Raw genomic sequence first — 72,089 nt, forward strand, 5'->3', positions numbered from 1 at the left:
CTCTTTCAGAGCCCCCCACGGAATGCATTTACTCTCACCCTTTTCCTTGATTCTAGCCATGATCCACTGCTCACTCATCCCTGTAATGGTCATCAGCTTCTTACCAAAGGCTGGGTTACAAGCAACTCGAGAATAAATCCTATCACACTGAAATCTAGGACACCGAAGTAAGGCAGTGTACTCCTCCACAGTAGGCACTAAATCCACCTCCCCAAAGGTAAAACAATTGTATGGAGGGTTCCAAAACGGAGCGAGAGCTCGAAACAAGTGCTCATCAATCTGAATATCAAGTAAGTGAGGTAAATCTCCGTAATTACCGTAGAATGACTGTTTAGTCTTATTGCCCCACTAATCCCGAATCTCCTTAAGCTCCTACAGATTATTCTGTGTGACACTGATGCGAGTGTAGTCTGACAGCTCCGGCATATACCCCATAGCTATACTATCTCCCTTTTCTAGTTGAGTTTGCTCAGACCATCTATGGACGTTGGCGTTGCCCTCCACTCTATCAAAAAGTCCGTTCTCCATAATAAAACTTCCTAACTTAGAAACTGATTGTGAATCGATACCTTTTAAATGCAAAATGACATGCACAAAACAAAACAAAAGAAATAGTTAGTATCACATGATATCAATAAATCTCTGATATTTTATAAGGGTAATATCTAAAGTTCAACTCTAACTAAGTTGGGCTCTTACGGTTTTTCGATATGAGGTTGGTTCTAAAGTTTGAGGTACCTGAACCAGCAGATTCCTCGATTCTCACCCATTATAGGGTCATTTGAAATGAGTTCAGTTCAGGGGAATACATTTCCCTATGGCTACACGGAGATGAAAACCTTACGAAACCATAGGTACGGATGTATCCCGAAAGTGATCCACTATCTTGCACGGAGGTGAAAACCTCACGAAGGCGTAGTTTCTCACTCCCACTTAAGGGTGTGACCACAGCGGTCATGCAAATGCAATGCGTATCAGAATATAGCAACACATGCAATAATACAAACACATGTAATGCAAAGAGGATTACATTTTAAAATTTTTAATTTCCGACATTAAGACAAGAGATAATCAATTACACGGCTTGACTCTCTTATTAGTCCCCAGTGGAGTCGCCAAGCTATCGAGACCATTTCTAAATCGAGTTTTGGAAAATGGGAATCGACTTTAAGAGAAACGAAAACGGGAGTCGCCACCAATCTTTTTAGGTGCGATTGGATCACGTTTAAAACATTTTGTTTTAAGATCATTAGTTTTGGTCTACGGAAGAACGAGTTCGGGAGTCGGTTATGTACGAGGAAGGATTAGCACCCTCGTAACGCCCAAAAATTGGTACCTAATTAATTATCAAATGTCTTTAAGGTTGGAAATTTAAAAAATTTTAGATGCAATCCTCTTTTAAAATGTTTTGATTTTGAAAATTGGGGTTCACTTGTATCAAAATATTGACACTAAATTAACCTTTTTGGAAATCCCTATCTCGAAACGACAAAACACCACATCCAGTAAGTTAGGACACAACGCTTTGAAATTCCAAGACAGTTGCTTGTATTTTGAAAATCTTAAAAAACTTAGAAGGGTACTTGACTATTCGGACTCAACGAGAAAAAATTGCAACCCAATAAGTTAGGGCACTACTCTTCTCGAAGCTTCCAAACACCAAGCATTGCCTTTCTATTTTTGAAAACTTTAAAGTCTTGTTTTTAAAACCGATGCATGAAGGAGCATATTAACATAACATACGAGATAACATGTTATAATAATAGGTAGGTAAAAGCATAACAACATAAATATCATACACTAACCAACATATATAAGAAATAAAACATGACAATTTTTTTTAAATAAGAAAAATATATATAAAATGCAATACATATTTAAGAAGAAAAGATAAAAATCCCTTAAAAAATAATTCAACATATATTTAATCATATAAATGATGCATGATATACAATTTGACACATATATATAAAACAAATATGATAATAAAAAATATAGCAACACATATATTAATCAAACAACATTTAATAATATTACGAGACTAACATCTAAATGATATAAAATATAATGATGTATAAAAGATTTAATTCGTATTAAAATATAAAATAAAGTGAGCAATTATTATAAAATATACCTAAAATAAAAAATTGTTTAAAATAAGTTATGTATAATAATATAATATGAATAAAAATAAGGAAATATAATATAAAATAATAAATATTTTGCATATGAAAATATGGTAAAATAATTATTATTTTATATTTAACATAAAAAAACAAATTAAATATATCTGTATAAAATATATAATAAAAATATATAAGTAAGATAAATATTATAAAAAATATTAAATAATATGATATAGTATGTAATAGCAATACATAAATAATTGTAATGAAATATAATATGGTGCATGTATAATAATAATAACAATGTAACAAAAATATGATTAAACAATTAATAAAATAATAAATATACAACATATATTGAAATTTATGAATATATATATTTACAAATAATATAAATAAAATAATAAATTACTAAATATAATTAGTATTTATAAACATATATACATATAAGGTATCTTAAATAAATTAAATTAAAGATATATAAGGATGAAAATTAAAATTAATTAGAAAATTTAGGGTTAATTCGCAAAACAATAAAAATTTTGGGCCTGATTGAAATGCGCCTTAAAATAGAGGGACTCATTGGGCTTTTTTCCCTAATCCCAAAATGACACCGTTTCCCCTAATGCGGTTGTAAATCACTGGGAGGGCCAAATTGAAACAGAATTAAAACATTAAAGCTAAATTAAAAAATATAAAATGAAATTAAAAATATAAAAATTGCGAGAGTACCAATTGGGCAATTAACTCATTTCATGAAAACACGCGGATCCTCCCCGGGTAATCGGGTCAGCACGCGGATCCTCTGCCTAATGCGGTGCCGTTTCGTAGCTTATTGTTTAAACAGAAACGATGTCGTTTTTGCTGGATTATATAAGCTAAAACTTAAGCCTAGCAATCAGTTTAGAAGAAAAAAAAATCTAAAATCCTCTGAATGAGGAGACAGGGGGGGGTTCTCTGGCCTTGGCCTCAGGCCTCCGACCACTGGACCACAAGTGCTCACGCGCTGCCGTACGCGGTGGTCTGAAGGTTTAAAACCTTCGTCCTTCCACAGGTAACCTCTTTCCTTTTAAATGTTACCTTTTAAAAAAAATGATTCATATATTCGTAAAAGAGAAAAAGAGATAAGTATGAAAAATAATCACCTTCTGAAATATTATTGCAAAAGTTTGATGTACAATGCTTTTTGTGATGTGTTTCTCTCTATGTCTGTGTACCTCCTTTTACAGATTTGAGAAAAGGCTTTATAGCCTTGATTTACTGCCTATTTTGGAAAGAAATTGAAAAATTTCTTTCCAAACTCTGTTCTAATCTATTTACTGCAATGTTGCTTTGATTTCTTTCCTTTTCTTGCAGATGTTTGCGAGAAATCTGGCGGTGACGAAGGCTTGACGATGGTCTACCGGAGGCGTTGATCACGGCGTGACTCAGGGCCTGGAATCGTGGCCTTGATGGGAGCACGATCGGTGGCTGTTGAGACGGCGAGGCACTAATGGGGCATTGGAAACCTGAGATAGAGCATTGATGGCCGTCCCGATTCGGGGAACTGGACAGACGCTCCCCAAAGCTTCCAGAAGACATTGCGGCGCCAGGAGGGAAAGGCAGAAACCCTAGGGTTTCTTGCCTTGGTGTAATGATTTGGGCCAGTTGGGCCACTTTAGTCTTGGGTCTGTTTGGGTATTTGGGCTTGGGTGTAACCGGGTTTTAGATGGTTTACAAGTTAATGGGTTAGTTTAGTTGTGCTTTAGGTATTTGATTGTAAATGGGCTGCTAGGTGTAACGGGTCTGTTGGGCGGCCTAAGGGAGATGAGAATGGGAGCTTTGAATAATTTTAGGCTAAATGAGTCTATTGGGCTGGTTATTTATGGACTTTTAAATGGACATTAAATAAATAAATATTTATTTAATTCTTTTATTTCGTTTTCAGCCCGGTCAAATTTGGGCTACTACAGACACAAGTACTAAATGACCATAAGGAGGCAATTGGTTGGACCATTGTTGACTTAAAAGGAAAATATGAAGCCAAACCGAGAGACGCAAAGGTGATTGAAACCAAATATGATGGATATTGTAAAAAATGAGATAATTAAGTTGCTGGATGTTGACGTGATTTACTCCATTTTTTACAGCAATTGGGTAAGTCTGGTGCAAGTCGTGCCCAAGAAAACGGGTGTGACAGTAAAGAAAACTGGTGAGGGCAATCTAGTACTCACTCAAGTGCAAAATGGGTGGCGTGTCTGCATTGATTACAGGAAGTTAAATTCTTATACTAGAAAAGACCATTTCCCTCTTCCTTTTATATGCTTGAACGTTTAGTTAGAAAAACTCATTGTTGCTGTCTTGATGGATATTCAGGTTTTTTCCAAATCTCAGTCGCACCGGAAGACCAAGAAAAGACCACTTTCACATGCCCATTCAACACATTTGCGTATAGGAGGATGCCATTCAGACTTTGTAACGTACTGTTCACCTTCCAAAGATGCATGGTGAGTATAGTTTCTGAATATGTAGGAAAAATTATTGAAGTTTTTATGGATAATTTTACTGTGCATGGGGACTCTTTTGATGAATGCCTTAAAAACCTCACGAAAATTTTAAATAGATGCATAGAATTTAATCTTGTCTTGAATTACGAGAAATGTCATTTTATGGTAGACAAAGATTTAATTCTAGGTCATAGTTTCATCTAAAAGGGATTGAGGTCGATAAGGCCAAAACTGATATTATAAATTCTTTGCCATATCCCTCAGCTGTAAGGGAAATTTGTTCTTTCCTTGGCCATGTAGGATTTTACAGGCGCTTTATAAAGAACTTCTCAAAAGTAGTTGAACCACTAATTATTGCAAAAAGATAAGAAATTTGAGTTCAACCCAAAACGCCAAAAGGCTTTTGACACATTAAAATAGAAGTTGGTCTCTGGTTGTATAGTGCAAGTGCTAAATTAGAATTATTCCTTCGAAATCATATACGATGCAAGTGACCGAAGTGTGGGGGCCATATTAGGGAAAAAGACAGATAGGGAGCCCCACGTTATTTGTTATGCCTCAAAAACCTTAGATGTTGCACAAAGCAATTACACAACCATAGAAAAAGAACTTTTAACTATTGTATTTGCTTTGGATAAATTTCGGTTGTATCTATTGGGGTCTAAAGTGGTTATTTTTCTGACCATGCAACCTTTAAGTATTTGGTAGCAAAGAGGGAAGTGAAAACAAGGCACATTAAGTGGATTTTACTGCTCCAAAAGTTCAACATTGAGATTCGAGATAAGAATGGATGTGAAAACACTACTATAAATGATGAGTTTCTTGATGAGGGCCTCTTTTTGGCCTAAGAGTATTTCCCATGGTATACAAATATGGTAAACTTCCTTGCTACAGGTTTATTGCCCACTAGGTTATCTCGTCCCATGAGGGACAAACTTAAAAGAGAAGGTCGATATTATATTTGGGACAACCCATACTTGTGGAACCATTGCTTTGATCAGGTGATACGAATATGTGTTCCAGAAATCGAGGTAGCCTCTATACTTACTTTTTGTCATACTCATGCTAGTGGAGGTCACTTTGGCCCTAAATAGATTGCTTATAAGGTATTGAAGTGTAGGCCATATTGACCCACAATTTTCTGAGATGCATATGATTTTTATAAATCTTGCTATAGATGCCAACATATAAGCAACATAACTAGGTGAAATCAAATTCCCCTATCCCTAACTCATGTATACGAGATTTTTTATGTATGAGGCATCAATTTCTTGAGTTTGTTTATTTCTTCATTCTGAAATGTGTATATACTTCTGGCAGTAGACTATGTTTCTAAGTGGATAGAAGTAAAGCCTACTAAAATGATAATGCTAAAACTATCGTGGAGTTTCTAATATGATCTATTTTTCCAGGTTCGGTACACCTCGAGCCTTGATCAGCGATCGTGGAACCTATTTTTGCAATAAAATGATGGAGGCACTCTTGAAAAAATACAGAGTTCACCACCCTGTAGCTACGACCTATCACCCCAAAACGAATGACCAAGTGAAGGTCTCGAACTGAGAAATCAAGACCATTTTGGAGAAAATGTTTCAGCCTAACCGAAAGAATTAGAGTCTTCGATTAAATGACGCACTTTGGGCCTATCGGCGGTTATATAAGGGACCAATTGGTATGTCCACATACCGGCTTATTTTTGGCAAGGCTTGCCACCTTTTGGTAGAATTGGAACATAAGGCTTATTGGGTGTTACAAGAATGCAATATGGAATTGGAACCTGTGGAAAGAGCAAAGAAATTAGACATCCAATACTTGGAGGAAATTCGTAATGATGCCTATGAGAATGCTCGTATCTATACAGATAAAACAAAATTGTTTCATAATAAGAAAATTTCCCAGAAGCATTTTTCAATAGGACAAAAAGTGTTACTTTATAACTCTATGTTAAAATTGTTTCCCGATAAGCTTCGACCTAGATGGTTAGGACCCTTTATTGTAACTAAATTATTCACCCATGGCGCAGTTGAAATAGAAAGTAAAGAATCAAGAAAATGGTTCATAGTCAATGGTTAAAGGTTGAAGCCATTTTATGAGAATTTCCAAGCCCATACGATCGAAAAAATTCAACTGGAATAGCCCCAATACTAGTTTGGGTCGTCGAGCTAACGACGTTAAACAAACGCTTGTTGGGAGACAACCTAATTTTTTTCTTGCATGTTTATAAATTGTATTCTCTCTTATTATATCCAGGAGAATCGAGGAAATGACAAATTAAATTTGGAAATGGGTGGCAAAAACAATAATGAAAACAACATGGGGAGTGTTCTAAACCCTTTCGTTTTCATCATATTTGTTAATATTATTTTCCACATTGAGGGCAATGTGTTTTAAGTAGGGGGAAGATATTCCTCATTATTTCTGTTGTTTTATCTGTCGTTTTTACTATTGTATTTACTGTTGCTGCTGACTTATGCTTATTTTTGGCCACATTTATTTTTTTTAGTATATCCTACTCGTTTTCATGCCCAAAATTTTGACTAGGAATTACCCACTGTTTGACCTGCGAGCATGATTCTTGTCTTCTAAGTTATGATTTTGCTATGTTGATTTCATTTCCACTGCTTTATTTCTATTAGGCTAAAATAATTATGATTAATGAATTTCACCCTATCTTGCTTATAGTAAAGTCGATTAAGTTTAAATGTAAAGAGGACATTTAATACAGATGTATGCTAAATCTATTTTCATGACTGTTAGGTAGTTGCCAAAACTTATTTTTGTTTGTTTGTTTTTCCTAGTCCTCCAAAATTATAATTCTATTTCATTAAACTTTAAAAAAATCTGAAGATTCTGTGGTTATGAGCACAGCTTAAAACGTGACTGATTGAGTAACCGGGGTAGGCTACTTAGGTTGTCATCCTACTTCGTGTAAAAAGGTTGTGTGACATGTTAGGTAAATCTTCGCTAACTAGAATTATGGATAAAAATAAAAACTAAATTAGGAGTGTGTTAGGCTAAGTAACTGGGGTGGGGTGCTTGGGTTGTCATTCCACTTAGTGTCAAAAGGGCCAATACATTTGTAAGCATAAAAAAAAAAACTGACAAAATAAAGCGAAGGAAAAAAAAGGAAGAGAATTAAATTTGGGGACTAAGGGTGAAAAAAATAGGTATCTTATTAAGTTTAGTAAATTACCTAACTTTCATGAAATAATCTAAGTCTATTTAATTTTTGTATGTTTAAGTTGGAGTACTTTCAATTTTACTTAAAGCAAGGTAAAGGTTTTCTTTATTTCCATATGCATTATGCCTAATTTTTATAAAACTTTGGGGTGATACTTCTTTCCATGGAAAAATCTAAATTACATAGTGGGATAGGAACCATACTTAAGGGCAAGAATGGGCTAAGTAGGGGGCAGTATGATAATACTCTAAAATGACATACTTTTATGATTTAAGTACATATATATTTTGAGTATGATCCTACTAATTTGGGATGTTTATGCCTTTTTTTTATCTTGTAAGGACTAAATTGAAGGAAAAAGGAAATTTGGGGGCAAAAAATGTGAATTTAAAGACAAAATGGGTCGGCATGCGAAATAGGGAAGATGTGGTGCCAAAAATACAAAGTGTGGAAGTCTTGGGGCAAAATTTCAAAGAAGAGATTTATGAACATAAAAATTTGTTTAAATTTGAATTTTTTTTTTTTTAAATTTAAGATTATTGTTAGGATTATTATGATATTCACTACAGGAAAACAGACTTTTAGCGGCGTTTTTTTACCTTTAGTGGCGTTTTTAAACGCCGCTAATACTTTTAGCAACGCTTTCCCAAGCGCCGTAAAAAACGTCGCTATATGCAACGCCGCAAAAATTAGTGACGTTTTTTTTGAAAAAAAGGCCGCTAAAGACCATGAACTTTAGCGGCGCTTTTTTCGCAAATGCTGCTAAAGACCAGGACTTTTAGTGGCGCTTTTAAAAAACACCGCTAAAAACCATGACCTTTAGTGGCGCTTTTTTCGTAAACGCCGCTAAAGACCATGACCTTTAGCGACGCTTTTTTCAAAAACGCCGCTAAAGATCATAACCTTTAGCAGCGCTTTTTTCACAGATGCCGCTAAAAATAATGATCTTAAAAAAATTATTTTATTTTAATTAAATAATATTTATTTCTATGTTAAATATTATATTATGTTTAATTTTCCAAATTTGAACTTTAAACTATATACTTTTAAGGATAAATAAAAAATATTAATTAAATTAAATTTTCCATTAAAATTTAAACTTCAAAACTAAATATAAAAATTAATGAATTTAAATTTAATACATAAACATTGATTCAATATGTAATTTAATACATAAAAAAACATACACACATACAAACACACAAAGTATTAGAATTCCTAAAACATAATTCATCCTGGTGAGAAAATAATGCCAAAATGTTGAACTCCATATTCCAGTTGACTCCATATTCCCCCACATGTACCTACAAGGGAGAAATTCCATTAAACGAAAAAAAGTAATGATCATCAGTCATCAACAGCTAAAATGTTGAACTACCAACATTAAGAAAGGCGTCATTTAACTAAAACCTTATTATGCAAAATGCTTTTGAGTACAAACTGGTTTGGAGCATTATTTTAGACATCTCCCAGAGTTCCATTTGTTTTATATTAGCAAGTAGATATAGTACACAACTTATCCTATTCCATTGCAAACAACTATTATTACAAAAAGTCCAGCGCAAAGAAATATATTCTACCTGATAGTCTAGATTCAATGTAGAAGCAAGTCTAGCAAATCCTAACAGTAGTAGCGGAGTTGCAGATTTAAAGGCTGCCTTCCACCAACTCCTTAGGAAGCATTTTGAAAAGTTAGTGGAACATAGATCTGAAACAATATACATCTATATACTGCATACCAAATTTAGATATGCTGCATGCACAAAAGAAAATTGTGATGCCAAAATTATAACGTATGCTCAGAAGAGAAAGAATTTACAATGGTAAGCAATATACATGACAAATTAACACCAACATCTGGAAAATATAACGACTCACATTGATGATTTGATGTTTCGTGCTTGCCGTGAAGTAACTGCATTCATTAGCACAAAGGAGCCAACTCCAAGGTCCATCTAAAAAAATTATGCAAGGTTCAAAAACATTAATATGATAAAATATTTTGGATTGATATTTTCCAGGATAAAAACATAAAAGTTTACTGAAAATACAAACAAATTCAATAAGTTTTAAGATATTGGTAGGACAAGTTTAGAAGTTTTCAAAGTGAATGAATGTAGACATCCACTTCTCATACATAATAATCTTTCTGAAAGGATGTAAAGACCCCTTATGAGAACAACAATAACAAAAATATTATGTACGAGGGTATAGGATTAAATGTTAACATGGGTCCAGACATGGCAAAAATTCCACAGCCTTGCTCGGAGTTGGCTGGACCACTCGACTGTGGTCATTGTGGTTTTTGAAGATTCTTGCATTTTAAGGCAAGCAAGATTTGCCAAATAATAAAGGAGAAAAAGACTTTCCATGGCACTTTGTGAACATGATGCCAGGCTTTTGGAGCTAAGTTCCACGCCATCCATTCCTTAAAATTGAGATGATTGGATGGAGTGGTTAAGTTCGTCGGCCAAGCTGTTGACCACCACTGCTGCGAGCAATCCTTTAATACATGAGCAAATACTCCTGCTGTTCACAAAAATGGACAAGTATGTAAATTTATACATAATACAGGACAGATAGCAAAATTTTACCAATAAGATTTATAGTAATATATAATACTATAATGTAAGCATTAAAAAAAATAAAATGACTATACATAAAAATTTAATGAATGAAAAATACATAAATTACTAAATATTAGGTTAAATATAAAATAGCATTTTTAAAAAATAAAATGAAATAGACTTAAGATGAGTTTAGACAAAATTTTAAGTGCATATTTCAAATCAAGCTGAATTTGAACAAATATAAAATCTATTAACAACATGCTTAATTCTAAGTTGAATCTCGCCAATAACACCTGTAATCGTGAGCTATGCTTGTTACTGTCGGCTCTAGTAACTCACAAATCTGTACTTTTCTAATCATGTTTGGTTCCACTTCATAATGTCTACTGCATACAAAGAATTTTGTAATTAAAATGTGACAGGTTTTGCTAAGTGCTGAAGCTAGAAATGTTAAATTCCCAACAACCAAGATACACAAGTAAGTGACAAAGTATATCAATAAATTCCCACTACATGTAAGGCAAAGAGTGTGGGTAGAACAATGAAGACATAATCCAAAGCTACATGTAAGTTAAATCAGAAAATGAAGTGAATGATTAAGTTAGAGAATGGAGAGATGTGTCCAATCAGTTTTAGTGATTTTATTATTAGGCATTTTGTTTCCACTTATGTAAATTACATAAATACATAACTTCCCTCTAAAACTCGAAAGACAAAGCAACAGTTATGAAGTGCACACAAAAAGCAATGGTTAAAGGTTGCAATCAACCTTTCTCTTTTAACTAATGCTATGTTATACAGACTACTAGTATTATATTGTTCTTAATATTTCACCCAAAAAATAGTTTTATTAAATAAAAAAGATTGCACCGCCATGAATGTCTGGAAATGGAATCTTAAAGCTAAGGTTGTTCAGTTAAAGTTTTGTCAGAAAAGCCAAATTATGCAGTTATATTGTGTCTCCACTTGCAAACATATCGTGTCTCCAAGCAGTTATATCTACGTAATAGTATCCCCTCATTCAAATAAAATTAATGTTAGAATCAGATATACATACCCCCATTATTTTCCTGTTGGACTTCTTCTCGAACACCTATAAAGCAGCAGCCTCATAATCTTCAGCCAATTTTTATCAAAAACTGAATTAAATAAACATGAAGTTAAAATAGTAGCGCAAAACTTGTTTAGATACCTTCTTGAACCGATCCATGGTGCCAGACATTATGCCCCTTGTAGCATCCATGCCATTGCCCTGATTTACAACAAAATCAGTTAAATAACAAGAAAACCAGGATTTTTCATGAAAGTTGGAAGTTTTGGGTTTAACAGCTGCAATTACACACCATCCGGTCAAGCATACGATTATGACTCTCCACTTCATCATGTATATCACCTGTTAACTACAAACAATTTAGGCATATCAATTGTTGGCCAAATTAGTACAAACCAAATAAACTCTACATGCGTCACAACTCCCACCGGCTTCCTAGAACTAAAATCAGGCCAACACAGATGCAATAAACAATTTACATATGGATGCTTTTTGTTTAGGCAATTAGTATTCTGCTAAGCAAAGACTTAAAGAAATAGAAACTAACGCAAAAGCTATAATATTTAACAGAAGGAAACAAACAATCCAAAAATAAAGAACAACGTATACTAGACGATAAACAAACAAAAATGAAGAGCAAGACCGACATCTGTAGATTTGAAAGACGGAATGAAACAGTGATTTCTAAAGCTGCAAACCAAAAACCCTAAGAAAAACCCACTGATATACAAGTAAAAAAGCATGGATCTGAAACTAAAAAAGAGATTGATACCTGAAATGAGTCTCCGTTAAAGCAGCGAATTTCAAAAATCACAAAAACCAGAAACACCAGAGAAAACTTAGGGTTTCCCTCTCACGAAAACTCTCTTCCTTCTATAGCGTGTGTTTTTTTGGCCGGTGGATAACCAAAGCTACAAAAGAATGACAGGAAAACAATGAGTCTTCACCGTGTCTGCTGATTCCTTTGGGGGAAATTTAGGGATTAGGAGAAATTAGAGAATTAGAAAATTGTTTTACGTTGGGGGTGAATGGCTAAGTAAACAATTATGTTTTTTTTGCGGCGTTTTTTTTTAAACGCCACTAAACCCCTAAATCTTCAATTAAAATGACGTTAAATTATTTTATTTTTTTGTGGCGTTTTTTCGAAAAACGCCACTAACCTGTTAAATCTCTAATTAAAGTTTACTTAATACATCATATTTACAAATACTTAACGTAAATTAAATTTTTTAATTTTTTTATAAATATATACATTTTATTTTCTTTTGATATTTATTAATTTTTTAAATATAAACAAGTTAAATATTTTTAATTATTATTATTTTTCTATTAGTCATTGAATTATATGTAAGTTGTGGATTTAGTCATTTTACTTTAATTTTGTTTTTTTTAGTCATTGTAATTTTGAAATTTTGAAATTGTAGTATTATCTCTTAAATAATTTAAACTATAATCATAAGTTTAATATATTCAAATTAATATTATCTCTTTTACAATTATATAAGAAATTGTTTAATATATAAATTAAAAAAATACTAATTAATCTAAACCGTAAACCTCTTAACCCCTATCCCATAAACATAAACACTAACCCTTGAACCTTTAACCCAAACCCTTACACCTTAAACTCCAACCCTAACCCCTAAACCCATAATTCATCATAAACCTTCAAATACTAGTTAACTCCTAAACCTTAAACCCTAAACTATATATCTTAAACCATAGTTAACTCATAAACCTTAAACCCTAAATCATATATCTTAAACCCTAAACTTTAAACTATAATGATAATTAATTCGATATTTTAAATTCAAAATTAATTCGATATTTTAAATTCAATACTATCTCTTTTATGATTATATAAGAAAATATTTAATATATTGTATAACCATAAATTTTAATAATGATTGTTTTAGGGGTTATAGATTAGTGTTTACGATTTTTTTAAGGTTTAGGAGTTATATGACTTTTAGTGGCGTTTTGTCGAAAGCGCCGCTAATGCTCTGGTTTTTAGCGGCGTTTTTCCAAAAGCGCCGCTAATGCTCTGGTTTTTAGCGGCGTTTTTCCAAAAGCGCCACTAATGCTCTGGTTTTTAGCGGCGTTTTGCCAAAAGCGCCGCTATAAAATGCCGCTATTGCTCTGTGTTTTTCAATTTTTGCGACTTTTTTGATAAAACGCCGCTAAAAACGCTGCTAAAACCCTATTTTCCTGTAGTGATTGTTTAGATTTAATTTTAATTATATCTCTTAAACATTATCATTTAAAGTTTAAATAGAAACCAACTAGGGTTTTTCATGTACAATAAATAAGGGATATAGTGACATGAATTGAGACTTCCATTTTTTTTTGTAAAAAACTCCTCCCCGATAGCAGAAATTCCCTAAGTCTCTTAGCCTTTTGTTTCTTTTCCTTTTTAATAAATTCTATTTCATTAAACTTATACTTTTATTCCCAAAAAGCATGAGTAACTAAACTCGTCTAGCCAAAGGTTATCAAGATTCCTTAAAAAGTGTTCATGAGGCTTAGAACCTGCACTTAACCTTTTTCAACAAGTATACATCATTTCTCCGCATTACGAGACTAAAGCTTCTGTCCATATCCTTCCAAAAGTAATCTTTTCATCTTGTGCAAAAACGTCCGCTTTGTATGTTTCACAGTCAGTTCGCTAACTTACTATGTCAGAGGTTGCCGAGGTGAAAAGACGAAATGATGTGACATTTTCCATTGAGAAATGATGATCTAGTGTAAGACAGTCCCACAGGAGCGACGATTGGCTAGTGTAACATCTTGAATTAGGGCCTAGTCAGAATAGTGGTTTCAGGACCATAAATTCGATGTTAAAATAATTATTTTATGATCATTATGAGGTCTAGGATATGAAAATAAGTATATGTTAAAGTTTCATGAGGAAATTCTATGTGTAAGGTGTCCAATTGGAAATTAAGGACCAAATTGAATAAATTATAAAACTTGGATGCTGGAAGCAATTTGTATGAAATTGCTTTGGAATATTAATTAGAGGTCCTTAAAGAGTAATTTTCCCAATTTCTAAGTTTTGGACAAAAATGGGCATGCATGGAAAATTTGGAAAGGTTAGTAAGGAAGGGCATTTTGGTCATTTGGTTAATTAATGAAATAGAAAGGGAAAATCAAGCAAAAATTCACTCATTTTCTTCTCCATGCTGCCGAATTTGAAGGAGTCCCCATAGCTAGGGTTTTCCAACATTTCAAGCTCAATGGTAAGTGTTCCCTAGCCTCGTTTTTAATGTTCTTCGTATTTTTGAAACCCTCGTAACATGCTCTATCCATTTCTACCCATATTTTAAGCTAGGGATCATTTTAGAAATTTGAACCATGCATGAGATGGTTGTTGTTTGATGATTTATGGAGGGCTATGAAAGTTAGATGTTAGATAAACATCTTTTGCTAGGTGTTTTTTCATGAAAACACCAAAAAGGACCTAAATGAAAAAGGTATAAAATATGGGGTAGAAATGTGAGATAGAGAAAAATGTGGGCTAGTATGAGCTTATAATACATTCGGTTAGGCTTGGGTAGCCAAGGAATTACATGTATTTCATTATACGAGACTTAGGACTAAATTGTAAATATTGTGAATGGTTAGGGGCAAAATGGTCATTTTGCCCAGGGGTGAGTTTTAAGCCTAAAATGAATAAGTGATGTATCAATAATCTAATTTTATTGATATAGACCCCGAGAAAATAATTTCAGAGGTCGACCATGGAAAATGAAAGGTTTTGGAATAACCGAAATACGAAACCGAAGCCATTACCAAGTAAGTTCATATAACTTGAAGTAAACTCTTAATATACTTAAACATTCGTGTTCTTGAATGTATTAAAATTTAGATTTTCATTGCATGATAATTGATGAATGTGCTTGTGTAAAGGAAAAATGATAAATGTGCCGGTCGAAATAGAAAAGAAAGTCCGATGGATAAATTATGGCTTACATGACATGAAATCCTGCATGTGTTGCAGAAAAAGATTTAACCTGGACGGGTAATTAAACGATCTCAAAATAGAAAGAATCTAGCCCAGACGGGTGTTTTCTTGAGTGATTGAGCCTCCCGAAGAATATGGGTACACTAAAGATTTAGCCCGGACGGATAATCCGATTGAGGACTGAATTCAGCCTGGACTGGCAAATCAGATCCGAGCTTATGAGAGCAATTGTTATAGAAAGGGATTTAGCCTGGACTGGTAATGCCGACATTGCTCTATGAGTTAATACTACTGGGGATTTAGGCTGGACTGGTAATCTCATCGTAAGATATAAGGTTTACTGGAATGCGTACTAGAGATGATCGCTTGTATAACTTGACGGTAATTGGGCTATCCATCGAGATTTCTAAGAAATTCAACGAAATTATCAGGAGAAATAGAAATAGAAATATTGAATTGATGAGCTCATCTAAGACAAATGACATGATGTACTGTTATGAGACTAACTTGATGATTGAGTGTATGTGATAGGGAAACTATTTCATGCTTGCTGGAATTAATGCCTAATATGGTTGTATGCTAATTAACTGGTAATCTTGCTTTCCAGTTATCCGGACTTACTAAGCATATAAATGCTTACCCCCTTCTCTTTTCCCTGCCTTACAGATTTCGTGGACTCGTGAAGATTGGAAGACGGTTGGAGAATCAACACACTATCGACTTGTCCTGCTTTGGTATATAGATACTTCCATTTTGTTTAATGGCATGTATATGATTTTTTTGGTTATTTTGTTTTATGTTTCATTTGGCTAGCCAATGTAATGACCTAAATGGTATACTTATTCTTTTGTATATGGCCATGAGATATAGCTCATATTGATGTAGTTAGTAAACCTACCAATGATGCATGTCTTTGTTTAAATGTTTCATGAGATATGATGATGAGCTTTATCATGACTGGATGATTGAAATGGAACTTAATAATTTGAGAGTGGACATAGCATATAAAGGTATATGGCTATAATATGGCCTAAGTGTAAAAAGTAAAATGAGCTATGCTAATCCCTAATACGAAAAGGATAATTTAGCATGTACTAAACCAATGAGATGAGGTTAACATGCAATGAGTCATGTCAAGGTTGTTTAAGAGTATAATTAGGCCATGTTAAATACCATTGAAGTCTCTAAGTGTGTATGGATGATAGAGGGTGACAAAAGGCTTGAAAAATAGCCTTAAAAATGTCCACACCGGTAGACATACGAGCATGTGTCTAGGTCGTGTGTGACACACAGTTAGCCCCATAGGCGTGTTGCCTGGCCGTGTGTCCCCTGCACTTAAAATTTGAATTCAATTTGGATGGTAGTAAACACACGGGTAGAGACACGGCCGTGTGTCTCAACCGTGTGGAGGACACGGCTTAGCACACGGGCGTGTGCCTTGGCCGTGTGCCTCAAAATGAATGATGACATTATAAATAGAATGTCTGGGTTTTGGACACGGACGATGACACGGGCATGTCTAGGCTATGTGAGGGACACGGGCCAGGAGCACGGGAGTGTGCTTGGCCGTGTGAAAACCCTTGTAGGTTCGAATTGAAAAAGAAATCGAAATAATTCAACACGGATGAGGGATAAGGGCATGTCCCTAAGCACACGGGCGTGTGCTTTACCTCCACACGGGCATGTGAGGCATAACCCTAGTAATTTTTCTAAAATTTTCTATAATTCCCAATTTAGTCCCAGATCGCTTTTAATGTATGTTTTGGACCTCGTAGGTCCATAATCGGGACACTATGGTGTTATCTAGTCAGTTTTAAATTAGAATGAAATTTTATAACCTGTATTTTCCGAAAGTGTCCAAGTATATGTTTGGTAACTCCTTATACTTTATTCCGGTCCCGGGTACGGGTAAGAGGTGTTACATTTAGTGGCATTAGAGCTACAGTTTAGTCGATTCTCGGACTAACGTAGCACGTATTGAGTATAGCTATACATTCCATTATACAAGTTATGATAGTGTAACATCTCCTAACCAATTTTAATTGTATTTGAATATAGTAAATGTCTTTCAATCAAGCCCAAGATGAGTCCGAGCGAGCCGAGAGCCATGCTCTAGCTTCCGTACAATGAGCTGTTTCTAGTAGTAGTAGAAGGCCTATGTTTGAAGGCCGAGAAGAGGCAAGGGCTGCCTCTTTCGAGATGATGGATGAACGATTTGGGGATTATTTGAGAAACCGCCCCAATATATCACAACCTTCTCCGCCCCTTGCTCAGCCTGAGGGAGAAGTGCCACACGGTATGGCACCCGCGAGAATTGGTAAAGCCCCAGTGGACAAACTTAAAAAATATGGGGCTGAAGATTTTAGTGCTAAGGTTGAGGATGATGCTAAATGAGCTGAGTTCTGGCTCAAGAATACTGTGCGAGTTTTGGATGAATTGTCATGTACACCCAAGGAATGCTTGAAGTGTGTTGTATCTCTTTTGAAAGAGACAATATATCATTGGTGGAAAATGGTATCCTCAATGGTACCGAGGGAAGACATTACATGGGAGTTCTTCCAAGTTGAGTTTAAAAAGAAATACATCAGTCTAAGATTTTTAGACTCGAAGCGAAAGGAGTTCCTAGAACTCAAACAAGGAAATAAGACTGTGTCAGAGTATGAAAGGGAATTCGTGAGGTTAAGTTAGTACGCCACGGAGTGGGTCCAATCAAAGACAGAAATCTATAAATGCTTCGAGGAAGGCTTCAATGAGGAAATTAAATTGCTGATCGGAATCCTTGAGATACGAGAATTTGTCGCATTAGCTGACAGGGCCAAGAAGGCTAAAAAGCTAAATAATGAAAGAAAGTAAGCTAAGAGAGAAGCTCGAGTTTCGAGTAAGAGGTTGAGCGGCAGAGTACACTCCTTCCCCAAAAATAAATCGAGAAGTCATCAAGAACATTCCACTTCAACAGCAGGATATTAGGGTAGAGCAAGAAGCTCCAAGCGACATAACCCGAAGTCTTCTTCCCCTATGATAACTAGTGTGGGAAGCGTAGATGATCAAAAGCCGAAGTGTAAAAGCTGTAACAAATTTCACTTCGGAGAGTGCCGAAGGAAGAGTGGTGCATGTTTTAGATGTGGGTCTCTTAACCATTTTCTAAGAGACTTCCCGGAGCGAGCTAATAAATAGATTGAATTAGCTTCACAGCCGAATGCTCCTATTTCTCGAGGCAGACCTCCGAGACATCCCGAAAGTGCAAGTGGCAGTTGAGCTATTGCCAAGGATGCTACTGCAAAATCAGAGGCTCGGGCCCCGGTAAGAACTTATGCAATACGCGCTCGAGGGGAATGAAACCTAAGATGGATCCTGTTATTATTATCTGAATTGTATGATAAATATTTGACTTGTTCTTAATTATGTGTTCTTAATTCTTGCTTTAATATTTCAGGATATTGATTCGAGTTAATGCTCGTATTAAGAGAAGGAATAGACCCCGTTTAAGAGTAAATTTGTCATAATTAAGCAGAGTTATTGCATGCCTAGAGATAGAGTGATAAGATTTTGCCGGATTAGGGCAAAACCTAATAAGGGGATCCATAGATCGAGTTAATGCAACACTAGGGCGTTAATTAGAAAGAGATTTCAATTAATCAATCTAGGGTTAGACGTTATTAGTCTTGAGAGAGATAATAATATAACTTAGGGATTTCTACAGATTAAGTCAAATGAATAAATCGTCTGATTCAGAGTCAAATAACAAGTGAAGTCTAGGTAGATTTTTCCTTAGGTATTGTCTTAATCAATCGAATTTTCCCAAAAGCTTTTCCCCAATTTCTCTCTGTGCACTCTTAGTTTAGTTAGTTTAGATAACCAAATCCCTTAATTTTTAGGCTAGATAATAAAAAGAAGGTAATTACTAGTACTCTTGGTTCCTTTGGGTTCGACAATCTAGTCTTGCTAAAGTTATACTACTGATAAACTGTAATTTATACATATTTTTACCTCATGTTTAATGCATTTTATGGTTGATTTCTCATTAGAATTGGTGAATTTGATGCTCCTAATGCTTAGGAGAGCATAAGAGAGCGAAAGGAACGAGAAACGGGAAAAAATAGAGAAAATGGACCAAAGTACAAAATCAACAAGGCCTGGACCTCCTCACAAGGGCAGACCACACGGCCGAAGCAATTTGGCAAGCTCGAGCATGGCCTGAAGTAATCTAACACGGGCGTGTGCCAGGGCATGTCCCTGTCGAGCCCAAGTTAAGTCCAATTCAGAAAATGACACTTTTGAGGGCTTCTAGGCATTCCAAAGCCTATAAATACACCTTAGAGGAAGAGGAAAAAGAGTACGGAGAAGGGGGGTAAGGAATTACCCCAAGGAAGCCGATTGATCCATCTTAGAAGCAGGATTCATCATCAAGACTGAAGATCTCTCCTTAATTTCCCTTAGGAGTTTTGGGTTTTCTTTATATTTTGTATTCTTTATTCTTCGGAGATGTTTTCTTATTTAGTTATGAACTAAATCCCCCAAATACCTAAGGGGAATGAAACCTAAGACGAATCTTGTTATTATTTTCTGAATCGTATGACAAATATTTAACTTATTCTGAATTATGTGTTCTTAATTCTTGTTTTGATATCCCAGGATACTGATTCAAGACATGCTCTTATTAAGAGGAGGAATAGACCCTGTCTAAGAGTACTTCTGTCATAATTAAGTGGAGTTAATTGCGCGCCTAGAAATAGGGTGACAGGATTTTGCCGGATTAGGGTGAAACCTAATAAGGGGATCCATAGACCGAGTTAATGCAACCCTAGAATGTTAATTAGAGAAAAGTCTTGGTTATTCAATCTAGGGATTAGACGTTATTAGTCTTGAATAAGGATAATAACATAACTTAGGGATCTCTACGGAACAAGTTGAATGAATAAATCGTCCGATTCGGAGCCAGAATATCAAGTAAAGTCTAGGTGGATTTTTCCATAGGTATTGTCTCAAGTCAATCGATTTTCCCAAAAGCAATTCCCTAATTCTTTTTCTCTGTGCGTTTTTAGTTTAGATAATTAGTTAATTAAAACAAATAAAACCCCTTTTATTCTTAGGCTAGATAATAAAAAGACAGTCATTATTAGTACTTTTAGTTCCTTTGGGTTTGACAATCCAGTCTGGCTAAAACTATACTACTGTTCGATAGGTACACTTGCCTACATCGCGATAATAGTTAGTTCAAGAATGAGTAATTATAAATATTGAAAACCTATCATGAAACCTCACAATCAAGTTTTTGGCGCCGTTGCCGGGAACTAAAATATTAGGAACACTCAATTTTTATTACTTTAGCCATTTATTTTTTTTTGCAATTTAATTATTACTAATTAATTTAGTTTTTCTTTCTCTTAGCAGGTTTTCCTAGTTTATGACTAGAAGAAACCCATCAGGACCATTACTTTTTGACGAAGAAATTGATCGCATAGTTCGTAGAAACCAAAGAGAAATAAGGCGAAGCTTGAGATACACGGAGGACGAACAAGAAGACGATACTCAACCTCCAACCGAAGAGATAGCTGAAAACCAAGGCAATCAGCTACCTCCTGCAATTACAGCTAATCAAAATCCTGCTCCACGCACTATGTATGACTATGCTAAACCTTCTTTAACAGGAACTTAATCTAGTATAGTTAGACCTGCTATTGTTGCAAATAATTTCTAACTGAAACCTAACACAATTCAGATGATACAACAGTTTGTTCAATTTGATGGTTTGCAGGATAAGGATCCCAACACTCAATTGGCGGATTTTCTGGAGTTTTGCGACACTTTCAAAATTAATGGCATTTTTGATGATGTCATTCACCTTCAGTTGTTCCCTTTCTCACTGAGAAACAAAGCTAAACAGTGGTTGAAATCGTTACCACGAGGGTCCATCACTACTTGGGAACAAATGACCGAAAAATTTCTACTAAAATATTTTTCGCCGGCTAAAACGGCTAAGTTACATAATGATATTTCTTCTTTTGTGTAGATGGACTTAGAAACACTTTACGATGCATGGGAGAGATACAAGGATCTATTGCGAAGGTGCCCTCACCATGGGTTACCTCTATGGCTGCAAGTTCAAATGTTTTACAATGGTGTGAATCCCTCAACAAGACAGATGATTGACGCAGCTGCTGGAGGAACCATCAACAACAAAACACCTGAAGAGGCTTATGAATTCATTGAAGAAATGTCACAGAATAATTATCAGTGGCAAGTCATGAGGACTAAGCCAACAAAAATAGCCGGCGTTTATAACGCCGACTCAGTTACTATGCTGTCAAATCAGGTAGAACTTCTTAATAAAAAGATTGATGGTTTACTTGTTTCTACGCAGGTACATCCAATAATGAGGTGTGACTCAAGTGGAGGAGGTGTGCATACAAAATATCAATCCTTCAATCCTACAACCGAAGAGGAACAAGTCAACTATATGGGTAACAATAACTTTAGATCTCAAAATAACCCATACAATAATACTTATAATGCAGGTTGGAGGAACCACCCAAATTTCTCCTGGGGTGGTCAAGGGAATCAAAAGCCACAAAATTCTCAAGGTTTTCAGCAACCACCCTATCAACAAGCGAAGAAACTAAACCTTGAAGAGATGCTCTCTAAATTCATCTCAGTATCAGAAACCCATTTCCAAAATACCGAGACAGTACATAAGAACCAACAAGCATCGATCCAAGGGCTTGAAACTCAGATGGACCAACTATCCAAACTAATCTCCGAACGACCACAAGGTAGCTTACCAAGTAATACCGAACCTAACCCAAGAGAACACCTTAACGCAACTTGTACTCAAGATAAGGAAGGATTTATTGCACCTGAGCTAGAATTGATGCAAGAAACTGTGGTGAGCAAAGGTAAAAGTGAAGTAAGTCATAACAAAACGGTGAATGAAGAATATAAACCTCATGTCCCATATCCTAACGCGAAAAGGAAAGACAGCTCAGACGAACAATTCAGTAAATTCCTTAAACTGTTGAAAAAATTACATATTAACTTACCGTTTATTGAAGCTCTGTCGCAGATGCCGAATGCAATGAAATTTTTAAAAGAGCTTTTAGTAAATAAGCGGAAGTTGGACGAAGCGTCGCATGTGGAGCTAAACCCAGTCTTCTCAGCTATTCTACAGAATAAGCTACCCCACAAATTGAAAGATCCAGGGAGTTTTACAATCCCTTGCTTAATCGATAGTTTAGATATAAGTCATGCATTAGCTAATTTAGGGGCTAGTATTAACCTCATACCTTACAAAATGTTTAAGCAACTAGGTCTTGGGAAACCTAAACAAACTAGGATGAGCATTCAATTGGCGGATAAAACTATAAGATTTCCTAGGGGTATTATTGAAGATGTACTAGTGAAAGTAGATAAGTTCATATTTCCCGTTGATTTCATTGTTCTAGACATAGAGGAGGATAATAACACCCCTTTGATTTTAGGGAGGCCCTTTTTAGCAACTGCTAAAACAGTTATTGATGTTGGCACAGGTGAGCTTACACTTCATGTGGGAGACGAAATGATCACCCTTCAAGGTCGTACTTCTGGCATCACATCAAATAGTGAAGGTAATGGTCCGCACCAGTCTACTAAAACTGACAATATGACACAACCTACTTTGCAGAAATTGAATTTCAAAAGAAGTTCATGAGCCATGTTCCAGCAATGATAGAGGACACACTCATGAAGAATGAAGGCTACAGATGGAGGAGCTAGACGAATGGCGAGCACATAAATCGACAACACACGATAAACTGAAACTATGCCAAAACGAGCCCGATACCTCTCAAAATCAACTTAAGGTTGGTGATAAAGTCTTACTAGATGTCGCAGATCCCCACATTGTCACTACCACACCGAATAGGAAATCCCTCTTACGGTACTCAGTATTTTTCCATTTGGTATGGTAGAGGTGAGTCATCCTAGGTTCGGCGTTTTAAAGGTAAACAACACCCGTTTAAAACCTTATTTTAATGAGACTGATAGCAGGAATGAGGAGTATAAACTCCTCGAACCACCATGACCATACAATGGAGAGGTAAGTCGAGCTTAGACTATAAATAAGTGCTTCTCGGGAGGCAACCCGAGCACTAACATTCTTAATTTCTTTAGATTTTGGTATTTAACTCCTGACATACTAATAGAGATCTTGAATACAGGTGTTCCCATAGAGACACGGCCAAGCACACGGGCGTGCTTAAGGCTGTATGAAAATAGGGCAAAAGATTTCCCCAACACGGGCTATGATAAAACGCCACGGCCATGTGACATGGCCGTGGTTGAGCCTGCCAAAACAACCCAGGCGTGCGACACGCCCGTGTCTAACATTCGTGGTCGAACCTATTAAATTAACACGGGCGTGGAGCTTGAACACACAGGAATGGGAGAAGCAAAAGAAGCTAGACATGACCGTTAAACACGGCCGTGTGAACCCACACGCCTGAGGAACACGGGCTTGTACTAAATGTCAGACACGCCCAAATTTGAAATTTGCGAATCACAAGGGCTGAAATTGGGGAACACTAGCGTGTGCCATGGCCGTGTGCCCCAAAATCTATAAATACACTGCACTATTCACTTTCTTCCCCATTCAAAAACCCTAACCCTAGCCGCTGCAACTCCACACGGCCCCTGCCACGCCTGTGCGCCGCCTTCAACTTCATTTTTGAAGCCCAAACTCTCTCCCTTAGCATTTGTTTACTCTCTTCACTTCTATTCTACTGATTAATAATGCTTATTATTACAATAATTTCCATTTTCGTTGAACTATCTTCCATTTTTTTTCATTACTTTATCATTTAGTTTGCGCTTTTAGTTAGTTATTATATTGCATGTTAAATAAGGTGATTAGGAAACTTCATACCCATGGTTTTACCATGCTCATTCTCATGATATTCCCATGACCAATATCTCTCATGTAATTTGCATTGTTCAATTATGTCTTATCCATTTCATGTTGCTATGAAAGCTTCATTCTTTTACACATGTCATTACTACATACAATGACAAAGTCACGAAATTATTATATTAGTTATGTTTGGTTGTGGCTAAAAGTCTGTTTTTTTTAATTGGAAATTGTATTCCTTTTACTTCGACCACTCATCAAAATGACTTGATGATTCTAATCGCAGGTACCATGTCATCATCAAGAGGAAAGAAAACTGCCATACCTGTTTTGAATAAGAGGAAGGGAGCGTCCTCTTCCGCGGGCCCAACTGCGAAAATCTGTTACCCTTTCCTACAGTTTCCCCGAGGGCCCCAGGAAGAACTGTTCCAAATACTTCGGGCCCGACCCTTAATTGCGAGCCGCTGCATCGACTGGGCTGCCGTAGAACAAGTCCAGATGGCTGACGTGATTCGGGCTCTCCTAACCAACGACCCTTAGGAGCTGTTCTTCGGGATTATCGAGCCGACATACCTCGAGCTCACGATGGAACTATGTTCAACGTTCCATCTCCAGACCGTAATAACTAGGTATGATGATCCCAGCACGGTCCAGTTTTGCCTAGGCAGATTAGTCCGCCAGCTAAGTGTTTGAGAGTTTGGTGCTGCTCTAGGGCTATATACGGAGGAGTTTCGAGAGGAGAATGAACTACATGCTTTCAGTCACCTTGCACGGCCTCGTACAATCCTAGCCGCTCTAAGGCATCAGTTCTCCCACCATCCCCGAGGTACTTACAGGCTATTTTAGCTCACAAGATTACACGGAGGCGAGAGAGAACTGACGTTGTCAACACCCACGACGTCTACTTCCTATGGTGAATGTCGCAAGGGCACGTCATCGACCTTGCCTATTTCATCACCCTTGTGATTCAGCACCAGACAGAGCGGCATCGGAAGGGGGTCATCTCCATTGGCCCCTATGTGACTAGGCTGGTATGACACTTCGAGCTCCTCAATACCGCGACCCAAGAATCATCCCTTACCCTTATCGGCCAGATGTCTCCACAAGGCAACTCGAGCATGCTTAGCGTGAGGATGATCGAGAGGCACAGAGGAACCTCCCTTCCCCAGTATCGTTTCACCCAATCTACCGAGGAGGAGGCCTACGAGGACATTCCTGATGATGTCCCCCCACAGCACGAGGACCCACTGACTTAGCCACCACCACCCTCTCGTCCAATTCATGTGGCGGCTTCATATGCTGACATCTCTGAGCGCCTCACCCGATTCGAGCATCAGTGTTTTCAATGATTTGCCAACATTGATGCTAGCCTACAGCTGATTTGTTAGCACGTCCACATCTCATCGCTAGTCCCACCTCGTGAACCATTCAGCGATGAGGATGTTTAGAAATATTTATTTATTATTTTATTTTTTTAATTTTTATTGAAACTACTCTTTATTTTCATTAGATTTTAGAAATTTTATTTTTAATTATCAATTTTTGTTTTTCTTTTTGAGTAATTATTTTTCCTAATATCCCCTAAAAAGTTCCTAATTTTATCATAGTTTGTAACGCCCTAATTTTCGGGAATTCTGTGAATGTTGGCAAAATTTCATGCTTTGATTTTGTCATTTGTGAGTGAAATTATGAAATAGGACCTATGTGAAAATGTTTGAAAATGCTATAGGCTAATTTGTAGTGGCCAAACAAATAGTAGTACAAAATAGGAGGATTTGCATGTCAAACCTCCCATTTTACAAGAAGTGGCCGGCCATCATGTTGTTGAAGACAATATGTGCACTTGGTATCCATAATTTATGGTACAAATTGATAAAAAAATTGATAATGGGTTAGGTAAATGTTCCATGATGGGCATGATAAGCATTATGGGCATTTTTTTTATTGACATTATGGCATAGGTATGGCACAAATAATATAGGTGTCATAAAATGTTGGGTAATAAAATAACAAAAGGATGAAAAGAAAAAAGTTTTGTCCATCTTTGTTCATCATAGCTGAAAGTTAGAGAAGAGAAAGGAGAGGAGAAAGCTCTTGAGTATTCGGTCACTAGGAGGAGGAAAATTGAAGGTAAGTTCTTGGTACCTTGCTTCTATTTTGAGGTTCATGAGTTCTTCTTGATTCTACCTTAACTCTTGAAACATATTTTGGTTTTTAGTTGTGTTGTGAGCATTTAGTCATGAATTAAAATGAAGGAAATGGTTGTTGTTTCATGTTCTTTTGATGAAAAATGGAAGATAGGTGAAGTTGAGCCAAACAAATGAGCATGCATGTGCCTTAAATGCTAAAGGGAAAAATCGGCTAACATGTTGTGCTTTAAAATGATGAAATGGAGATTATGATTAAGTAAAATCATAGATATGTGATGATTGATTGGTGATATACATGTTTAAATAACATGCATGCAAGGTATGTGTGAAAGAGTGATTTGGTAATAAATCTGCTTGGGACACCAGCAGTAATGTGACTTTGGAAAATCACCAAAAATTGTGGGAGATGAATTAGAAGCTGAATAAATTATATAATTAAATCTTATTGAGTCTAGTTTCAAATGAAATAAAAAAAAACATATTTTGAATTCTGTAGAATGAGAAATTTGATTCGTAATGAAAAGTGGTCAGATTAGTCAAACAGTGAAACATGGGAAACTTTGAGAAAAATATGGTATTGATTGACTAAACCAAAAATTCTGAAAATTTTATGGATATAAGATATATGAGTCTATTTTCAGGGAAAATTAACGGCACTTGATTTGGAGTTTCGTAGCTCCAGTTATAGATGATTTAGTGACTGTTGCTCAGGAAGACAGCTTGAAGTGAAATTATGATTATGTGGTAAACACTGACAAAAATTTGTTAATGAGTTGCTTATTGATTTCTTATAAGCTTACTCTGATCTGTAGGTGTGGTTGGCCGAATATTGTAAGGGGTTAATACGTTGTTCGTATTTGAATAGTTAGATTAACGTGTTAGTAATCCAATTGTAGGCGGTTCGTGTGTGGATCTCGTCAGCATATTGTCGCAAATAGGTGTGTAACTAACACCCTCTTATAGACTAGATCGGCACAAGCCAAAAAGTCGAAATGCCGAAAAACTGGTATTTTGAGATCTTGCGAGTATGTGAATGCTCATGAGATTAATAGTTTGATGTATATGGTAAATTAAAGTGATAAGACTGTAGAGTGCGCGATTCTGTGCATTTCGATATTTTTGGGCTTAATGGGCCAAAAATGGGATAATGGGCCAACGGGCCCAAGTCGATAAGAAAATGCGGTAAGTGTTTCTGATCGTATGTAAATGGCTATGATATGCATGAAAACCTTAAGAATAGTTAAATTACTTGAATACCCCTATGTATGGAAAATTACTGTTATACCCCTAGGTGCAAAATTACCATTATACCCCTAGGGTTACTTTTGACTGAAAAGCATGACGATCTGATTCTGTATGATGTATGCCATGATTATATATCTGTTGCATGGGGACATGGGTTATATTATGGAGGAAGTGTCCTGGTGGCTATGCCACAATTATCTGATTTGGTGGCTCTGCCACATATATCTGTTCTGGTGGCTCTGCCACAATATCTGTATCTGGTGACTTCATCACAATATCTGGCAGGCTCGCTGCGATTTCTGTGGTGTGTAGCGGTTGGGTGGGCCGAGTAGTCTCCCCACATGGTGTAAGGCTGGTACGGGGGTGTTAGGGATGAATATGGGTTGGGTTTTCTGGATAAACATGTAATATCTGTTCTGTTCTGTTATGGGCCTATGGGCTTTATTCTGAATTCTGTTCTGGGCTAAGGCCAACTTATTCTATTTCTGTGGTTTGAGCTGATATAGGCTATGGTTGGGTTAATTTACACACTGAGTTTCCCCAAACTCACCCCTTTTATTTTCAACCATGCAGGTAATCCCCAACCATAGTGGGCTTGGAGCTGTGAGGGAATTCAGAGTGGCCACCCGTTCTGAAAGTTTGATTTTCTTCTGGTGAATTGGACATCCTTTTATTTACGTTTGAAGTTTTGGGTTTTTAAATGTAATAAGGCTGCTTAATTATTTTTGATGATTTTAATATGTATTACTAAGATAGGTATTACTTATTTTAACTGTTGAAATTGGATAGCTTTAGGGCGCGTTTTCAAAAACAACAATTGAATTCAAAATAACACGACAACAAGCAAAGCTTCCGCAATGAAAGTATTTTCCATAATTAATCACTTTTCCTAAAAATGACTTAATCAAATCGGTTTCCAAGAAATATCCATGAAGTTAAGGTGTGGCAATGGAGGTATGCATGTCTAGGATTGGATCCGAAGGGAGCTTGGTACTTAAGCAGTCTGATGGACTCACCACTTCTTTTCCGGTTTCCTACCTGGTGCACAGCTTCCATTCACTTTAACCTATAATGAAATTATCTTTTAAAACACTAAGTAAGTTTTTCTGGATCAACAATATAAAATGTTTTTAACGCTTCGATGTGGCATGTCGGATCCGGCCATAATGTCTGGGCCGGGTTTGGGGTGCTACACAGTTATATAAAGCTCTTAAGCTCATCATCACATAGGAACTAAAACTCCACCGGGAAAGGTTCTCTATGACTGCCATGTCCTGCTCGACCATGACCATAGCTACCACTAGATATAATATTCTTTTGGCACAGGAATTATGGCCTAATGAACCTCTATGACCGCTGGAGTATCCTCCTCCACTCTCGAATCGATCACTCTCCAAAACTCTAGTTCGAGGAATTCATCATATAGGAAGTTTCACTTCTCTCCCTATCTTATTTTTATACTCTAATATCTATCTTTGTACATTGAGGGCAATGTACATCTTAAGTGTGGGGGGCATTCATTCATTATCAGAAAAGTCCCTGAATAATCACCTTGTTCTCTTGAAAAACTCTCATATCATATTTAGGATAAATTTTAATTGATTTATGATTGTTTAAACTTTAAGACATTAGATAATCAAACATGATAAGTTGATTTTTAAGAATTTAAAATTATAGATTGTTTCCCCAAGTCTAGGTATTACCTTGAATTGGAATTCACGGGTCTAAACATCAAAAACCCATAATTTTTGTGAGATTTTTGAGCCTTTTGAGCATCTATTAATCCTTTCATGCTCACTTTTATTATTGCTTTGAGTGCGTCAGTATTGAACTATTATTCTAGAACTTACTTGATCATGCATGTCGAGACCACACCATTTGATTTGATATATCAAAATGATTAAGGAACTTAGGATTAACCCACTCATGGCATGAAAAGCCTACTTCCACGATTAACCCCTAGTAAACCCCCTTGAGCCTAACAAGCCATTTCTTGTATTACCCTTAATATTAACCTTTAACCCATTATTGTTGAAATCCCCTAAATTAATCCCTATTTTTGTCAAGATTTGAGTTGAATGGATTGCTTAGCTATGTTTTGTTCTTAATAGTTAGTTTATATTTATTAACTTGTTCTTTAAAAAAAAAACTATGTATACATATCTGTAATTTTATATTCTGGGAAGAAGCTCTGTTGTACGAAAGTGAAGATTAACTCTTTTTCTAGTTACACAATTTTTCAATTCAATCTCGATTCTAACCCTTTCTTTCAGCCTGTGACCACACCCCCTAACCAAGCCTCACTACAACCCTCTAAAGACCTTTTGATTGATGTATCATCTTAAATTATAGTGGTGGAGATTTGATTTTCATGCAAGCCTATGGTAATGACTTTTCATTATTGGCTATTGAGTGCTTCATTTATTGTCCTTAAACACCTCGAGTGATCTGAGTGAATCTTTAGTGAGGATGTGAAACTCTGTGATATTCTGAATCAAAGGTAATTACTTAGATGCGGAGAGACACCTATGTTTTCATGATTAAATACTCAACTTGGAATGTTTGAAACTTTATGCCCTTTTAGTTGAATTCTAATGTATGATTACCTATGGATTATTTTGAGATATTATCGATAAGAATTATAAGTTGAGAAGAATTTATTTTGATTATGAGTTAAGGATTTTGCTTTAGGATAAGCAAATGCTTAAGTGTGGGTGTATTTGATAAACCGTAATTTATACATATTTTTACCCCATGTTTAATGCATTTTATGGATGATTTCTCATTAGAATTGATGAATTCGATGTTCCTAATGCTTTAATTTCATGTTTTATACTTAGGAGAGCGTAGGAGAGCGAAAGGAACGAGAAACGGGCCAAAAACGGAGAAAATGGGCCAAAGTACGAAATCAACACGGCTTGGACCTCCTCACACGGGCAGACCACACGGTCGTGTCAATTTGGCAGGCTCGAGCACGGTCTGAAGTAATCTAACACGGGTCTGTCCCTGCCGAGCCCAAGTTAAGTCCAATTCGGAAAAGGCCACTTTTGAGGGCTTCTAGGCATTCCAAAGCCTATAAATACACCCTAGAGGAGGAAGAAAAAGGGGACGGAGAAGAGGGGTAAGGAATTACCCCAAGAAAGCCGATTGATCCATCTCAGAAGCCAGATTCATCATCAAGACTGAAGATCTCTCCTCAATTTCCCTTCAGGAGTTTTTGGTTTTCTTTATGTTTTGTATTCTTTACTCTTCGGAGATGTTTTCTTATTCAGTTATGAACTAAATCCCCCAAATACCTAAGGGGAATGAAACCTAAAATGAATCTTGTTATTATTTTCTGAATCGTATGATAAATATTTAACTTGTTCTTAATTATGTGTTCTTACTTCTTATTTTGATATCCCAGGATACTGATTCAAGATAGGCTCTTATTAAGAGGAGGAATAGACCCTGTCTAAGAGTACTTCTGTCATAATTAAGCGGAGCTGATTGCGCGCCTAGAAATAGGGTGACAAGATTTTGCCGGATTAGGGTGAAACTTAATAAGGGGATCCATAGATCGAGTTAATACAACCCTAGAGTGTTAATTAGAGAAAAGTCTTGGTTATTCAAATTAGGGATTAGACGTTATTAGTCTTGAATAGGGATAATAACATAACTTAAGGATCTCTACGGAACAAGTTGAATGAATAAATCATCCAATTCGGAGCCAGAATAACAAGTAAAGTCTAGGTGAATTTTTCCTTAGGTATTGTCTCAAGTCAATCGATTTTCCCAAAAGCAATTCCTCAATTCTTTTTCTCTGTGCGTTCTTAGTTTAGATAATTAGTTAATTAAAACAAATAAAACCCCTTTTATTCTTAGGCTAGACAATAAAAAGACAGTCATTACTAGTACTTTTAGTTCCTTTGGGTTCGACAATCCGGTCTTGCTAAAACTATACTACTGTTCGATAGGTACACTTGCTTACATCACAATAATAGTTAGTTCAAGAAAGAGTAATTATAAATATTGAAAACCTATCACAAAATCTCGCGCTCAACTACTGTTCGATAGGTACACTTGCCTTCATCGTGATAATAGTTAGTTTCAAGAATGATTAATAATAAATGTTTAAAACCTGTCGTGAATATCACGTATCAAGTTTTTGGCGCCGTTGTCGGGGAACTAGGATATTAGGAATGCTCAATTTTTATTACTTTAGCCATTCTACTTTATTTACAATTTAAATTTTTATTTTCTTTTCTAATTTTTCTTTTCTTCGTTCTTGGTAGGTTTTTATAGTGTATGACTAGAAGAAACCCATCGGGACCATTACTATTTGATAGTGAGATAGATCGCACAGTTCAAAGAAACTGAAAAGAAATTAGGTGAAGCTTAAAATACATAGAGGAAAAGCAAGAGGACGATACTTCAACCACAACCGAGGAGATGGCTGAAAACCAAGAAAATCCGCTACCTCCTGCGATTGCTGTTAATTAGAATCCTGCTTTGTGCACTATGTATGATTATACTAAACCTTCTTTAACAGGAACTGAATCGAGTATAGTTAGACCTGCTGTAGCTGCAAATACTTTTGAACTGAAACCTAACACAATTCAAATGATACAGAAATTTGTTCAGTTTGATGGTTTGTAGGACAAAGATCCCAACACTCACTTGGCAAACTTTTTGGAACTATGTGATACATTTAAAATTAATGGCATTTTTGATGACGCCATTCGCCTTCGGTTATTCCATTTTTCATTGAGAAACAAATCTAAGCAGTGGTTGAATTCGTTACCACAAGGGTCAATCACCACTTGGGAACAAATGATCATAAAGTTTTTATTAAAATATTTTCTGCTGGCTAAAACGGCTAAAGTATGAAATAATATCTCTTCTTTTATGCAGATGGATTTAGAAACACTCTACGATGCATGGGAGTGATACAAAGATCTCTTGAGAAGATGCCCTTGCCATGGGTTACCACTCTGGCTACAGGTTCAAAAGTTTCATAATGGCCTGAATCCTTCGACTTGACAAATGGTTGACACAGCCGCTGGTGGAACCATCAATAATACGACACCTGAATATGGTTATGAATTTATAGAAGAGATATAACTGAATACTTATCAGTGGTAAGTCATGAGGACAAAACCAACGAAAATAGCTAGCGTTTATAACGTCAATTTGATCACCATGCTCTCTAATCAGGTAGAACTCTTGAATAAGAAAATTGTTGGTTTTCTTAGTCCTTCACAGGTTCACCCAGTAATGCAGGGCGAAGCAAGTGGAGGTGGGTCAAGCAATTCAGATTTTCCACCCTATGGTCACAACATGGAGAACGAATAGTTAAATTACATTGGTAATAATCATTGATCTCAAAATAATCCTTATAGTAATACTTACAATGTAGGTTGGAGGAACTACCCAAATTTCTCATGGGGAAGCCAAGGGAATCAGAGACCACCACCTCCAGGCTTCCAACAACCACCCTACCAATAAGAGAAAAAGCCGAACCTTGAGGAGATGCTAACAAAATTCATCTCGGTGTCAAAAACTTGTTTCCAGAATACCAAGACAGCACTTACAAATCCACAAGCATCGATCCAAGGGCTCGAAACTCTGATAGGTCAGCTCGCTAAATTGATATCCAAACGACCACAAGGTAGCCTGCTGAGTAACACAGAATCTAACCCAATGGAACAACTTAATGCGATTACCACTCAAGACAAGGAAGGGTTAGTTGAGCCTGCATCAAAATCGAGGTAAGGCATTGGGGTAAGTCAAGATAAAGGTGAGGTGGACCACAGTAAGCAAAAAACGATAAGTAAAGAGTACAAACCACGGGTGCTATACCCCAATGCGATAAGCAAAGACCGTACAGATGAACAATTTGGTAAATTCCTTAAACTATTAAAGAAATTACATATTAACTTACCGTTTATCGAAGCTCTCTCACAGATGCCAAACGCAGTCAAAATTTTAAGGGAGCTTCTAGCAAACAAATGAAAGTTGGATGAGGCGTCGCATGTGGAGTTGAATGCAGTTTGCTCAGCCATATTACAGAATAAACTACCCAACAAATTGAAAGATACAGGGAGTTTTAGGATTCCTTGTTTAATTGGTAATTTAGATGTTTATAATGCATTGGCTAACTTAGGGGCAAGTATTAATGTTATGCCTTATAAAATGTTTAAACAGCTAGGTCTTGGGAAACCCAAACAAACTAGGATGAGCATTCAATTGGTTGATAAAACCATTAGATTTCCTAGGGGTATTATTGAAAATGTTCTTGTTAAGATCGATAAATTTATATACCCAGTAGACTTTGTTGTTCTAGACATGGAAGAGGATAGTAACGCACCTTTGATTTTAGGACGACCCTTTTTAGCGACTGCTTGAACCATTATTGATGTTGGTACAGGTGAATTCACACTTCGTGTGGGAGACGAAACAATCACCCTTCAAGCTCAAAATTCGAGTAACACATCAAAAATTGAAGGTGGTTGTATAAATCATTCTACTAGTACTGATCATGTGGTGAAACCCTTTGTACAGGAAACAGTTTCAAAGAACGCATATGAGCCGTGTTCAAACAACAACAAAAGACCTATCCATGAAGAACGAAGGCTACAAATCGAGAAACTGGATGAATGGCGGACACATAGACTGAGGACACACGATAAACTAAAACCACACCATGACGAGCTCAATGACGCACCAAATCAAGTTAAAGTTGGAGACAAAGTACTACTAGATGCAGCAGACCCTCGCATTGCCACTTCTGAACCTAATGAAGAAATTCCTCTCACAGTACTCAATATTTTCCCATATGGTACAGTCGAGGTAATCCATCCCAAATTCGACACTTTTAAGGTAAACAATACTCGTCTTAAACCTTATATTGATAAAGTTGATAGCAGGGATGAGGAGTGTAAACTCCTCAAGCCACCATGATCACATATCCGAGAGGTAAGTCAAGTTTGAATTCTAGTTTTTCACATCTAACCTACTAACTGAGTCTTGAAACACAGGGTTTTCCCATCCACACGGCCAGACACACAGGCGTCCCTACAGCCGTGTGAAAATAGGGCAAAAGATTTTCTCCAACATGGGATGCGATAAGTTAGCACGACCGTGCGACATGGCTGTGGGTGAAACTGCCAAAACAACGCGGGTGTGAGACATGCCCGTGCCTTGAAATCGTGGTTGAAACAGAGAATTTAACACGGGCATGCGACACGCCCGTGTCATTCACCCATCATCTAGTTCATGCGGCGACTTCATATTCTGACATCTCTGAGCGTCTTACATGATTTGAGCAGCAATGTTTTCAGCGCTTTGATCACATTAATGCGACTCTACATCAGATTTGTCAGCACTTCCACATCTCATCGCCACCACCACCTCGCAAACCATCCGACGATGACGATGTTTAAAAACTTTTTATTTATTATTTTTATTTTCACTTTTATCTTTATTTATCTTATTTAAGTACATTTTATTTCATTTTCCTTTATTATTATTTTAATTTTAGTTTTTATAATTTTTATTGAATAATTTTTAGTTTCGGCTATTTCATTACGAGTAATTATGCTTCCTTATATTTCCTAAGAAGTTCCTGATTCTATCATAGTTATAAAGAGCTCCAAAGCTCATCATCGCATAGGAACTAAAAAATTCACCGGCAAAAGTTCTCCACGACTGCCATGTCCTGCTCGACCATGACCATAGCTACCACCAAATATAATATTCTTTTGGCGCAGAACTTATGGACTAATGAACCTCTACCACCACCGGAGTATCCTCCTCCACTATCATCATTGCCTTAGCCGATTATTCTCCATAACTCCAATTCAAGGAGTTCTTTCATTATTCAGGAAGTTTCACTTCTATCCCTATCTTATGGTTATATATTTATTTTCTTCAATATATCTATCTTTGTACATTGAGGGCAATGTACATCTTAAGTGTGGGGGTCTTTTATATCATCATTAGAAATCCCTGAATTTTGTCTTATTCTCATGTGAATCACTCATATCACTATTAGAATGAATTTTAATTAATTTATGATTTTTATTGATATGTCTTGAATTAAAACATAGGCATTTATGCATTGATTATTTAAACTTTAAGACATTAGGGAATCAAGCATGATAATGATCGCGTGATTTCATGATAGGTTTTAAATATTTATAATTACTAATTCTTGAAACTGACTATCATCGTGATGTAGGCAAGTGTACCTATCGAACAGTAGTATAGTTTTAGCAAGACTGGATTGTCGAACCCAAAGGAACTAAAAGTACTAGTAATGACTGTCTTTTTATTATCTAGCCTAAGAATAAAGAGGTTTTTATTTTAACTAACTAATTATCTAAACTAAGAACTCACAGAGAATAGAATTGGAAAATTGCTTTTGGGAAAATCGGTTGAATGAAGGCAATACCTAAGGAAAAATCCACCTAGACTGTACTTGCTATTCTGGTTCCGAATCGGACGATTTATTCATTTAACTTGTTCCATAGAGATCCCTAAGTTATGTTATTATCCCTATTCAAGACTAATAATGTCTAATCCCTAGATTGAATAACCGAGACTTTTCTCTAATTAACACTCTAAGGTTGCATTAACTCGATCTATGGATCCCTTATTAGGTTTCACCCTAATCTGGCAAAATCTTGTCACCCTATGTCTAGGCGCGCAATCAACTCCGCTTAATTATGACAAATGTACTCTTAGACAAGGTCTATTCCTCCTCTGAATAAGAGCTTATCTTGAATCAGTATCCTGGGATATCAAAACAAGAATTAAGAACACATAATTAAGAACAAGTTAAATATTTATCATATGATTCAGAAAATAATAACAAGATTCGTCTTAGGTTTCATTCCCCTTAGGTATTTAGGGGTTTTAGTTCATAACTAAACAAGAAAACATCTTAGAATGATAAAGAATACAAAACATAAAGAAAACCCAAAACTCCTGAAGGGAAATTGAGGAGAGATCTTCAGTCTTGATGATGAATCTAGCTTCTGAGATGGATCAATCAGCTTTCTTGGGGTAATTTCTTGCCCCCTTTTCTATGTGTCCCTTTTCTTCCTCCTCTAGGGTGTATTTATAGGCTTTGGAATGCCTAAAAGCCCTCAAAATTAGTCTTTTCTAAATTGGACTCAATTTGGGCTTGGCAGGGACACGCCCATGTTCGATTACTTCAGGCCATGTTTGAGCCTGCCAAATTGACACGGCCGTGTGGTCTGCCCGTGTGAGGTGGTTCAGGACGTGTTGATTTCGTACTTTGGCCCATTTTCTCCGTTTTTGGCCTGTTTCTCATTCCTTTCTCTCTCCTATACTCTCTTAGGTATAAAACATGAAATTAAAGCATTAGAAGCATCAAATTCACCAATTCTAATGGGAAATCATCTATAAAATGTGTTAAACATGGGGTAAAAATATGTATAAATTACGGTTTATCAGATAAGTTGATTTTTGAAGAATTATAAACTTTTAGGTTGTTTCCCTATGTTTAGGTATTACCGTGAGTTGAAATTCACAAGTTTAAACTTAAAAAAGCCATAATTTTTGTGAGATCTTAAGCCTTTACAGCATCTGTTTTTTCTTTCATGCTCACTTTTATTATTGCTTTGAATGTGTCAATATTGAATTGTTAGTCTAGAACTTGCTTGACTATGCATGTCAAGACCACACCATTTGATTTGATATGTCAAGATGATAAAGCCACTTAGGTTTAACCCACTCATTCCACAAAAGCCTACCTTCATAATTAACCCTTAGTGAACCCCTTTGAGCCTAGCAAACCATTAATTGATCTACCCTCAATATTATCCCATAACTCATTATTGTTGAAATCCCCTAATTTGATCCCTATTTTTGTTGAGATTTGATTTGAACCAATTGCTTAGCTATGTTTTGCTCTTCTATGTATTTGACTTGTTCTTAATATATATATACTTCAACACATATTAATAGTAATTTGTCGTTTCTGAGCTTGAGTGTTTATTCCATATTCTGAGAAAAAGCTCACTTGTATTCAACTGATGACTAGTTATATTTCTAGCTAGGTAATTTTTCAATTCAATCTCGATTCCAACCTTTTCCTTCAGCTTGTGACCACACCCTCTAACCAAAGCCACGTTACAACCCTCTAAAGACCTTTTTGATTGATGTATCATCTCAATATCTAGTGGTGGAGATTTGATTTTCATGCAAGCCTATGGTAATAACTTTTCATACTGACTAATGAGTGCTTTAATTGATGTCCTTAAACACCTTGAGTGATTTGAGTGTATCTTTAGTGAGGATATTAAACTCTGTGATATTTTAATTAAAGATAATCAGTTAGATAAGGGGAGACACCTATGTTTTCATGATAAAATAATTAACTTGGAATGTTTGAAACTTTGATGTACTTTAGTTGAATTTTCAATGTATGAATACTTATGGATTATTTTGAGAAATTATTAATTGGGATTATAAATCGAGAAGAATTTATTTTGATTGTGAGTTGAGGATTTTGCTTGAGGACAAGCAAATGCTTAAGTGTGGGGGTATTTGATAAATCGTAATTTATACATGTTTTTATCCCATGCTTAGCACATTTATGGATGGTTTCTCCTTAAATTTGGTGAATTCGATGCATCTAATTCTTTAATTTCATGTTTTATACTTAGGTGAGCATAGGAGAGTAAAAAGAGCAAGAAACGGGCCAAAAATAGAGAAAATGGACCTACATGGAAAATCAACACGGCCTGGGCTTCCTCATACGGGTGTGTCCCACGGCCGTGTCCCTTTCGCAAGATCAAAGCATGACTTACACGGGTAGACTACACGCCTGTGCCTATTCAACAGCCTTGACCACGGGCTGGAGTAATCGCACACAGGCATGTCCCTACCGAGCCCAAGTATAACCCTATTCAGAAAAGGCCAATTTTGAGGGCTCTTAGGCATTCTAAAGCCTATTTAAAAACCTAAGGAGGCACTTAGGAAGGGGAACACAGAGTAGGAAGCAGGGAATTAGTCAAGGAAAGCCAATTGATCCATCTCAGAAGCTGGATTCATCATCAAGATTGAAGATCTCCCTTCATGTTCCTTCAGGAGTTTTAAGTTTTCTTATGTTTTGTTATCTTTATGCTTTTGAGATGTTTTCTTTCACAAGTATGAACTAAAATCCTTAAATACCTGAGGGGAATGAAACCTAAGACGGATCTTGTTATTATTGTCTGAATTATATGATAAATATTTGACTTGTTCTTAATTATTTGTTCTTAATTCTTGTTTTAATATTCCAAAATATTGATTCGAGTTAATGCTTTTATTCAGAGGAGGAATAAACCCTGTCTAAGAGTAAATTTGTCATAATTAAGCGGAGTTGATTGCATGCCTAGAGATAGGGTGATAAGATTTTTTCGGATTATGGTGAAACCTAATAAGGGGATCCATAGATTGAGTTAATGCAACACTAGAGTGTTAATTAGAAAGAGATTTCAATTAATCAACCTAGGGTTAGACGTTATTAGTCTCGAGAGAGATAATAATATAACTTAGGGATTTCTACGGATTAAGTCAAATGAATAAATCGTCTGATTCAGAGTCAAATAACAAGTGAAGTCTAGGTGGATTTTTCCTTAGGTATTGTCTTAATCAATCGAATTTTCCCAAAAGCTTTTCTCTAATTTTTCTCTGTGCACTCTTAGTTTAGTTAGTTTAGATAACCGAATCCCTTAATTTTTAGGCTAGATAATAAAAAAAGGTAATTACTAGTACTCTTGGTTCCTTTGGGTTCGACAATCCAGTCTTGTTAAAGCTATACTACTATTCGATAGGTACACTTGCCTTCATCGTGATAATAGTTAGTTTCAAGAACGATTAGTAGTAAATATTTAAAACCTGCCGTGAATGTCACTTATCATCTTGGGTACGAAGTTGAGTTTTAGTACGGCATTTCACCTACAGACAGATGATCAGTCCAAACGAATGATTCAGACTCTCGAGGACATGTTAAGGTGTTGTGTCATTGAACTTCAAGGCAGTTGGGAAAAAGACTTACCATGGGTAGAATTAGCCTACAACAACAGTTTCCAGACGAGTTTAAAGATGGCACCTTACAAGGCATTGTATGGCCGGAAGTGCCAGACTCCACTGTTGGGCAGAGCTCAAGGAAAGCCAGATTCACAGTGTTGATTTAGTCAGGGAAACTGAAGAAAAGGTTGAAGTGATATGCGACTGTTTGAAAGCGGCGTCGGATGGACAGAAGTCATATACTGATTTGAAAAGAAAGGAGATCGAATTTCAAGTCGGAGATAAAGTGTTCTTGAAAGTGTCTTCATGGATAGAGGTAGTGAGATTTGGCCGGAAAGGCAAATTGAGTCCGCGATTTATCGGACCATATGAGATCATTGAAAGACTTGGACCATTAGCCTACCGTTTAGCATTGCCACCCGAATTGGAAAAGATTCATGATGTATTCCATGTAACCATGTTACGGCGGTATCGATTAGAACCCTCCCATGTGATTTCATCAATGAAAATTGAAATTAGACTGGACATGACTTATGGTGAAGAATCGATCAAGATTTTGGCTCGAAAAGTCAAACAAATGAGGAACAAAAATATAGCCTTGGTGAAAGTTTTATGGCATCGATATGGAGTGGAAACGACTACATAGGAACCTGAAGAAACCATGAGAAGTCAATATCTGAATGTGTTCACTAGTAAGACTTTCGAGGACGAAAGTCCCTAAGGGGGGAAATGTAACATCTCGAATTAGGGCCTAGTCGGAATAGTGGTTTCGGGACCACAAATCCAAATTTAAAATAATTATTTTATGATCATTGTGAGGTCTAAGATATGAAAATAAGCATGTGTTAAAGTTTCATGAAGAAATTCTATGTGTAAGGTGTCAAATTGGAAATTAAGGACCAAATTGAATAAATTGCAAAACTTGGATTCTAGAAGCAATTTGTATGAAATTGCTTTGGAATATTAATTAGAGGTCCTTAAAGAGTAATTTTCTCAATTTTTAAGTTTTTGGACAAAAATGGGCATGCATGGAAAATTTGGAAAGGTTAGTAAGGAAGGGCATTTTGGTCATTTAGTTAATTAATGAAATAAAAAGGGAAAATCAAGCAAAAATTCACTCATTTTCTTCTCCATGCTGCCAAATTTGAAGGAGTCTCCATAGCTAGGGTTTTCCAACATTTCAAGCTCAATAGTAAGTGTTCCCTAGCCCCGTTTTTAATGTTCTTCGTATTTTTGAAACCCTCGTAACATGCTCTATCCATTTCTACCCATATTTCAACCTAGGGTTCATTTTAGAAATTTGACCCATGTATGAGATGGTTGTTCTTTGATGATTTATAGAGGGTTATGAAATTTAGATGTTAGATAAACATCTGTTGCTAGGTGATTTTTCTTGAAAACACCAAAAAGGGACCTAAATGAAAAAGATATAAAATGTGGGGTAGAAATGTGAAATAAAGGAAAATGTGGGATAATATGAGCTTATAATACATTTGGCTAGGCTTGGGTAGCCAAGGAATTACATGCATTTCATTATACGAGACTTAGAACTAAATTATAAATATTGTAAATTGTAAATATTTTGCCTGGGGTGAGTTTTAGGTCTAAAACGAATAATGTAATGTATTAATAGTCTAATTTTATTGATATAGACCCTGATGAAACAATTTCAGAGGTCGACCGTGGAAAACAAAAGGTTTTGGAATAACCAAAATATAAAATTAAAGCTATTACCAGGTAAGTTCGTATAACCCGAAGTAAACTCTTAATGTACTTAAACATGGGTGTTCTTGAATGTATTGAAATTTAGATTTTCATTGCATGATAATTTATGAATGTACTTTTGTAAAGGAAAAATGATAAATGTCCTGGTCAGAATAGAAAAGGAAATCCGATGGATAAATTATTGCTTACATGACATGAGGTCCTGCATGTGTTGTAGAAAAGGATTTAGCAAAGATGGGTAACCCGAAGATCTCAAAATAGAAAGGATCTAGCCTGGACGGGTGTTTCTTGAATGATCGAGCCTCCCAAAGAATATGGGTGCATGAAGGATTTAGCCCGGACGGGTAATCCAATTGAGAACTGAATTTAGCCTGGACTGGCAATTCAGATCCGAGCTTATGAGAGTAATTTTTGTAGAAAGGGATTTAACCTGGACTAGTAATCTTGACATTACTCTATGAGTTAATACTACGGGGGATTTAGCCTGGACTGGTAATCCTACCGTAAGATATAAGGTTCATGGGAGTGTGTACTAGAGATGATCACTTGTATAACTTGACAGTAATTAGGCTATCCATCGAGATTTCTGAGAAATTCAACGGAATTATCAGGAGCAATAGAAATGGAAATATTGAATTGATGAGCTCATCTAAGACTAATGACATGATGTATTGTTATGACACTAACTTGATGATTGAGTGCATGTGATAGAGAAACTATTTCATGCTTGTTAGAATTAGTGCCTAATATGGTTGTATGCTAATTAACCGGTAAGTTTACTATCCAGTTATCCATACTTACTAAGCATATAAATGCTTACCCCCTTCTCTTTTCCCTGCCTTACAGAGCTCGTGGGCTCGTGAAGATTGGAAGACGGTTGGAAAATTAACACACTATCGACTTGTCCTGCTTTGATATATAGATATTTCCATTTGTTTAATGGCATGTATAAGATTTTTTTGGTTATTTTGTTATATGTGTCATTTGGCTAGCCAATGTAATGGCCTAAATGGTATACTTATTCTTTTGTATATGGCCATGAGATATGGCTCTTATTGACGTAGATAGTAAACCTACCAAGGATGCATGTCTATGTTTAAATGTTTCATGAGATATGATGATGAGGTTTATCATGACTGGATGATTGAAATGGAACCCAATAATTTGAGAGTGGACATAGCATATAATGGTATATGGTTATAATATGGCCTAGGTGTAAAAAGTAAAATGTGCTATGTTAATCCCTAATACGAAAAGAATAATTTAGCATGTACTAAACTGATAAGATGAGGCTAACATGCAATGAGTCATGTCAAAGTTGTTTAAGAGTATAATTAGGCCATATTAAATACCATTGAAGTCTCTAAGTGTGTATGGACGATAGAGGGTGATTAATGGCTTCAAAAATAGCCTTAAAAAGGTCCACACAGGTAGACACACGGGTATGTGTCTAGGCCGTGTGTGACACACGGTCAGTCCCATGGGCGTGTTACCCGGTTGTATGTCCTCTGCACTTAAAATTTTATGTCAGTTTGCATGGTAGTAAACACACGGGTGGAGACACGACCGTGTGGAGGACACAGCCTAGCACACGGGCGTATGCCTTGGCTGTGTGCCTCAAAATGAATGATGATGTCATAAACAAAATGTTTGGGTTTTGCACACGGATGATGACACGGGCATGTCTAGGCCATGTGAGGGACACGGGTCAGGAACACGGGCTTGTGCTTGGCCGTATGAAAACCCCTGTAGGTTCAAATTGAAAAATAAATCCAAATAATTCAACATAGGTGAGGGACATGGGTGTGTTCCTAAGCACAAGGGCGTGTGCTTTACCTCCACACGGGTGTGTGAGGCATAACCCTAGTAATTTTTCTAAAATTTTCTATAATTCTCGGTTTAGTCCCGGATCGCTTTTAATGTATGTTTTGGACCTTGTAGGTCCATAATTAGGACACTATGGTGTTGTTTAGTTGGTTTTAAATTAGAATGAAATTTTATAACTTTTATTTTTCGAAAGTGTCCAAGTATATGTTTGGTAACGCCTCATACTTTGTTCAGGTCTCGGGTATGGGTAAGGGTGTTACAGCTAGAGTCAGGTTCCTCTAGATTGCAAGGCTATAATCTAGAATGGAGCTGGTGGTTATAGGCGTCCTCTTCCACTATATCTGGCTTATTCGATCATGAGAAAAACCACCTAAAGGTTTATGATTAAACTAAAGGAGGATCGTGATAACCAGAGGCTAGAATCCCTCAAATAAAAAAAACCCTTTTCTCAACTCTATTTTTTTTCACAATTGCGATTTCAATTTTTTTAATCTTAAGCTATCCATATTCTTAATTCTTTTTGTTTTTATTTTTCTAGGTCAGACATTTTTCTTGGGCACGACTGGGCCCAAGATTTCAAAGGAATAAGAAGCTATAGCGATTCAGTCTCTGAGGATTTGACCCTAATTCCCTTATACTATTATTTTCGTTATTTCTTAAGGATAGGATATATTTGGTGCTTTCAACGAAGACACCATAAAATTCGTTAAATGCTTGTTTGAACGTAGTAAATGATTGGGATATGATTGGCATGCTAATAGGATTATTTGCATGTAGTACAAGATAAATATATGAAGGTACGATCATATTACTGATTATACTATAATCTAGCATTTGTTGCAGATTACTGAGTTATACCGGTATGGTGGAGGGATGTATTGATATTGATTATATGATGCCTACGGGCTTTTCACTTTGGTGCTCTGGTGTGTTATAGTTTGAGCTCTTTCAAGCATTCTGGTGTGGTGTAGTTACCCATGTATCTGTATCTATGTATTATCGTTCATCGGGCCATATGTTAAAAATATAAATATGTATTGAATTCATGAATTATTTGGAGATGATATGTTTATATGAATATTGAAATGTTAAGTGATGAAATTGAATAATTAATGATTGTGTGCTTAAGAGTTGTTCGAAACGATATTAAAATGGCTGGAAAGTTTATAGTTATATGCATGAAACACTTACCTTGTAAATGCGATACTAGTGAATAAATTGTGTGTATAAAAAAAACGAAATATGAATATGAATTGATATGATCAATTGGTTAATATGATTTATATGTTGAAACTTTCCTAATTGAATGATACAAAAATATGGTGTATTGAATGATTGAGAGATTATGCAAATGATATGTGAAACGCTCACCTTATTGTTGTAAATGTCTTGACAGGAAATACCGTATTCAATTAGTTATATTTGTTTACTTAAGTGTAAACTGATGTAAGAATTTTGTTTAAGTAATTATGAAATTACTAAGTTATATAAGCTTACTCTGTTATATTTACCATTTTCTGTAGTTTTCATTTTTTAAAATTGGTCGGACGGATCAATTTCAAGGCTTACACTATCAAGCTTCTGTTTCGACATTTTTGACTTGGTTATTTTAGTTAGTGGCATGTAAATAAGGTTTTGAAGTTGTCAATTTAAAGTTTTAGTTAAATATGTAAAATAAGTGAATGTTGGTATATGATGTAAGCTTGTGTTTCTTGTTGACCTTGTGATGAATGTGGAGTAAATAATAAAATTATCATGTTGATCTTATTTGGTTTGAATGTGTTTTGTGTCAGTTGAATGGTAGGCATGTTTTGGTTTTGATATCTTACTTGTGAATTGATATGAAAATGGTCATTTAATATTGGTAACTTGTGGTTCTAGAAGTGAGTATATTTGTCTTTGTTAAGTAGCATCAATGTGTGATTTTGGTAATTATTGTTTGGAACCTTATTGATGATGTAATAAGTTTCATATGATGATTGTATTTTTAGTTAAATTGCTTGTATGTATAATTGATTTTATGTTTGAATTTGTTTGTAATGGTGTCAAATGGCTTATTGGTTAGTATTAGGATAATGGTACCTAATTGCATACTTAGTTATTAATTATAATAGATAAGATGGTTAATAGATCATGGTTGAATCATGGCATGTTTGTAATGGATTGAGTGAGTTTTATGCAGATTATATGTGTACCTATTTGTATCTATGAATTAAGATATAGGTTTGGGCATGAAATAAATTTTCAAACTTGTGATTTCTAGCAATCTGGATAAAAGTATCAATACTAGGGACCAAGGTATCGATACTTAACCAATGAATAGTGTTTTCAAATTACAGAATGCCAAAATGGTATCGATATCGATTTTGGTATCAATACCTATCACAAAAATATCGATACTTATTTCTTTGGTATCGATACTTAGTTCAAAGTTTTGGAAAGTTTACAGTTTGGTCTTTTTTCATGGCCAAATCCAATCTATTGTATTTAAAAGCTCTATTTACTTTTGTTTTTATTTTTAATAATTAATGTGTGTATTAATATGATCATTCAATGTTTTAAATTGCTCTTGATTGTTTCGAAATTATTCGTAGCATCTCGTAATGCGGGTTTAACCATCGGACTAGGTATGGGGTGTTACATGTCGCAACTTTCATGCTTCAGTGTCGCAATACCCCTTTCTGGGTGACGTTTCCCCTCACATTTGGGTTTTTGATGACTCCCTACAACACTCAATCAACTATTAAGTTCCCAATAGCAAAAATAGTCAATTTGGATCGAAAAATGAGGAAAAAGAAGTAATTTCAAAAATATACTTGTAAAAACTAAAATTACATAAAACTACTAAAAAGATACTAAAAATACTTGAAAATAAGCTCGATAAGTGACAAACGGGACCCAATTTGACACATCAATTTGTGGCAGATCAATGATCCATGTGGCAACCATATTAATGAAACGCCTCTGTGAAGAACTCTAAAGGAATGGTAATCATGGACAACTTTAAAGGAACGATGTTCATTGCGAACTACGAAGAAAATGCCCTTGTGTTGGATGATATCCACAAAACTAAGTAAAATTTTGATTAAGGCAAGTACACCTATCAATTAATAGTATAGCTATGGTGAGCTAAGATATTGTTCCCACGAAGACTAAAAGTACTAGTAATTACCGTTTTTCTTTTCTTTAGCTGATAAATTCGAGTGATTGGTTAAAACTAAAATTAACTAAATTAATTAACTACGAACATGACAAAGAACAATTCAGGAAAATAATCGAACAATAACCAAGAAGCGAAACAATACCCAAGAAAGAATTCACCTAGACTTCATCTATCACTATCAATCTAAATTATGCAATTTATTTATTTAGTGTCTTGATCCTTAGAAATCCCTAAATTATGCTAATATCTCTTTTGAGAGTAAAAGCAACCGACTTTAAGTTGATTAATTGAAATTTCTTTCTAATTAAAACCCCTATTATCACATTAACTCGATTTATGGATTCCCCAATTAGATTTGTAACATCCTATTTTTCAGTAATATCGAAAATAGTGGTTTTGGGACCACAATTCTGATAAGTAAATTATGATTTTATTATTTATTATAGGTCCACGAGATGATATTAAGTTCATATAAAATTTCGTTAAGAAATTTTAATGTTTAAATGGTTAATAAGGTGAAAAGGACTAAATCATAAAATGTGTAAATGTTGAGTTCTATTAGTTAAAAGGGTTAAAAGGCTATGAAAGGAAAGCTAAAGGGTTTATACAGTAATTATACTATAATTAATTCCAGTTAATGTAATTTTTGGTTAACAATAAGGTTAATATGGTAATTGAGTAAGTAACCTTAAATAAAAGAAAATAAAACATGCATCATATTTATTTCTTCATGTTTAACTGATTTCAAGAGAAGCAAAACTTTATTGTTGATAGCTTGGTTTGGCTAGGCTTAAATTGGTGCATGGTTTGAGATTTCAACCTCGTTTTTAATAAATTTATGTTTTTAAGTTTGTTTTAGCTTAATCTAGCTAGCCTGAGGGCTAATTTTTGGTTAATTTGTGCATGGTATTTGAGGGACTTACCATGATTTTTTTAATAGATTTTGATGTTAATTGATAGATTATGAATCTTTGATGAGAAATAAACAAGTTCTATTATGTGATTTTTGATGAAATTACATTTAGGGATTTATTTGACAAAATAGTAAAATTTCATGTTAAATTTATGAAATGATGTTTTAATTGTGTCATTATAGGTCCCTAAGAAATTCGGCTAGCTTGAATGGAGGATTAAAATGGTTAGATTTCAATTTATAAGCTTAAGGGCTAAATTATAAAAAGTGAAAAGTTAAAATATTAGGGGAAAATTAGTGATTTTGCATAAATATGAAATGTGGATTAAGTTGAATAGTAGAAGTATCTAATTGATTGAAATTACCTATTTAGATTAAGATAAACCATGTTAGAACTTAGATTAAGGAAAAGCTAAAGCTTCAGATTAGCTAGATCATATTTCTACGCCATAACTATCGAGGTAAGTTCGCATGAATGATTATTGTGTTAAAGTTATTTAAATTGAATGTTTTATTTGTTATTTTCAATGGAAATGGATAGATATATAAATACATCAATGCTATGAAGAATTGATGGTTATTGAGTCATGGTTGAACCTTAGGAATACTTAGGATACAAATGACATGTAATTAGGGATTTAATGTTTCGGGTGCTAGTCTTGAATGTCCTATCGATGGCTAAGGTCCTACATTTGTTGCGGATTCTCTACAGCTCATGTAAGCAGCATCGTGTAGCTTACATTCTGACCTAGAACTCGTGTGAGTAGGCCCATTTCATAGCTCATGTTAGTAATGATGTAAAAGAAAGATTACGGTTATATGTAAAGGCATACTTCGTGTGAGCTTTCTCGAGTATCCGATGTAATTTTAGATGGTTCAACGGGTAAGAAAAGGGAATGAAATGACAATTATGTAAATGGATTAAATCATGATTAAATGAAAGGATTGATGAATTAATGATGTTGTACATATGGAAATTTATATGTCTTATGATTGATTTCATTTATGTTATGGATAAACATACTAACTTGTGAGTTGGTTATGTTGATTAGGCTTTGATAAGCTTATGGCATTGGTGTTGAATTGTATTTAATCTATGTATTGTATTATGGAAATGGTAAGTTATGTTTATGTGAGCTTACTAAGCATTGTTGCTTACGTAGTTTCTTTCCATTGTTTTATAGATTATCGAAAGCTCAATTTGGTTGGAAGCTCATCAGAGATTTGTCACACTATCCAGCAGACATTTCGGTAGTTTTTGAACATTTTGGCCAAGGTTTATAATGGCATGTATAGGATAATTTGTAATGGTTATTTTGATGAATGTTTTGTTGGTGCTTTGGTATGTATAAGTTTTGAGAGTTAGGTTGGTTTGGAACCATTTGATGCCTTGTCAAATTGTGTCATTTTGGTTACCTTACTATGCATATTGGTATGGCTCTGTATGGTATGTTTGGAATGGTATGATAATAGTATAATTTATGCTATGTTCTGGTAAGTATTGAACTAGCGTATGATGCTTGAAATGTGCTAATATTAACAAGTTTAGGTAGGTGTTATTTGTATGCATTTGAGGTGGCTTTGAATGGTATATTGGTTAGTTGAATTAGGATCTTGAAATGACATTTTGATGTGTAGTTGGATGATGTTTAAGTCCCTTTAAAGTGTGCAAAAATGGATTGAATGTGTATGCATGGTTAGGTTTTGAAATAGCTTGATTTTAGGTGAAATTTGGGTTCACACAACCTGAGACACTGGTGTGTGACTCAGTCGTGTGAGGCACACTGCCTGGCGACACGGCCGTATGTCATCTGATGATTTCTTTAGGGTGCAAGCCAGTGAGTTACACGGCTTGTAACATCCCGATTTTGGGCCTAGTCGGAATAGTGGTTTCGAGACCACAAATTCGATGAGGAAAATTTTATTTTTATTATATTTTTATGGTTTACAATTTCATAGAATGAGTTCGTGAAAATTTCGTTAAAAAATTTTGACGTTTCGGTACTCAATTTAGTCAAAAGGACTAAATAGTAAAAAGTGCAAAAGTTGAGTTCTACATGCTAGAGATGTCCAATTGTTATTAAATTTTAAATTAGAGGTCCTTATATGGTATTAGACCATTGGTTAAGTTGGTGGACAAAAATGGACATGGTTAGGCATGTTTCCAAAGTTTTTCATTAAGGGTATTTTGGTCATTTAGTTATTAAAATGAATTAAAAACAAAATTAAAAGCCAATTTTTGTCCATCTTCAACCTCTTGGTCGAAACTTGCATGAAGAAACCATGGCTAGGCCTTTTCAAGCTTCCAAGGTCGATTGTAAGTCTGTTATAGCCCCGTTTTTAATGATTTTTACGTTTTTACAATCCCCGTAACAAGATCTATCTATTTCTACCATTAATTTGAGCTAGGTTTCATGTTTAAAAATTGAAACATGCGTGAAATGCATGCATTTTGATGTCTAATGGTAGAAAATGAGTGTTGGGTGTTAAATAAACGACTTTTACTAAGTAATTTTCGATGAAAACGTCCGAAAGGACCATTTTGTAAAAGTTGTAAAAATGGAATAAAAGTGTGTTTTGATGAGAATTGTGGTTTTCTATAGTTATGAAAATGGTTCGGCTAGGCTTAAAGAGTGAGGAAATTGAATAAAAACTATTTTACGAGGCTAGGGGCAAAAGTGTAATTTTGATAAAGTTTAGGGGCAAAATGTAATTTTTCCAAAATATGATTTTTTGGATCACGTTAAATAATGTAACTAATAATTAGACTAAATATGATATTATAGATCAAGGAAAATAGGGATTGGACCTAGATTGGGTGAAAAATGGAAAATCGACGGTTAGGTTCTTTTTTGCTATTTTGGTGCTGAGGTAAGTTCGTGTGTCAATAATATTGTAATGTAACATTTGAATTGAAAATTATATATTATTATTGCATGAATGGCATGATTTAATATATTGAAAAGTGATGAAAGAATGGTGTAACACCCCGTACCCGAGACCGTTGCCGGAGTCGAACACGAGATATTTACGGACTTATTTCATTTATTCTCACAGTCCAAAAAAAAAAATTTCCAGACAAGCTGGCTAATTGTGTCACTGTTACCTTAAAAATCATATCTTGAGTTACAAAACTCTAAAACCAGTTTCGTAAATTTTACCTGAAACTAGACTCATATATCCATCTACAAATTATTTTCTAGAATTTTTGGTCGAGCCAATTAGTACAGTTTATTAGTTAAAATCTCCCCTATTTCAGGGTTCGACTGCTCTGACCTTCATGCATTACGACTTATATATCTTGCTGTACAGGGCTTCATTACTTATGCCGTTTGTTTCTAACGAAACTAGACTCAAAAAGGAATCTATAAATATATGGCATGACCTCTAATTATCTCTGGTTAGTTTAGTGAATTTCCAAAGTCAGATCAGGGGATCCAGAAATCGCTCTGGCCCTGTTCCACGAAAACTTAAATATCTCCTAAAATACTACTCATATGATCATTTCGTTTCTTCCATATGAAAGTAGATTAATCAAGGTTCGATTACATAATTTTTTCACTATTTAATTCCATTCCTACTATTTTTAGTGATTTTTCAAATCCACACCACTGCTGCTGTCCGCATCTGTTTTTAAGGTGAACTTTACCTATTTCATGGTTTTCCATGAATCAACTAGAATTTGTCATACAAAGCACCAAAATGATCATGATTAACCATTCCAATGGCTAACCGTTACCAAACATTCCATACCTCTCAATGAACAACATACAAAACGATTTTTAATGCTATGCTCAAAGTATATATAAGCCATTTTCGCATGGCTATCCAAATTTATACAAAACCAAAGGGTACATGACCAACAACAAAAAGGGTAGTCCTATACATGCCATTTTCAGAGTTCAACCAAAAGTGTACCAAAAGGGCTTTGATAGTGTGGACGAATTCGACTTCAACAATCCCGAGTCCGATAGCTGACGAGCCAAAATCTATAAAACAGAGAATCAAAGTAAACGGAGTAAGCATTTAATGCTTAGTAAGTTTTGAGCAATGAAATCATGCACAACTGAAGTATAGCATTCATACGACTAAACGAATAATTTCATATACACATATTCTCACAATCATACCTACTTCACATTTCCAACCCTTATATTCATACATAAGGAATCAACCTGACTAAAAGCCGGAAGCTTGTTAATCGATTGAGCAAATACTATTTAGAAGGAATCAATTATCTCAATGCACATACGAAACATACCTCATCGTTGGGATTTTACGAGCGTATTAATTGAAATTATTACAGCAAGATCGCTCATTCCCAAACCCAAGTATCTTCGGGATTTAGCCGGATATAACCACTCGCACAAGGCCTTCGGGTCTTAGCCCAGATATGGTCACTAGCATAAATGCCTTCGGGACTTAGCCCGGATATAGTCGCTAGCACAAATGCCTTCGGGTCTTAACCCGGATATAGCAACTCGCACAAAGGCCTTCGGATCTTAGTCCGGATATAGTCACTAGCATAAAAGCCTTCGGGACTTAGCCTGGATATCATTCGAATAACCATGCACATATATCAATAAATCATGACACAACCATATTTCATTTTCATTACCCAAAGCTCAACCACAAGACACTTATCACACTTACTAATTTCGGCTCAATAGCCACACACAAACAGCATGATTTGGTTTGCTTTATGACATGATCTCTATGCACATACGGCTATCCATCATACGTATAGACTAATTAACTCAACATATAATTCAAGTAGAATCATTATATCACCGTATATTTGTTATGATTATACGTCATGACTTAATCAAATCGTAAACTAAGTTTCATTACTCGAAAACTTACCTCGGATGTTGTCGAACGATTTCGACGGCTATTCGATCACTTTTTCCTTCCCTTTATCGGATTTAGTTCCCCTTTGCTCTTGAACTTAATTTAACAAATAAATTGATTTAATCATTTGAACACCAAAAAGAGAAACTCAAGGTACTTAACCCATATATACATTATACATTAGAGTCACATATATATGAAATCATGAATCAACTCAACATATTAGCCCACACTCTCTTTTAGCCGATTATCTAAGCCAAGATAAAAGCATCGATATGCTTGCCTCTAACCGAATACATGCAACACCAATCTACCTCATGTGGCCGAATATGCATGTCTATGTTGAGGCCGATTCTATACTTAGTACATTCTACAAATATGGTTACTTGTATTGACTAAATACCATTTTGCTTCAAGTTCAAAACTCGGCTAATACCCATATATACACTAGCAATCAAATACTAACATTTGTTCTTCACCTTAATAGCTAGCTTAGCAAACCTTAATTTAACATATAATTGTTCATAACACAATTAAAGCATCCTCTCCATTCCATCAACTCAAAACACATACATTAACCTAATATCAATTAACTAAGCACTTTAACAATTTTTCTTTAACTACACACATTCGCAATGACAAAGACAATTTAACAAACCTTAAATTCAACTTATAACATCATATACTCAATATTCAAAGCATTTAACATCACTTCATCATGCTTTTACCTCATGGCCGAATGCTCTTTTTAACCCACTTACCCTCACAAAGCATGAATTTCATCATCCAACTTGCAAGCTTACAATCCCATGAATTTTAACCTTATAATATCTATCCAACCCTCACTCATTAGCTTCTATCATCAATCTCAAACAACACTAAATAAAAATATACATCGTGGGTCTAAGGTAGAACCAAGAAAGGAACTCATAAATATCAAGATGTAAGCAACTACCATTGTTCATCTAGATTTAGCATGAAACAACAACCATCACCCTTATTAATCTCCATAGCCGAAAACCTTACTCATTCCACACTCAAAGTTTCAACATGGGTTACAAAAATAACTTGATATCTCACTCCATATCAACAAAAATTTCAAGAACTAGTATAAATTTTCTTACCTTAATATTGACCTAGGATAACCGAATGCTTCACTCCCTTCTTCCTCTTTTCATTTCGGCCAAGAAGAACAACATGAGAACTCTTTCTCTTTTTTTTTTCTTCAAGTCACGGCAATGGGAGGGGTAAGGGGGAGACAACTTTGGTTTCATCACCCCTCCCTTTTCATTACTTAATTACTAACCCTTTATTTTATTCTTTCTAACATAACACACTAACACAACATGTTCACAACATGTTTCACCCCATAGCATGGCCGCCCACTAGATCAAATTTTGGGTAATTTGACATGCAAACCCATCATTTTCATAACATGCATTAATAGGCCACTTTACATTTGCCTAGCACATTTCTAAATTTTCTCACATAAGTCCTATTTAATAAAATTCACTTACAATTAACAAAATTCAAACATGAAATTTTCACACATGCATATATACATATAATAAGCATCAACTATGACGGTTAATTATTTTTATGACTCGGTTTAGTGGTCCCGAAACCACTTTTCGACTAGGGTCAATTTAGGGCTGTCAGAAATGGTATATAAAATTTGTGAGAACAATGATATATGACTAGTAGGACATGAAATGTTTGATGGTTCAATCATTGATGGCTTGCTATATAATAGCTGAATATATTGAGAATTTGATATAACATGATGTTTTATTAAGTTGGATAACTTGTGAAAGAGTGAAAAGGAAGGTAAGTCTATTTGCAAGTAAATACGACGTGTGAGGTATGTTAATTGCTTAAATGACGATTATATGATAAATAGATGCTCTTGATAAGAATATGATTTGAGTGCTCAATGTATGAAAATTTATGTAACATTGACATGATTGATAATAAGAGGAAGAAAAATCTCGGTTGAATGAAATAGGATATTCGATGGATTCTTGAAAAGGAATTGATGGTGAAAAAGATCTAGCCTGGACGAGTGATCTAGTCCCTATATAGCCCTCCCGAAGAATATGTGTAAACGGATTTAGCTCGGACAAGTAATCAAATTAGGATATGAATTTAGCCTAGACTGATAATTAAGATCTGAGCCCATTAGGGTATATGTTGTTGTAGGGGATTTAGCCTGAACTGGTAATCCCGACAATACCCTATGAGTTTATGTTACAGGGGATTTAGCCTGGACTGGTAATCCCGCTGTAAGAAAGGAGGTTCGCGGGAGTGTGCTCTTTAGAAAGGAAAGATACGAATTGACAGACATGAACTTGTAAAGTGATCTAGCCTTTTGAAGAATATGTGTGTTGAAATGGATTTAGCCCGGACGGGTAATCCGATTAGGATCTGAACTTAGCCTGGATTGGTAATTCAAATTTGAGCTCATTAGAGTATATGTCATTACAGAGGATTTAGCCTGGACTGGTAATCCCGACAATACTATATGAATTTATATTACGGAGGATTTAGCCTGGACTGGTAATCCTGCCGTAAGAGCGAGGTTCGCGGGAGTGCATACTTGAAATGATCACTTGTATGAATTGACGGTGAATGGGATATCCATCGAGATTCCGAGAGATTCAATGAGATTAATATGAGAAATGAAATAAAAGGGTTCTTGCCATGATAAACTCATTTATGTTATATGATACTATTATGATGCATATGAATTGTCATGTTTGGACGAGTGTTGTGCTAAGTGATAGCACAGGTAAGTACTCGAAACCTATGAACTTGTGATAAGAATGAAAATGAATGAGTGATACTTGTTAGAGTAATTTCATGAAAATCTTGTGATGGTATCATTATATTATACTAAAACAGTTTGGACAGCTGCAATAGTCCTAGTTTGAAAATCCACAAAAAATTGTGGAAATCGAATTAGAGACTGAATAAGATATGAAATTAAAGCTTATTGAGTCTAGTTTTACATAGATGAAATGGAGTAAGTAAAAGAATTTCATATTATGAGATATTTTAATTTTTGTGAGACAAGGTCAGAGTGATTTTGGGCTCCCCTGTCTTAGATTTGGAAAATCATTAAAAATTTCATGAAAATAATCATGGATTATAAATTACATGCATAAAATCCTAACTGAGTTTATTTTCAAGGGAAAAGGATAGAAGCATCATCCAAGTCCCGTACTGTGAGATAAATAAATTTTAGTGAAGAAAGGTCGAAGCTGTCAAACAGCGAAATAGGGGAGACTTTGAATAATAAACTGTACTTATTGGCTAGACCAAAAATTCTAAAAATTTTATGGTAATAAGATATATGAGTCTAGTTTTTGAAAAATAGTGTTTCTCAATTTGGAGTCCCTTAGCTCCAAATATAAATAATTTAGTGACCATGACTCAAGAAAGCAGTTTAACTGGATTTTGAATAAATAGAGAGGAATTGAAAAATAACATGTTAATACATTGATTATTATTTTTCATGCGAGCTTATTAAGCATAGAACTTACTCCTCCTTTCCATTTCTTTTAGTGTCGTTAGGTCGGCTCGGGGTTGGAGATCGGTGGAGGCAGCATCACACTATCAAGCCAACACTTGTGGAATATTGTTACATATGTTAGAATTATCAAGTGAGTGGCATGTATAGGGACCTAGTTCTATGACATGTGTTATTATGATTTGGCCAAATGTATTGGCCCATTTTGAGCTATTGTATATGGCCATGAGATGTGGCTTATATTGATTATGGGTTGCAAGTCTAGCTAGTCATTTTACGATTTATAGCTTATGATGTGAAGATATGATTATGTTTGTTTGTTATGCATGGTTGGCAATATGTCATGTGTGTTGAATGCATGTTTTATGACCATGAATTAAATGTGTAATATGGAGATAAAATAATAATTCTTTGAACATGGAAGTTTGATGATAAGTTGAAATAAATTGATATAAAGATAACTATGGTATGACTAGTCTTGGTTTAAAGTAGGAATGTGTAACACATGCATGTTGATAGGTAAATGATAGGTTTGTATCATAATTGAGGATGATGAATGCCATTGGATCCATGTATATGTGTGTGCATGTAAGGGTAAAAAAAAAGGCTTGGAAAATAGCCTAAGAGTTAACTACACGAGATGAAACACGGCCGTGTGTCTCCACCGTGTGAGGGACACGACCTAGGGACACGAACTTGTAGCCTGGCCATGTGGTTCAATTTATTTGTTGACGTCATAAACAGAGAGTTACACGGCCTGAGGACATGGGCATGTTGATGACATACGGGCGTGTGACTCTATTTCATGAGAAAAAATTCTAAGTTTTTCCCAGAGCTTTCCAGAGTTCTCGGTTTGGTCTCGAACCCTTTCTAAAGTATGTTTTGGGCTTCGTAAACCCAAATAAGGGACTATGTGCATGTGATAGAATGATTTAAAATATGAATGAAATTTTATGGCCCTGTTTGTATGATTGTTTGTGTTTAATTCTGGTAATGCCTCGTACCCTGTCTCAGCATAGGACACGGGTAAGGGGTATTACACAGCTTAACATACGGCCTGGCACACAGGCATGTGGGGCAACTCAGAGAGTTACACAGCTTGGCACACGGGCATGTGACACGGCCATGTGACCTTACTTAGAGAGTTATATGGGTGAGGACACGGGCTGGGATATGATGTGTGTCCCTAATGCGAAAGTTGCATGTCCTAGAGCTATGTTACATGGCCTGACCACGCGGCCATGTGACCCCTGTTTTGCAAATTTTGCATCTCTTTCCTAAACTTTCCAAACTATTTCAAATTTGTCCTGAATTGTTTCTAAGTTATTTGTAGGGCCTCAAGGGCTCGATTTAGGGGCAATATGCGTGTGTATGAATGGTTTATGATGTGATTAAATTATTGAATGATATAATGTTCAAATATTTCTGATTGTATTGTAATGCTTTGTAACCCTAATTCAGCGATGGAGAAGTCTTAGGGGTGTTATATTTAGTGGTATCAGAGATATGGTTTAGTCGATTCTCGAATTGAACGTAGCATGTATGGAGTCTAGAATACATTTTGTTATATAACCTATAATAGTGTGATAACTCCTAACTCAAATTGAACTATGTTTTCATATAAAAAGGATGTCATCCAACCGAGCTGATTCCAATGAAGTAGAAAGTAACGCGCAAGCCTCCATTCGTGGAGCAACTTCTAATACTAATGGGCCAGAAGCTAAGGTCCGGGGAGTTGAGGCTAAAGAAGCCTTCTTCCAGATAATGTCTGAATGTTTTACATGGTTTGTAAGAAGAACCTGTTAGCCGAACGACCTCCACGCCCTCCCATACCACAACCTAACCCTATTATTCCTCAAGATTTGGAACCAATATGTGCAAGCAAGCCTCCAGATGATAAAATTCAAAAGTATAGGGTTGAAGAATTCCACGGTTCAACCGAAGATGATATAGAAAGAGCTGAGTCCTGGTTGGAAAACACAGTGAGAGTTTTTGATGAATTATCTTGTACACTGGTAGAATGTTTAAAGTGCGTTGTATCGTTACTAAAAGAGTCAACATATTAGTGGTAGAATACATTGATTACGGTCTACCAAAAGAATGTGTAAATTGGGAATTCTTTCAGATAGAGTTTAGAAAGAAATATGTAAGCTAGAGGTTCCTCGATAAGAAATGAAAATAATTTATGGAATTGAAACAAAGCCGTATGATAGTAGTTAAGTATGAGATAGAATTTGTGACTTAGCAAATATGCTTGATAGTGTGCACCATCAGACATTGTTATCTGTACCTGATTTGAGGATGGTTTAAATGAAGATATTAAATTGCTAGTCGAGATTCTTGAGTTGAAAGAATTCATAGTTTTGGTTGATAGATCACACAAAACCGAAGAACTCAGTAGAGCCAGAACAAAAGTAGATTCTAAGACTCGTGACACAGGTAAATGACCTATGGGAAAATCATTCTCATCTTCATGGAAGAAATCAAAAGAATTTCACAGTCGTTCATCAGCTTCGGTATGTTATTCAGAAAGATAAAGGAAAACAACATTCGGGTTCGAGACCTCAGGCTACATCTGTAGCTAGTGTGGGTAGTGTCAGAAACAACAAAATCTAATGTTAACAATGTAATAGATGACACTTCATAGAATGTAGATTGAAAGATGGGTCGTGTATTAAATGTGGTTCTTATTATCATTTTTTCAAAGATTGCCTGAAAAGATCAAATAAGCATAATGCTCAAAATACTCGTTCGAGTAATACGACTGTGAGAGGGAGACCACCCTGAAATACTGGAAATGCAGGTAATAGTCAGAGTGTAAAAGAAAGATTTTACTATTAGATCTGAGGCACGGGCACCAGCTAGGGCTTATTCGATTCGTGCTCAAGAGGAAGTTTCAGCACCTGATGTGATCACTGCTACATTTTCTATCTTTGATAATAACATTAATGCTTTGATTGACTCGGGGTCAACTCACTCATATGTATGCACAACTTTAGTATCAGATAAGAAAATATCTTTTAAGTCTATTGAATTTGTGGTTAAAGTAAGGAATCCTGTAGGTTGTGTTAGTTGATAAAGCCTGTAAAAACTTTCCTTTGATGATTCAGGATGGCAACTTTTCAGCTGATTTAATGTTGTTACCCTTTGATCGGTTTGACGTGATTTTGGGTATAAACTGGTTAGCTCTACATGATACTATTGTGAATTGTAGACAAAAGCATACTGTGTTAAAGTATCAGAATGGTGAAAGAATCTGAATTGAATCAGATAGATTGTGTAACACCCTATATCCATAACCCACACCAGAGTAGAATATGAGGCATTACCTAACTCGATTTTATGCACACAAACATTTACAAGTCACCCAGACTTGGTCCAATTAAATTTTTTTTTCAATTTCTACTTTAAACCTGTTGTGATGGGCCTACGAGCCCCTAATCGACCATTGGGAACTATTCGGGATCAACTTGGGCCCTTAAATCATTTATAGAAAATTTGACTTTGAAACAAGGCACACGCCCTTGTGGCCATTTCAATATGGGCGTGTTGATTGCCTGTGTGGCTTACACGGCCTAAGCAATACAGGGACGCACCCATGTCCTCCACTCGTGTGGAATTAATCCTAATTGCACACCTACAGGGGTTTTCACACGGCCTGGCACACGTCCGTGTCCTTGGCCCGTGTGCTTCACATGGCCATGACACGCCCGTGTCTTAGCCTGTGTGTAAAAACATAGACATTCTGTTTCTGACGTTAGCATCCCCAAAATGATACACAGCCAAGGCACATGCCTGTGTGCTAGGATGTATCCCTCACATGTCTGAGACACACGGCTGTGTCTCTGCCAGTGTGTTTACTATCATGCATACTGACTTGGAATTTTTACGTGCAGGGGACACACGGCTATACCACACGCCCGTAGGGCAGACCGTGTGTCACACATGACCTAGACACACGTCCGTGTGTCTATCCATGTGGACAATATAAGGCTATTTACCAAGCCTATTTGCCACCCTTACTCACTCAACCTGCATACTAGCAACCGCAATCAAGATAAGACTATCCTATGCAACCATATCAGCCACAATAACCAACATTCCATTTGTTCATTTTACTCATCTATGAAAAATAAATATTTGCATATAAATCAAAATGAATATTTGTGACCATTCAAGGCTTAATAAAAAATGAAGGGTTTCCAGCCCAAGCCAACACATTTGGCCAATTTTCAAAGACACAAAATAGCAAAGTCTAGGCCCTATACATGTCGTATTCAAAATATAAATCAAACTATACCGAAAGCTTTAATTGATAATGTGATCGATATCTTTGACTTCCAATGACCCTTGAGCAAGATAGGCGGCACTAGAAGAAAATGGAAAAGGAGAGGGAGTAAGCATAAAGCTTAGTAAGTTGCACATAAATAAATATACAACATATCTTTACCATCCATCAACAAGTATCATAATACACAAGTGGCATAAGCAAAACTTACTCATCAATATTCATTACACCTCATATAACATATATTGAGTTCACATTTCATACATACCATATAAGTACCTTTACCACTCACAACACGGTTATACTTTATTTGTTAACTTGAAATCATACTTTCACCATTGAACCATTTGGAACTTTATCGGATACTCATTTAGCCTCAAACATTGGGTCAGGTGCTGATGTCATGTCCTAGACATGGTCTTACACAAGCTCTATCATACTTGTGCCGATGCCATGTCCCAAACATGGTCTTACACTAACACATCTCGTAGTCGATACATGTCCCAGACATGTCTTACACTGGCTTACATCTTGAGGCCGATGCATGTCTCAGACATGTCTTACTCTAACACTCGTCTCAATGCCGATGCCATGTCCCAAACATGGTCTTACATTGGCTCTCATAATGTGGCCGATGCATGTCCCAGTCATGTCTTACACTAGCTCACACAAGTGTCCCAAATTTCATAGCATGAATATCTGATTTATTTCCTGAGGTTCATTCGGGAATTCTACTATCTCACACAAGTGTCTTACATTATCTCATTTCCAAAATCAAGAAATTCATGCTATAATAATTTCAATACAATTCAATCACATATATTATCAATGTAGTTGTATTATTTACATACAATTTACATTGGATTACAAAATATGGCGACTAGTCGATTTAGTTGATTTGCTTGGCTTTCCCCCGGTCTAGATTTGGATTCGGTATTTTCTAAAATAACAAAATGCACTTATTTAGTCACCTTATCAATCTAGGCACTCTACAATACATAATTGGCCAAAATGACCAATTTACCCCTAGACTTTTGCAAAATGACCATTTTACCCTAAGTTCGAAAATCAATTTTTATCAAATTTCTTCACACCTTAAGCCTAGCCGAACCCTTTCTACTCTTATAGCAACTCCAAATTCCCACTATTTCACACACTTATCATCTATTTTACAACTTATGTAAAATAGTCATTTTAGGTGTTTTCATGCTAACACCTTTCACAAAAGTTGGTTATGAGACACCCAAGACTCATTTTCTTCCATAAAAAATCAGAAAACATTTCAAATCCTTTCATGGAAAAACCCTACACTCTTGATCATTTTGAAAAATAGTACTCTCATTTGAAAGCTCATGCTTCAAGGGTATCAAAAGTACAAAAATATTCAACAAAAGGTTGGAAAATCACTTACTTGTGAAGGCTTAAAGTTGTTGAAATTTTTGAAGCTCAAAACCCCCAAAAAAGGCTGAAAAATCAGTGGAGAAGAAAAAGGAAAATGGGATGATATCATCTTTCTTTTGTTTTATTTCTATTTTAGTCAAATTAGTCACCAAACCCACCAAACTTGGACTTTTTGACCAAATTACCTCCTATGGCCAGCCATGCACAATCTTAGGGTCTAATTTCCCTTTAAAGACCCCCAATTTTAGGTTCTCTAGCTATTTGACACTTTCAGCTATCAAAATAGGACTTTTGCATGATTCAGTCCTTTTTCGTAATTGGACTCACAAACGTTAAAATTACTTTACCAAATTTTTCATGCACCATTAAAAACACGCTAAAATATAAAAATAATTATAAAATAATTTATTCGACTCTAGATTTGTGATCCTGAGACCACTATTCTGACTAGGCCCTAAAGCAGGCTGTTACATTTCTCCCCTTTTAGGGATTCTCGTCCCCGAGAATCTTACCAGTGAATAAATTCGGGTATTGATATCTCGTAGGCTCCTCGGGTTCCCATGTGGCTTCTTCGACTCCATGTCTATGCCACAAAACTTTCACAAGTGCAATACTCTTATTTCTTAATTGTTTGACTTCTCAAGCCAATATCTTGACTGGCTCTTAGCCATAAGTCATGTCTGGATGAATCTTAACCTCTGTCGGCGCAATCATGTGCAAAGGGCCTGACCTATATTAGCTTAGCATGGACACATAAAATACATCGTGAATCTTTTCCAATTCTGGTGGCAAAGCCAATCGATAGGCAACTAGTCCTACTCTCTCGATAACCTCATATGGTCCTATGAATCGAGGACTCAACTTGCCTCTTCTACCAAATTTGAAGACTTCCCTCCACGGAGATATTTTCAAAAACACCTTCTCGCTGACTTGAAACTCAATTTCCTTTAGTTTCAAATCTGCGTAGGATTTCTGTCTATTCGAGGTGACCTTCAAACAGTTACGAATCACTTTAACTTTCTCTTCTGTTTCTTTGATTAAATTGACTCCGTGAATCTGGCCCTCTCTCAGCTCAGTCCAATATAAGGGCATTTGACACTTTCGCCTATACAAAGCCTCATAAGGCGTCATTTTCAGACTTGTCTGATAACTGTTGTTGTAGGTGAATTAAACCAATGGCAAGAACTTTTCCCAACTACCTTGGAACTCGAGAACACAACACCGCAACATAAATCTGAATCACTCTTTCTGACTGGTCGTCTGTTTACGGGTGAAATGTTGTGCTAAAACTCAACTTTGTTCCCAATGCCTCCTGTAACTTTTTCCAAAACCTCGAGGTAAATCTCGGATCCCTATCTGAAACAATCGACAAAGGCATTCCATGTAGCCTTACAATCTTGGAAACGTACAATTCAGCCAATATCTCAAGGGAGTAGTCGGCACGCACTGGTATAAAATGTGCCAACTTTGTTAGCCTATCTACAACAACCCAAATAGCATCTTTTTTCTTTGGGGTTACCAGCAAGCCCGTCACAAAATCCATAGTAATCCGATCCAACTTCCACTCAGGGATCGTGATAGGCTGAAGTAAACTTGAAGGTACTTGGTGTTTAGCCTTCACTTGTTGACACACAAGACACTTGGAAACAAACTCCGAAATATCCCTTTTCATCCCTGACCACCAGTACATTTTCTTCAGGTCATTGTACATTTTTACACTGCCTGGGTGGATGGACAAACAACCACTATGCACCTTTCTCAGAATCTTTTGAATAAGCTCATTTTTCTTGGGTACACAAACTCTATTTTTGAACATTAAACATCCATCAACACCAATACGAAACTCAAATTCATAATTCGTCTCACACTGAGTCATCTTAGCTTGCAACTCCTTATCATCTTTCTGAGCTTCACGGATCTCTTGTAAAAATGTTGGTCTACCTCTCCACTCTGCTAGGATAGAACCATCGCTAGACATAGACAACTGAGTATTCATGGCTCTCAAAGCGAACATTGACTTTCTACTCAAGGCATCGGTGACTACATTTGCCTTTCCCGGGTGATAATCAATTATCAGCTCATAATCTTTTATTAGCTCTAGCCACCTTCGTTGCCGTAGATTCAATTCCTTATACGTCATTAAATACTTGAGACTTTTGTGGTCAATGAATACTCAGCATTTCTCTCCATATAAATGGTGTCTCTAAATTTTCAATGCGAACACAATGGCGGCCAACTCTAGATCGTGTGTCGGGTAATTTTTCTCATGTGGCTTTAGTTGTCTTGAGGCATAGGCTATAACCTTGCCTTCTTGCATAAGCATGCACCCCAAACCATTCAAGGAGGTGTCGCTATATGTCACAAATTCCTTACCCAACTCCAGTTGAACTAGTACTGGGGCCTCAATCAACAAAGCCTTTAATTGCTTGAAACTCTGTTGGCACTTTTCTGTCTATTTGAACTTGACATGTTTTTGCAGCAGTCTTGTCATCGGGGTTGCCATCATAGAGAATCCATTTAAAAACCACCTATAGTATCCCAAACCCAAAAAGCTTCAGACCTCTGTCACATTCTCTGGCTGTTCCCCTTCAACAATAGCGGAGACTTTGCGTGGGTAAACTCTAATCTCGTCACCTGACACAATGTGTCCTAGAAATCCAACCTACTTAAGCCAAAATTCGCTCTTATTAAACTTGGCATACAATTGTTTGTCTCTCAGGGTCTGTAATACAGTCCTTAAATGCTTCGCATGCTCACTCTCATCACGTGACTAAATTAGTATGTCATCGATAAAGACCACTACGAACTTATCCAAATACGGTCGAAAAATATAGTTCATCAAATCCATAAACACCGCCGGGGCATTAGTTAAACCAAAGGGCTTGACGAGGAACTCATAATGCCCGTATCTTGTCCGAAACGCAGTCTTCGGTACATCTTGCTCTTTCACTCTTAATTGGTAGTATCCTGACCTCAGGCCAATCTTGGAAAATACAATAGCTCCCTTTAACTAATCAAATAGGTCATCAATCCTTGGCAAATGATACTTATTCTTCACTGTTACCTTATTGAGCTGTCTATAGTAGATACATAACCTCATCGACCCATCTTTCTTTTTCATAAAGAATACTGTGGCACCTCACGGGGAAAAGCTCGATCTCGTAAAGCCCTTGTCAATTAAATCTTGTAGTTGAGCTTTCAACTCCTTTAAGTCTATAGAAGCCACCCTATATGGAGCAATCAAGATAAGTGTCTTACGGGGACCAACTGGAGGTAATCCGGGTAATTCCTCCGGAAATACATCCATAAACTCACAAACCACTGGTACCAATTCAATCTTCAACTCAGACACTTGAGTATTCAACACCAAAGCTATGTAACCCTCATATCATTTCCTCAAATATTTCTCAACCGTCAAAGATGATACTATTACAGGCAAATTATCTGATTCATCTAGACCTACTCGAAGAACATTTTCATCTTCACATTTCAACTCAATAACTTTTCTCCCACAGTCCACTACAACACTATGAAAAGTCAAACAATCTATCCCAAGGATTACATCAAATTCATTAAACGGCAATAACATCAAGTTAGCCAAAAAACAATGACCTCTAATTGTCAAAGAACAATTTCTACATACTTGGTCCACTAACACATGTCTGCCTAAAGGGTTAGACACTTTTATTACAAACTCAGTAGACTCTAATATCATGTTCATACGAGGTATCAATTCCATACAAATATAAGAGTGGGTAAACCCTGGGTCAATTAAAGCAATAACAGATATTTCATGGATAAAAAAGGTACCCATGATTATGTCGGGAGACTCTGCCTCTTCACGGGCTCGAATAGCGTAAGTTTTTGCAGGCACTCTACCTTCAGACCTCAATGCAGCATCTCTTGGCTCACCTCTGCTAGCAGTCCCGCTTCCAAGGTTCTTCTGTGGTCTACCCCTCAAATGAGCACTACTTGCCTTCACTTCTTGCTTATTCTCTCTCTCTTCCATTTCAGGACACTCTCAGATGAAATGCTCTAATGATTCACAATTAAAATAGCCCCTTTCATTTCCCCAGCACTCGCTGAAGTGACGCCTACCACATTGTGAATATTCTGGCCTATTTGGCCGAGCACTATCGAGGTTCGCAACAGAAGCGGTCTAGGCTCTAGAAATTGTGTTCTGTCGGTTCTTGTTTCTATTCAAAAACCCCACCGAAGCATTCAATCAGATAGAAAATTCCTTCGATCTCTTAGATTAGGACTGATGTGACTTCTCCATCTGTCTCTTCTTTGAATCTCGTAACTTAATGGCTGCTTTCCTCCTCTCTTTTACTAGCTCATCTGCCTTGCATGCTCTCTTAACGAGCACCACAAATTCCCTTAGCTCTAAAATGCCAATAAATACTCAGATATCCTCATTTAGACAATCCTCAAACCTTTTACACATGGTGGCTTCTATAGACACGCACTCCCGCGCATACTTATTGAGCCTCACAAATTCATGTTCATATTCTATCACCGACATTTGGCCTTGCTTTAGCTCTAGAAATTCCTTCCACTTTTGATCTATGAACCTTTGGCTAATATACTTTTTCCGGAATTCTTCCTGAAAAAATTCTCAAGTGATCTTCTCTCTCGGTACAACGGATAAGGGAGTATTCCACCACTGATAAGCTGAATCCTGTAGGAGTGACATTGCACACTTCAGGCACTCTTCAGGTGTGCACGATAGTTCATTGAATACCCTAATGGTATTCTTCAACCAAAACTCTGCCTGTAATATCCTAAATTAGGGCTTAATCGGAATAGTGGTTTCGTGACCACAAATCCAAGATAGAAATAATTAGTTTACAATGATTTTGATGTTTATGATATGATTGCATGATTGTGTGAAAATTTCGTGATGAAATTCTATGCCTAAAGTGCTTAAATTGAAAGTAGGGACTAAATCGAATAAGTTGCAAAACTTGCATTCTAGAAGTTTTTAGTATGAAATTGTTTTGGAATATTAATGAGGAGGTCTTAAATAGAAATTTGACCAATTTTAAGTTCATGGACAAAATTAGGACATGGAAGGAATTTTTGGAAAGTTTAGTAGTAAGGGTATTTTGGTCATTTAGTTATTAAAATGAATTAAAAACAAAATTAAAAGCCAATTTTTGTCCATCTTCTTCATTAGGCCGAAATTTCAAGGGTTCTCCATAGCTAGGGTTTATTTCAAGCTTCCAAGCTCCATAGTAAGTGATTCCAAGCCCCGTTTTTAATGTTCTTTACGTTTTTGGAATCCCAGAAGCTCGATTAAGCTTATGCTAGCAATAATTCAACGTAGGGTTTATATTTGGAAAAATACCCATAGGTGAAATTTGTGTATTTTGATGTTTTATGATAGAATATGGGGTTTTAAATTATGTTAGACAACTTGTGCTACTCGGTTTTTAGTGAAAACGAGTAAAATGGCTTAATCGGTAAAAATACCTAATAGTCACAAGTATATGTTAGAGTAAGAATTTGATGTTGCCATAGAAGGGAAAAATGATCAGCATGTTATAAAACATAAGAATAAGGAATAAAGTTTAATTCCCGAGCCTAGGGGCAAAAGTGTAATTATGCAAAAGTTTAGGGGCAAAAGTGTAATTTTTCCAAAGTTCGTATTAAATGCTATTTTGATGAATTTATGTATTGAATAAGATTAATTTGGCATTATAGATCAAGAGAAACGAGATTCAAGTCGCGATCGAGGAAAATAAAAGATTGTGGACTAAATTGCAAAATCTTTATATTTTGGTACCAAGGTAAGTTCATGTGTAAATAATGTAGCATAAATGTTATTTTTAAGTTATTAATGTTAATTATATGATATGCTAATTTTTAATCGTGAAATATTATGCTTTGTGGTTAATATTGAGTAATATGCAAATTATGTTTACTACTTGATAAATATGAATTGCTACCGAGTATCGGTTTCGATATTCCATGGAAGACGGCAAATGTGAGATCGAGGGAAAAAGCCCGTTTGAACCTTAGGAATAGATTAGGATACAAGTGACATGTCACTAGGATGGTTGAGCATCCGAACTCGTTGAGTTGAGTCCGAGTTCACTTATGGATGCGAATGTCCGAACTCGTTGAGTTGAGTCTGAGTTCGTGAGATGTAACTAGGCATCCGAACTCGTTGAGTTGAGTCCGAGTTCACTTATGGATGCGAACGCCCGAGCTCGTTGAGTTGAGTCCGAGTTTACTTAGGGGCGGGTTACATGATTTCTTGATTACATATGTGGCACTTATGTGCAAATTATCCATGTATCCGAGTTATATTCCGATGTGTTCAACGGGTGAAATTTCTAGTTTAATGGAAGAGCACTTAAGATATAAGTGACGTTTTGGGTAAGTGTTGTGAAATGGACACTTTGGACAGGTATGTTCTTAACCCTCGGGTTGAAAATAGATACAACAACGATAAGGTGGTAAGATGATGAATGATGTTTAAAGATGTGATATATGTTTTGGTGGTACCATGCTAAAGTTGTTTGGTATATTTGTATTGTTATGTTACTTGTTATTTACATATGAACTTACTAAGCATTTATGCTTACTCCTTCATTTTCATTCACTGTAGTTTTGAACAAGCCGGCTCAGGAATCGGGACAGGTCGAAAGTTCGATCACACTATCCAAAGGACTTTTATCTTGGTAAATGGCTTGTACAACTACTTAAGTATGGCATGTATAGCAATATACCTATTTTGTGTAAATAATTTTATGATATGGCCATGTTTGGTTGAGAAAATGTTTGATATTGATAACTCATGGTGATGGCTAATTTAGATCATGTTTGATATCATGGAAGTTTAACAGGTTATCTAGTTCATAAAAATTCATGGAAAGATGAAACTTGCCTTAAAACAGAATATTGCTGCAGCAATGACATGAATTTGAAAAATCACTAAAAATAGTATAAATAGAAATAAATGACGAGTAAGTTATGAAATTAAATCTTAATGAGTCTATTTTCATATGTATTAAACAAAACAGGAATATAAATTATATTTTATGAGATATTTAAACTTTTACGAAATAGGGCCAGAGTGATTTCTGGATCCCATGTTCTGACTTTAAAAATTCATAATAAATTTTACTAAAATAATTAGAAGTTGTTATTTATATGTACAGATTCCTTATTGAGTCTAGTTTTAATAGAAACAAACCTCATAGTCATTGAAATTTTGTATAGAGATATATCTGATTCGTAATACACAGAGGTCAGAGCAGTCAAACCCTAAAATAGGGGATACTTTAATTAATAAATTGTACTAATGGCCCAATAAAAAATTCTAGAAAACAATTAGTAAATAGATATATGAGTCTAGATTCAGGGAAAATTTACGGATCTTGATTTTGAGTTTCGTAACTTGAGATATGATTTTTCTTGTAACTGTGACGCGAGTAGCTAGAAAGCTGTGAATGTAGAAACAAATGATTTGAAGTTCTTAAATTGATAAATTATGTTCGGTAACCCCTCAAGCTCGACTCCGGTGATGGTCTCGGGCGTGGGGGCATTACACTTCCCTCTCAGGGTCATTATCTATACTAGCCCCAAAATTCCTCGGCCTCTTGCATCTGAATCTTATGCACTAGAGGTTTCCCTCTTTTAAACATGTCTGCGCCTTGCGGAGCTACCGGGGCATACTGAGGAATCGGAAGAGGTGGAGGAGGTAGAGTGTTTGGATTCACACGAACAAACTCTGTGTACCAAGCGTCCATCATTCAAAGATAGGTTGCTCTAGCCCCTCCGTCTTGGGCCATAGTCACGGGCTCACTCTCAACTGGCGCGATCCCCTCGGTGGGAGCCGACGCGTTACTATCCATGTCATCCATCGTGACTCTATCAGGATCCATTTACTATGTAGAAATACAATTTATAATCGTCGGAAGTCATCACACTATCAATATACAATTATTGCATATATAGCTAGACCCGTACTCTCGCTAGGTTAGTTCTAGAACTGACTAAACTATAGATCTGATACCACTAAATGTAACACCCCATATCCATAACCCACACCGGAGTGAAATATGAGGCATTACCTAACTCGATTTCATGCACACAAACGTTCACAAGTCACCCAGACTCGGTCCAATTTAATTTTTTTTTCAATTTCTACTTTAAACCTCTTGTGATGGGCCTACGAGCCCCTAATCGACCATTGGAAACTATTCAGGATCAACTCGGGCCCTTAAACCATCTATAGAAAATTTGAATTTGAAATAAGGTACACTCCCGTGTGGCCATTTCAATATGGGCGTGTTGATGGCTCGTGTGGCTTACATAGCCTAAACAATATAAGGACACGCCTATGTCCTCCACTTGTGTGCAATTAATCCTTATTGCACACCTACAGGGGTTTTCACACGGCGCCAGTGTCCCTGGCCCGTGTGCTTTACACGGCCATGACACGCCCGTGTCCTAGCCCATGTGTATTTTTATTTAAAAATACTCTGTTGCCAACTTGAAACTAAATATCTTTCCTTTTCAAGTTCACTTAAGATTTTTGACGATCAGAAGTAGCTTTCAAACTGTCACGTATTACTTTGACATTTTCTTCGGTTCCTCGTATCAAATCAACACCGAGTAACTTTTTCTCAGTCACTGTGTGTCCCCTACACGTAAAAATTCTAAGTCAGTATGCATGATAGTAAACACACGGGCAGAGACATGGCCGTGTGTCTCAGACGTGTGAGGGATTTCGATTTGGCCTAAAGGGAAAGTTTAGTTCGTGATTCATTGGGCTGTATGAGATTGTTGAAAGGATTGGGCCAATGGCTTATCAGTCGGCTTTGTCACCAGAGTTAAAGAAGATTCATAATGTATTTCATATATCAATGATACAAAGGTATCAGTTAGGTCCTTCACATGTGATTTTTCCTGTAGATGTTGTGATTCATCTAGATATGTCATATAGTGAAGAACCAGTCAGAATTTTAACTCGAGAAGTTAAAAAATTAAGAAACAAAAGTATAACTTTAGTTAAAGTTCTTTGGCAACATCGTGGAATCGAAGAGGCTACTTGGGAACCAAAAGCAGCTATGAAAGTGCAATACCTGAACCTATTTTCTGGTAAGATTTTCGGGGAAAAAAATTCCTTTAGGGGAGAGAGTTATAACAACTCGTTTTTCAGTGATGTCAGACATAGTGGTTCGGGACAACAATTTTGATGAGTAAAGTAGGATTTTACTATTTATTATAGGTCCACGAGATTATATTAAGGTCGTGTTAAAATTTCTTTAAAAAATTTTAATGTTTAAATGGTTAATTAGATGAAAAGGACTAAATCGTAAAATATGAAAAAGTTGAGTTCTATTAGTTAAAGGGGTTAAAAGGCTATGGAAAGGAAAGATATAGGGCTTATATGGTAAATATATCATAATGAATGCTAGTGGATGTGCATGGGCAAGTTGTTAATGTAATTTTTGGCTAATAATAAGGTTAATATGGTATTTGAGTAAATAACCTCAAAACAAAAGAAAATAAAACATTCATCATCTTTATTTTTTCATGTTTAACCAATTTTAAGAGAAGAGATACTCCATTGTTGATAGCTTGGTTCAACTAGGCTTAAATTGGTGCATGGTATGTGATTTCAACCTCGTTTTTAATGATTTTTATGTTTTTGAGGTCGTTTTAGCTTAATCTAGTTAGTTTGAGGGTTAATTTGTAAAATTATTAAAGGTTGAGGGGCTTACCATTAATTTTTTGAATAGGTTTTGATGTTAATTGCTAGATTATGAATCTTTGTTGAGAAATAAACAAGTTCTGTTAAGTGATTTTTGATGAAATTGCATTTAGGGATTTATTTGTGAAAATAGTAAAATTTCATATTAAATTTATAAACTGATGGTTTAATTGGGTTAGTATAAGTCCCTAATAAATTCGGCTAGCTTGAATGGAAGATTAAAATGGTTAGATTTCAATTTATAAGCTTAAGTACTAAATTGTAAAAAGTTAAAATGTTAGGGGTGAATTTGTAATTTTTCATAAATATGAAATGTGGATTAAATTGAATACTAAAGTATTTAATTGAATGAAATTACGTATTTAGATGTTAGGGGTGAATTTGTAATTTTGCATAAATATGAAATGTGGATTAAATTGAATACTAAAGTATTTAATTGAATGAAATTACCTATCTAGATCAAGATAAATCACGTTCGGACATAGATTGAGGAAAATCTAATGCTTCGGATTAGCTTGATCATATTTCTATGCCCTAACTATCAAGGTAAGTTCATATGAATGGTTCTCGTGTTAATGTTATTTAAATTGAATGTTTTATATGTTATTTTTAATGCAAATGGGTTGATATATAAATGTATCAATGCTATGACGAATTGACAGCTATTGAGTCCTGGTTGAACCTTAGGAATACTTAGGATACAAATGACATGTCATTAGGGATTTCATGTTTCGAGTGCTAGTCTTGAATGTCCTACCGATGGCTGAGGTGCTACATTTGCTGCAGATTCTTCATAGCTCGTGTGAAAAGCATCGTGTAGCTTACATTTCGACCAACAACTCGTGTTCCACAGCTTATAATAGTAATGATGTAAAGGAAATGTTACGGTTATATGTAAAGGCACATTCTGTGTGAGCTTTCTCATGTATCCAACGAAAATCTAGATGGTTCAAGAGCAAGAAAAGGGAATGGAATGGTAAGTATGTA

At 35.8% G+C, this 72,089-nt stretch overlaps 1 protein-coding gene and 2 non-coding genes across 25 annotated transcripts; all 3 read right to left on the bottom strand.

Annotated features, from left to right (window-relative positions):
- Window positions 1-8,917: 8,917 nt before the first annotated feature.
- Window positions 8,918-12,456, bottom strand: LOC107916698 (uncharacterized protein At4g17910). 23 transcript variants are annotated; one of them, XR_005926455.1, is made up of 8 exons: window positions 12,187-12,450; window positions 11,707-11,763; window positions 11,556-11,615; window positions 11,421-11,456; window positions 10,657-10,746; window positions 9,672-10,322; window positions 9,374-9,464; window positions 8,918-9,097 (listed from the first exon to the last, which is right to left on the bottom strand). XR_005926455.1 is itself a non-coding variant. In XM_041112149.1 (7 exons), exons 2-7 carry the CDS (start codon window positions 11,719-11,721, stop codon window positions 8,960-8,962), a joined length of 417 nt encoding a protein of 138 aa, XP_040968083.1. In that variant the 5' UTR covers window positions 11,722-11,756; window positions 12,187-12,419; the 3' UTR covers window positions 8,918-8,959. The 23 variants fall into 23 exon arrangements, 4 of the variants coding, with proteins under 4 accessions (XP_040968083.1, XP_040968078.1, XP_040968090.1 ...); XR_005926463.1 differs by having other exon boundaries at window positions 11,707-11,756; window positions 12,187-12,419; XR_005926464.1 differs by having other exon boundaries at window positions 10,657-10,749; window positions 11,707-11,756; window positions 12,187-12,419.
- Window positions 12,457-21,356: 8,900 nt separating this feature from the next.
- Window positions 21,357-21,462, bottom strand: LOC121206468 (small nucleolar RNA R71). Its single transcript, XR_005901503.1, has one exon. It is a non-coding gene; the product is annotated as a small nucleolar RNA R71 (small nucleolar RNA).
- Window positions 21,463-32,513: 11,051 nt separating this feature from the next.
- LOC121206349 (small nucleolar RNA R71) lies at window positions 32,514-32,618 on the bottom strand. The gene has a single exon (XR_005901419.1). It is a non-coding gene; the product is annotated as a small nucleolar RNA R71 (small nucleolar RNA).
- Window positions 32,619-72,089: the final 39,471 nt, after the last annotated feature.

This window comes from Gossypium hirsutum, chromosome A01 (genome assembly GCF_007990345.1).
Source record: "Gossypium hirsutum isolate 1008001.06 chromosome A01, Gossypium_hirsutum_v2.1, whole genome shotgun sequence".
Taxonomy (NCBI): domain Eukaryota; kingdom Viridiplantae; phylum Streptophyta; class Magnoliopsida; order Malvales; family Malvaceae; genus Gossypium; species Gossypium hirsutum.

Excerpts from the sequence above, each read along its gene's own strand:
- LOC107916698 (XM_041112149.1), bottom strand. Across the intron at positions 11,457-11,555 it reads CCATGGATCGGTTCAAGAAG|GTGTTCGAGAAGAAGTCCAA; the intron begins GTATCTAAACAA and ends GCTGCTTTATAG. Across the intron at positions 9,098-9,373 it reads CATTGAATCTAGACTATCAG|GTACATGTGGGGGAATATGG; the intron begins GTAGAATATATT and ends TCTCCCTTGTAG.